The 69,694-nt window shown below is 54.3% G+C and overlaps 2 protein-coding genes across 2 annotated transcripts; one reads left to right on the forward strand and one right to left on the reverse strand.

Moving 5' to 3' along the window:
• Positions 1-327: 327 nt before the first annotated feature.
• On the reverse strand, positions 328-14,222 carry Stc2 (stanniocalcin 2). The gene is made up of 4 exons (XM_047556611.1): positions 13,397-14,222; positions 11,247-11,389; positions 8,790-9,001; positions 328-3,792 (listed from the first exon to the last, which is right to left on the reverse strand). Exons 1-4 carry the CDS (start codon positions 13,545-13,547, stop codon positions 3,390-3,392), a joined length of 909 nt encoding a protein of 302 aa, XP_047412567.1. The 5' UTR covers positions 13,548-14,222; the 3' UTR covers positions 328-3,389.
• On the forward strand, positions 14,033-20,027 carry LOC124986458 (uncharacterized). Its single transcript, XM_047554809.1, has 3 exons — positions 14,033-14,207; positions 14,328-15,083; positions 15,497-20,027. The coding sequence occupies exons 1-3, from the start codon at positions 14,033-14,035 to the stop codon at positions 15,820-15,822; spliced, it is 1,257 nt and encodes a 418-aa protein (XP_047410765.1). The 3' UTR covers positions 15,823-20,027.
• The last annotated feature ends 49,667 nt before the right edge of the window (positions 20,028-69,694 follow it).

Raw genomic sequence — 69,694 nt, forward strand, 5'->3', positions numbered from 1 at the left:
TCCACGTCGTGGCCTGCGATCCAGCTCGGTCCTGCGGGCGTGGGGAGGTCGGGGAGAAGGCGGTGCGCTCCCAGCACGTGCCGGCTCCCGGGGAGCCGTGAAGCTGGCGGCTCCCACTGCAGGCTGGGTCTGGAGGAAGGGGGCATTCTCCTTGGGTGGCTCAGGCTGGGCTTGGACAAGGCCATGGGCTCATCTTCACCTGGTGTCCCTCACATCCCAGAGTGTGACCCTCCCGGCTGTCCCGAGCCGCTGGCCCACGGCTCTCCCCCTTCGCCCTGGACACCCAAAGCCCCCTCAGTCAACCACACTGCTCAGGTGGAAGCCATTTATTTGAAACCTTTATTGGAGGAAAATAATGCAATGTGACAAGGTACAGAGCCTGCTGCCTGTGAGTCCACAACAGAAACAGGTACTGTGGCTTGGCGAGCCCACGTGGGGCCGCTGCTGGGCTCCGACAGCTGCTGTTCCTTAGGAAGTGACCCCTGCAGCATCGTTTCCCATGCTGGGTGAGTGACGTCTTTCACTCGGCCCGAGGTCAAGCTCTGCCTGTGTGCGCGGAGGCGACCGCGGGGCTGGGCTGGTGATATCTGTTTATTTAGCTCTGGTGTCAGCACGTCACCCTCCTGGCTCGCCCTGTTTCGGAATACCAGGGCTATTTATCGATACAAAGGAGAGGTGTTGGGATCATCTTGTTAAGATGCGAAGCTCAAAATAAACACTGCGTCTTTATTTGGAGATCCACATCCTTCCTCAAAGGAAGGCTCGAGAGTGAATCTGTACGCAGCACCGGGAGAGGAGGGGCTGCCCTCAGTGACGGCTTTGCCCACACTCTAGAGGGTGTGCAGGCCGCGCGGATGAACACGTGCGTGCCTCGGGACAGTCTGGAGCAAAAGCAGCCCGGCGACCAGCGCGACTGCCCGCTTGCGCTCACACCACGGGTGCGGGAAGGGCAGCCCTCCAACTTCTGAGAAGAAGCAAACCACAACCGTGGCATGAAAACTTCACCACAGCCACCTGTCCGTGGGTTCGAATGAGCATGGCAAGCTACGCCAGGCCTTCAGGATGCACAGAGGTAACAAATACAAGTGACAAATATTTGCAATAGAAGCAACAAAGGGGACATCAGTAGGCGAACACAAAGACGTCTGCACACCCCGTCCATGCTGGCCAGCGGAGCTGCCCACCCAGCGCCGCGGCAGAGGGCATGGCGTGAGCGTCTGAGCAGTGGAAGGAAACGCCCGCCTGCTGCCGGGGCCGAGGACCAGTCTCCGCCGGCTCTGCCCGTTCCCATGGCAGAGCCCGACACTGGGCGCCTCCTCCCTCCCATCCAGGGCGGAGCTGGGGTACGTGCACAGACGCCGCTGCTCTCTGCGGTGCCAGGCCTTTCTGGGTACTTCTCCCAGCATGGCATCCCACCCCCACCCGCAAATGATTTCTGTACAGCGTGGACCTTGAGGGATTGGGATTAGGTTTGGGGCCTGTAACGCCAGCTGTGTTTGGAGCAAAGGTGTGCCCTAGAATAAATCACTGACGCCTAGGTAAGTTGAGCTCAGCTCTGGCCTCCAGTTGCTGCGAGGGAGACCTAGTGAATAGAGAGATAAGGGAGGGTGCAGACCCTTTGGCCCCCTCCCTAGCTCAGGGATGGACAAACTGAGCCAAGTCCAGCTGGGGGCCTGTTAAACTCCAACTGGAACAGGGCCAGGCACACTGGTTTCTATCTGGGCTGCTTCCAGCTCTCAGGGCAGAGTGGACTAGCTGCAGCAGAGAAGGCTCTGCCTGACAAGCTGAAATACTCTATTTCCTCTCTGACCCTTTACAGAAAAGTCCTGCCCACCCCGCTCTGGAAAGGCCCAGGAAGCCTCCAAGCCTTACCATGCTGGATGCTATCTGAGTACCGGCTGCAAGAGGGCTGAGCTTTAACGTGACAGCCTGTCGGGAAGAAACGCCTATCAACGAGATGAGCTCAAAACTGCAAGAAATCCCCTCCGCGCCTGCCTTCCTGACACCCGCTTCCCTTCCTCGCATCAGTTCCGTTTCTCCTCTCTGCCCTTCTTCTGTCCACCAGACTTCCCTCCTCATTACTCAGTTTCCAATCCGGATCTGGAGAGTCCTGCCCTGTGGAGGTGTCCAGCCTCACCTCTACTCATGCTAAAGGTTAACTCTCTCTCTCTCTCTCTCTCTCTCTCTCTTTGTATTCAGGATTGAACCCAGGGGCACTTAACCACTGAGCCACATCCCCAGAACTTTTTATTCAGGGTCTCACTTGGTTGCTTACAGCCTTGCTAAGTGGCTGAGGCTGGCTTCAAACATTCGAGCCTCCTGTCTCAGCCTCCTGAGCCGCTGGGACTACAGGCTTGCGCCACTGTGCCTGTCCAAGGTTAGCCCTCCTGATGGGCAGCAGTTGCCTCCTCTTCTCCCTTTCTCTCCTCCAGATGGAGAAGCCAGGTGTCCTGCTTGGCCTCGCAGGGTTGTGGGTACAGAGCTTGGTGGGACCTGGCTGTGGTCAAGGGAAAGACGTCCTAGGGCCTCCCCATGTGTTTCCCTCCAGGTACGAGGTCCGTCCCAGGTGAGTGTGAGCCAGGCCAGGTACAGTGCTGTCTGATTCTTTTTAAAAATGCACTTAAAAATTTAGCCCCAAAGGGTGGACTGGGGCTGCTTTTTCCCCCTGCTTCGAGTTGGTTTTAATGACCCAGTTGCTTTGTTTGAAAGCCATTTATTTAGACAACAGATATGTAGATGTAACTGGATAAATAAAAAAGTGAACTCGAGATTGGAAGCAGTGGTTAAGTATGACACGCAGGGGCCACGCCCTCAGACTGTGTCCCCCAGGCGGAACAATGGCTCAGAAATCACACATGGAAATGACACTGCCCCTCAGCCTCCGAGCGGCTCGGAACCGCCAGGCCCCACGCAGGACGCTGGAGGGGGTCGGCAGAGCGCTGCGTGGCCGCTGTCCACCCGTCCCTGCACCTCCAGGGACGTCCTCTCTCCACTCCAGCCCTGGAACCCTGTGGCCCCGCCCTGCCCTCCCCAGGACAGCGCCAGAGGCCGCGGGGTGGAGCCCCAGCGCGTGGCCCAGCCCAGGTGGGCGCTCCCCAAGCAGGTACACCACAGCCCGCCACCCACTGGCCCACGATGGAAAGAAGACAAAGATACAAGGAGGTCGCGGGACTCCTTTGAGCGCACGCAGGTGCCCAGCTCACCAGGCCTGCTGAGGCCTCGCTGCCCCAGGAGTCTCCATCTCACCTGTTCAGACACCGTCATGAAGTCCACAATCCCACCAAGTCCTGCGTGTGACATCCCCCCTCTTTAATGGCAAATGTTTTGGAATGTCCATAGATAAGAAAATGGACGGCGTGGAGGAAAGATTTCATGGCTGGTCTTTGATTTCACCTCCGGATATCAGAGTACTCAGACTGTTCGTCCTCCCACTCGCTGCTTCCAGAAGGTCCCTGGGCCCCTTGGCCCCCCACTCTGCCCCGGGCCTGGGCATTTGGGTGGCTCCTGCTGCCTCGCTCGGCCTTGGGGCCTCTGCTGGCCTCCCTGCTGCTGGGCTCCGAGAGGTGCTGGCTGGCCTCCCCGCGGTGGGTCCTGGAGAGCCTGGCTCTGTCCCCTTGGAGCTGGCGCTCGGGGGGCGCCGTGGGGGGCCTCTGGATGGCTGAGGTGCAGAAGCTCAGAATGGAGCACAGGCCTCCCCAGTTCTGCTCGCACTGGGCCTGGACGCTGCGGGTGACAGCCTCCCTCACCTCCTCCCCACAGGTGAGCAGCAGGTTCACGAGGTCCACGTAGGGCCTGGGGGGGAAGCAGAGAGACAGTGAGGACGGAGTGCGTCCCGGGAGGCTCTGGGGCCATGCTGGGGCTCTTCCTGGAACCCCTTCAGGCCTCTACCATGCTCTAGGGAGCACAGGTCTCTGCAGACATTTCCTGGGCCATTGTGGACCAGGCTCCATGCAGGCGTGGTGGAGCTATAACCCCGGGCACTGTCACCCCAGAGTAGCTGTAAGAGGGAGCCCGACCCCAGACCAAGGGCAGTGGCAATGTCAGGCGCATGGGGTACAAGCCCAGGGTCTGGGCGCTGGAAGAGGCGAGATTGCAGGAGGGGCTGGTGATTGACCTGGGCAGGAGCCCTAGCGGCTGCCAGAGCTTGGGCCAGTGCAGTAGCCCTAGGCAAGGGGTGGAGGAGAAGCCACGAAGGAGCAGGGCTCTTGGAGGGGCTCCAGATGGCGTCCTCAGCCCCCACATTGCCGGGATAGAGAGGCCGATGCCTGCACCAGATACCTTCTTCCGGGGCCACCTCCCTCCCCAAGGCTCCTCAGAGCTCTCCCCACGTCTGTCCGCACCTGGCTTAAGCTCATGAGGAAGAGTATTTTGGGGGAGTTACCGGATGCACAGGAGGACTACGGACTGGGTGGAGGGCTTGGGGATGTCATTTCCCACGCAGCTGTCCCCTCTGGGTGGCCTGTGTGTGTGTGAGATCTGACCACGCTCATTCTTTCTGTCTGGGCTTCGCCAGGACTAGGGCTGAGGGCCGGTGGTCAGGGATCCTGGTTGGAATGACAGCCAGAGCCAATGGCTCTGCTCACTTGGGCTGCCCTTCAGGGCCGGAGGATGTGTGCGGAAGGCGGGGGCAGCGTGGGCATGGACCCACCTGGGGAGAGGTGTTCCCAGCAATGGCTGTAGGGCCACCTGCTCAGCCCTTTCTACTCTCTCTGGCCTTTCGGAACCCCAGGCGGGGTGGCTGCGGGCTGCTCCGTGGAGGTGAACAGCTTCCTCCCTCCCTCCCTGCCTCCCAGGTGCTGGGGACTGAGCCCACTGGGACTCTACCACTGGGACATGCCCACGGCCCACTGACGCCATGAGAAAGCAGTCCTTAGCCGGTGAAGGTCCTGGACACGTCTGACCACGACTCTGGACCTCGCCGTGAGCAGGGCAGTCGCTGTGGGATGTGACACGGTCATAGCAAGCCTGGCTGGGCCTGGAGGGCGGCCGCAGAGCCCATGTGGTCTTCCTTTGCCATGCACCACGCCCCTGCAGCAAGAGCAGGCTGCTCTGGGACCTGAGGGGTAGTCCTCAAGCTGTCACTGGGTGCACTGTCCTCGCTCGGGGACGTAAAGGTCGGTAAGAGGGAGAAGGTGGCTGAGAGGGCAGGAGGGCCGGGGCAGGCTGGGCGCAGAGAGGAGCGTTCCTGCGGGTGGAGCTCAAGCAGCCTTTGGAGTGCCCTGGATGCTGCCATCTCTGTGCCTGGCTGAGGGCAGAGTGCGTCCGTCTCAGAGGTGGCCTGCCAGCACCAGCGACAGCATGGCACGGTCTCCTTGGGCTACTCAAGGAGGGCCTGCATGTGACAACGCAGGGAGGAGACGCTCACAGCTTATATGACCCCTTCTGCCTCGAAAGGGAGCCACTGGCCCTGTTTCTCAAGTTCACCAAGTACATCTGCTGAGGTAGCAACGGGGTCCTAGCGCCCAATGCACTGCCACCCCGTGCATGAGGCAGGGGCTGGGCCTGTCTCTTTGGGGTTTTAATGGATCCTCCTCCTCAGGCTTCCTTCCTCTGAGCAGGAGGAGCTGTCTTGGGAAGGTGCAGCCTGCCCCGGGCCTCCCTCACCAGGGTGCTCTGTCTGCGGAGCCCTGAGCCCCGCAGAACCCAAGGAGGACTTGGACCCCAGAAGGCAGGACTAGCCCACGCTCTCCTCAGCCCTTGGCTCTCTCTCCCAGGAAGCTGTGGCCTGTGGGGAGCGGGTGTGTGCTGAAGTGAGTTGATCTGAGCCTGTTTCGAGCTGGCCTGCTGCCTGCTCAGGCTGCAGGCTGAGCCTGTGTCTAATGACAAAACCCAGCAAGCTTGACTGGGTGTCAGTGAGGCTAAGGGATCTAAAAAAATATTTGGAGGGGGATGTGCTGGGAGGCTCCCGGCCGCCAGCACCCAGCGACGGGTGTGTGCAGGCCATAGCTGGCTGCCCGCAGCTAGGGGGAGGCAGATGACAGGGAGAACGTGGGGCCAGCAGGAAGAGATCGGGAGCGGAGGCTGAGGGTCGGGAACAGCTGCTTTACTGACGGTGCTTGTTTTGGGGTTGATGGGGCTGGGATGGGGCTGGCGTGAGGAGGGGTGCTGTGGATTCTGGGGTGACTGTATGTCCTTTCTAAAGTGAACAGGAAATTCAGTTCTCATTCTCATTGGTGACCAATGCCACACAATCTGCAAGGGCCTTGGGGATTGATAGGTCCTTGAATCAGTTAAGAAGATGAAAAAAATAAAGTTAGAGATCTCAGGCAGTTGAGCTTGACGTGCAAGCGGATGCACTGCACAGCCAGGGCTTCGTGAGGGCAGGCGATGGGGGTCTTGGGGGAGCTGGCAGTTGGTGGGACACACTGCCCAGAGGGGCTGGCCTAGCCAGAAGCAAGAGGACCTGTGTGTGGCCACACGGCGTGTTCTTAAAAGAGGCCGCACTCCTGGTCCGGCGGGCCCCCGCGTTTCCAGAGCAGGCCAGGTGGGGAAGCTTTTGCAGCAAAGCCTTGTGGCACAATGTGCCACGTGGCCCTGAGGAGACCCTTGAAAGTCACTTAACCTCCTTCTTCAATTTCAGGGGACAGGACACAAAACCCTCAAAACCTTCCATTTCCTAAAAAAGATACTCAACAACATATCAGAGGCTGACAAACTGCACCCCATGCCCATGGTCAATAAGCCATCTCTCAAGGTGACAGTGGGGATGGGCTGGGGTGAATGACTTAGGGAGTTTCTCAGCCATGGGACCTGGGTCTTTTCTGGGGTACTTGGAAGGGAGGGGGTTTCACAGAGCTCTCTGTGCAAGATGGGGGGATATGTTCAAGAAAAGGAAAGAACTGTGCTGCACTTCGGGACCCATGAGGTGTCGGCAGGTCTGGTGAGGGAGGGATAGGTCAGGCACAAGGAGGTTGAGTTTGGACAGCGGGCTTGTGCCTGACAACTGGCTCCAGGTACAGATGCCCTCTGCAAAAGGGGTGCCGTCAACCGCAAAGCAAAAATAAGTGGAAAACCAATTGCATCTGTACTGAACTTGTCCAGGATCTTTTTCCTACACATTATTTCCTAAACGATACAGTGTAACAACAATTTCCATAGTATTTATATTACATTGGGTATTATAAGCCCTCGAGATGATTTAAAGCATAAAGGATGGAGAGCGAAATGGAAAAAACCTGCTTTGTGCATTTATGAATGTGTCAAATGAACCCCACTATTACATATAACTACAATGCATTAACATTTGTTTAAAAGTGAAAAACAAACAAACGAACAAACCGGGAGAATGTGTAGGTTGTATGCAAAAACTATGTCATTTTATATAGGGACCTGAGCACCTATGGCTTTGTGTATCTGAGGAGTGTCCTGAGGGATGACGGTACCACCAATCCCCAATTGCTAACGGGGACTCAAGCCCCGGAGCAAGGCTTCAGGCTCTTAGCTTCACTTTCCTCTTCTATAAAATGGGACAGCCATTTCTATCTGGTAGCTTGGTTGGGAAAGACGAATATGTTCATTCATTTAAAGACCCTGGCCAACGACCTGGCACATTAGGAGAAAACAGATGGGTATCATTGCTGTTGATGCTGTTGTTACTATCGTGCTTTTACAGCTGTTTGGAAGAATGAAATGTTGCATAAGGCGTTAGTATGATTCAAGGACAAGGCAATATTCTTTTGCCTTTGTCAGGAGCTGAACCTTATGTTCCTGAGGCCGTACTGGGTGTTGCAAGATACCTGCAGCCTTATAACCGAGAGGGTAGTGAGCAGATGGTTGTTGTCCTCCATGATCGAGGCGATATTGGGGGTGAAGGTGGGGTAGCCTGTTTAGTGACATAGCTGGGAGCAGGTCATGGCATGAACTGAGGAGCAAGAGTTCAGGTACTAACTTGGCCCCAAGCCGCCCTGTGCAGAGAACAAGGCTGCCCTCAAGCTGGCAGTGACATGTGTTGGACTGTTAGCTGGTGGCTTGCAGCTCCCAGGAAGGAACCATTGGCCCACCCCTCAGGTCAGGAACGACTGTGTACCAACTTGCTTTACCATTCTACAAAATTTGGGATCTGATAGCTGGGATAATTTTTAAAGAATGAGGCGTCCTCGGCTTATGCAGGAATTGCAAGTCTTCAAATAAGCAAGGCTCACACTTTCCTGGTTTGGCAGGCTAATGCTCGGCAGGTTAGCTTTTGCTGTTTGTTTGGCACTTTCTCTGATAAGGCATTTTAAAGAAAGGAGGGCCCTGGAGGCGGGGAAAGCACTGCTCTCCGTTTGGGGCACTTGAGAGCAGCACTGCTTGGCTCGCAGTCCTGATTTTGCTGTCCACCAGCCATACTTGTCACCTCAGGGGTCTCAGTTTTCTCATCTGTCAAATGGAGCCAGTCAAAGCATCCAAGTCACAGGAAAGCTGAGAGGGTCAGGTGAGATGTTCCTGCAAAGCGCTCAGCACAATGCCTGGCACTTGGCCTACATTCAGCAAAAATCTCAGCACTCAGCTGCCCACAAGGACAACCCGGCAGCTACCTGGGATGTTCGGAGACCTGCTTGGCTATGGGGACGAGGAGTATTTCTGAATCTATACCTTTTAGTAAAGCTAATGGCCCGTGCCCGACGCCCAGGTTTTGGAAAATGGTGATGGAAATCTCATTTTTCTCCAAAGCCAGCAGGACAGGGGCTCCTAGGGACTCTGTGTAGCTTCCGGGAACGCGGCCTGGGATAGCAGGCCCGGCAAGCTGAGCAATGCCCTCTGGACCCCGTCACCCCGTGGTGGCCCCTCCCGGCTGGGGCAGCACTCACTCGAGCAGCAGCAAGTCCTTGAAGTGAATCATCTCCACCATCACCCGGATGTTCTCCTGCGCCGCCGCGCACAGACCGTGTTTGAGGTAGCATTCCCGCTGCAACTGGAACACCATTTCCTTAATGGCCGGGCACTTCCGGCTTATGCAGCCGAACCTGTGCCGCAGAGCGTGGGCCTTACACTTCAAGGCATCTTTGATGAACGACTTGCCCTGGGAGCAGCGAGGACGGGGAGAGGAGGGGGCAGAGGACAGGAGGCCGTTACACAGGGCATTTCAGACAACGCAATCCCAAGGCCCTGCCTCAGACCCACGTTCTTCCCAGGTGACAGGGCACCTCGGAGGTACGTCCAGATGACATGACACCTCCGGCCCTGGGCCAAAGAGGATGTTAGTTTTGTACACTAACAAATCTGCCTCCTTCCTCCCCAGCTGCGCCTTTAGTTCCCCTTGAACTGGGGCTTCCGCGGCTGTCTGTCAAGGCAGCTCGGGCTGGCTGCTGGGTGGCAACTTTTCTGGAGCACCCGGGGAATTGGGCCACAACGCCTTTGTGGCTCTCAGCAAGGGCTCTTCCCGAGTGGAAGGTGCCCGCTGGCCGCGCTGTATGCTCCATTCCAGGAGCCTCACCAAGATGGGGGCCCGCGGGCCTCCCTTCCTGCCTCAGTGCCTCCGGTTCGCACTCTGGGCTCCTCTCATTCTTCAAGAGCATTCTCTGCCCTTCTGAAAACGACTCTACTCCTTTAAACTGTTAGGGTTTTTGCCACTAAAAGGCCGCCTGGCACCCGTCCTGGCAGTGTCTGAGCCGGAGCGGCCCTCCCCCACGCTCCTGCCTCTGAGAGGCCAGCATACATCTGGCCCGCAGCTCTTTCCTGGCAACCCCGTTAGGCTGCTTATCCTAGAAAGGAGACAGCTGTTGGGGTTGTGGAGGCGAGCTCTGCCCTGGCTTCCTTATCAGCCTCCCGGGCAGGGGGCACTTGGGTGCCTACCCAGGAATCCCCACGGCCTCCATTACTATAGAAACAAGCTGTGGTCGGAGAGGCCACCCCTCTGTTTTTATATGGCCCGGAAGTCACTGAGTTGAGAAAGTAAATGGGTTTAGGTTGGACCTGGGAAGCCAGCCAGCACACTTATTTTGGTTCTCCCTTTAGAAGCAACTGCAATGTGCACAGATAGCGTCTGATGGCTGAAAACCCGTCCTGTGGCCCCTGCTCCCTTAGCTTTCTGGGGGGAGCCCCATGGGACAGAGGGCTGGGTTATGTGCTGAGAGTTAGAGAATATGTCCCTCTAACTAGAGGACATATTCCTGCTGGTTGAGGAGAAAATGAAGATTATGCAGGGCCGCGGCGACCTGTTCTTGCTATGCTTCTCTGACATCCTGTGGGATTGCCCTTCAACACACCCCTTTCCTCCGGATTTCCTATTACGCTTCCTAATTCCAGTTAATCCAGAAGGGATGCGTTATGAGGGAGCCTGGAGTTCAAAGTTCTGCTCTTTCCTCCCCTGGTCTGTTTCCCCTCTTGCCACCTCACATCCTCTGTGGTTTAGGCTGCCGGCCCTGTTGCCTCCCCTGCTGGCTCCCAGGCCCTGCAGGATGTCAGGGGATGCTGACTGGTGATGTGCATGAATCACACCTCAACCGCGGCCTCCCAGACGCTGTCACTGTGCTCCAATGAAACGGGAGAGGAAGTTTATGATATCTAGCAAAAGGGTGTTTCAACAGGGCACATGGGGCCAGGGAGAAAACCAAGGTGGGCCTCATGCCACCTGCCATATAGTACGTATTTATGTGTTGGCATTGTAGCCACAGATGCTTGTTAGGTCCCTGCCCTGAGTGGCAACCCAGCCTTACCTTGGGACCCCAGAATATCTGAAGTGGGTCAGGCCCTGGTCATATTTATTGTATAGAACAAAAGAAAAGCACAGAGTTCCAAGACTTATGCATGGTTTTGACTTCTCAGGTTGGGAGGAAAGTCTGCTACTTAGAAGGAATAAATGTCTGTTCTTTTGGAGGCTCTGCAGAGTCCAGGTTGCCTGTACCCGCTCCCTGCCCCTATTAGGTGGAGAAAGCTTTCGGCATGTATTACTGGGGGTCCCTGCCCCTGTCCCTTTAGCCTACTGTCCCTCATGAAATGCTCTGGGGACTGGATTCTGGGTGGCCAGACACAATGTGTCCATAATTTCCTATGATTCTGGTGTGCAGTTCACTTTGCCTGTGTAGACACAGCTTAAGGGTGTAGAAGGATTCAGCTTACAGAAAGACAGCAGGACATCAGTGCCATGGGGAGACCCTGGCATCTGTTCAGCACCTGGAATGCCTTTGGAAAGTCTGAAATTAACACAAAGAACAGCTACAGAAATCTGTTAAGGGGTTAAGAGGCTGCTAAGGAGTCTTTCCAGCAAACGCTTCTATCACACTATGCTAACCCGAAACAGTCTTCGTGATCTATGTGGTTTTTACCTGGGCGTCAAATTTTCCAGCGTTGTGCAGAAAAGTCATGCAAATCCCATGTAAGCCCCGAATCTCACAAGAGTTGTTCTCGAAACATTCAAACACACCACACCCCACATCACCAGCGTTGACCAAACAGTGTTGGATCTCCGCTAAAATGAAAATGACAAATATATAAAACTCAGCCGTGCTGGGGAATGCAGAGAGGGCAACTGAAAGAAAAGTTAGTAAGGACTAGAGGAAAATCTAAGGGGGAAAAAAGTTAGTAATAACTATTTCAGAACCCAAGAACAGGGAAACCGAATTTCATCACTAATACCACTCACGGAAAATGTGATATTTGTAAATATTTGTAAAAATTAGCCCAAAATTATAAAAATCAAAATCAGAAGTTAAGTCTGAGTATTCTCTCCTCTCCTTTCCATTTTATTAAAGCATTTATGGGAACACTTATTTTGAGAGCAGAAAAATATTAATATTAGCTTTTTAAACCCACAGACAAAAATAAGATTTTTAGATGAAGGTATTTCATCCATGAAATACCCTTCTCTACTTGGATCTGTAGAATCTGCTGCTATGAAATCAGTCATTTCCTTCCTGACCCCCAAATGAGAGTGTCCTAAAAGCAGTTTCAATTCAGCTTTATGATTCAACACCTAAAAATCAAAACAAAATTCCTATTAAGGCAGCGCCTCCAAACCATCCGCATTAAAAATACCAAGCTAGGGAAGCCGCGGCTTGCGAGCAGGCTTGGGAATGGAGTCTGACCCGGGTAGCCTAGCAAAAAACGCCACCACGGGCCGTTAGAGGTTCCTTTTAATTAGGGATCCGGTGTGAGATATCACTTAATCCCCTGGAATTCGCATGGCCCCAGAGCGTGCTCCTTCCTTCGCAGAATGTGCTCCTGACTCGGCTCTGAAAGGACAGGCTGAGGGCGTTAACTGTCAGGCTGCAGCATGCGGAGCCTCTTCCCTTCCTCCCCCTACCCAATTTTCTGATTTAAACCGACCACAAAATTACATCAGAAAAGTATCTTTTGGAAGAAGGGCAGAGTCGGAGGAGAAAATCGCACTCGGATTCATCTAGCGAAGGAGGGGTGTATTTGTGGAGGGTCACCAACTACCTAGGGTCAGGTCCAGTTCCCAGAGAAAACGCCGGAGAAGGGGAAGGGTTCTGCGGGTCCCAGGCTGTGCAGGGCGCCCGCCAGGGAGGTGAGGGCGAGAGGCTCCCGGAGGACCCCAGCGCAGGCCCCGCGCACCGGAAGGAGGGCGCCGGGCGCGACTCACTCACTCGGGGCGTCCCCTGTGGGCATTCGTGCTTTCCTGCCCGGGCGGTGAGCGCACGCCGCCGCCTCTGCGGCGCTTGCCCGGCCCCTAGAGTACGGCGGGCCTGGGTGCAGAGAGAAGGGGTTGGGCTTTAGGCGGATTTTCTTTCTCTCCCCGGAGCTGGGGAAAGGGCCGGCCCGGAGTCCCGCACGCCTGGCTCTGCCCTGCAGCTTATGGGTGAGCACAGAGCCGGTCGAGCAGAGGCGGCGCACGGTTCGCGTCGTGTCACCGTTTCTTCGCTTGCTGACCTGCCCAGAAACAGGGACTGCGGCAGGACGACAGAGGTACGCTTTGCGCGACCCCTGCCCCTTTTGAAAGCAATGCCTCCGGGGGGAAGTTCGCGATGCAATTCGTCTAGCCAGCAAAGTTCTGGGATATCGGGCATCTTTGGAGGAGGGAGAGCAGTCCTGCCGAGGCTGGCCGGCTTTAAAGAGCGGTTCCCGATGCAGGGCTTAGCCCGGCTCTGGGGACCCTCGGAGCCTCCCTCCAGCCCGCCGGGATGGAGAAGTGCGCTTTGCACTGGACCCGAGACTCGAAGGCTGGCGCTGGCAGCGTCAGGCGCTGCCTCATTTCCCCTCAACCCCGGGGGAGGACAGCAACAAGTCCTGCCCCAGCCATTTCATCACCCTGCTAGCACGTGCGGATTCCGGGCGCTCGGAGCCCGGTGCAGACCTCGCTTCGCCTTGCGCTTTCCTTGGCACGTCCCGCGCCACCCCAGGAGTTTGCGCTGCCGGGGGTGGGCGTCTGGATCTGGGCGAAACGCCCAGGGCGCGCTGCGTGGGTGCACGGTGCTCTCTCCCGGCAGCTCCTGGTCGCAAGGGCGCACGCATTTACCTGTGTTCTGCAGAGACAGGCGGCCTTTCTGCTGGGAGCTCCTGTCTTGAGGACCTTCGGGCGGGTTGGTGGCGTCGGTCCCCCGCGCCAGGTCGAAGGTGGCCAACACCAAAGCCAGGGTCACGAACTGACCCAGACGCTCGGCACACATGGTTCTTGGTATAAACCTCCCGCCTGGAGACCTGGGTTCTTTGTGCTTCTCTCCTCCTCCTCTTCCTCCTCCTGCTCCGCAGCTTCCCCTCCTCCTCCCACTCTTCCTCCTCGCTCGCCTTTTCCCTCCTCCTCGCGGCCGCGGCTCGGATAGAGGTTACCCAGCGCCCTCCCGTAGCTCTCCGGAGAGCATGTGACCAGGCCGTTAGCAGAGCCGCGAGTGCCTGGCAATGGCAGGGATGGTGCCTCAAATATCCCTGGAAGCTCTGGTGTCACTTGAATGAAGGAGTCGAGCAGGTGTTGTCCCGGCGGTTGGACCAATCCGAGACCCTGGCCCGTTTGACAACACAGCCTGGAGGCGGGGCCTGCGCCCCACTACTACAGGAGGAAGCCCAGCGCCGCTGGGAGCGCCCGACAAAGTTGTCGACCTGGCGGCCGCCACGCGTTTGCGTGCGTGTGTGTGAGTGTGTGTGAACGCGGCCAGAGATGCGTGCGCGTGTGCGGGTGCTCCGAGGCAATGGCCGAACAGACTTAAAAAAATCCAAGTGGAACTCAGCTCCGGTTGCAGTTAAAGGGCGAGAGGGGACGGTTTGCGCTGGGACAGTCACCCGGGTCCCTGGCTCGCGTCACAACCTCATCGGCTGCGAGTTTCCTCTTTCCAGTTTGGAATTCAGGAAGGTCCGCGGCCCCGAGGTCTTGATAGGTTGTGCATAGTGATCGTGAGGGCAAACTGAACGCACGTGGGAATTCTTAGCGGGTGACGCTTTGCGTTAAAACAAAGTAAAACAAAACACGACCGAAGACCGGGACAGAAAGAAGTACTCCAGTATTCGGCCTGAGCAACTGCCGCCTCTTCCCGGTTTCTTTTTGGTGGGTCGTGCAACCCTGGGATGTCCAGTCTCGCTCCTCCCCCAATCCAGACGGAGTCCAGTCTGGGCTGCAGGGATCCAGGTGACAATCCAGACTTGCATCATTTCCAGGCCGGTGGCAGGGAGGCCCCGGCAGCCTGAGTCAGCCCGCCGCGGAGCATCGCGTGCCCCGGGGCCGAGCTTGAAAGACAACTTTAGGCGTCTCCACGCACACGCTTCCATTTCCCCACAGCGCTCCCGCCGCCCGCTCGGGGTCCCTCTACGCTTCGGTCATCGGAGGGAAGCGGTAGAAACAGACAGAAAAGCGCCATCTGGGGAAGGGCTCTCCATCTCTCCCCCTTTCCTCCCCGAGCCCCTCCCCGAGCACCGCGGGGACGAGCTGCCCCAGCAGCTTTCTCCTGGCCCGGAGGAAGCCGGGGGAAAGTTGGGCGCCGCTTGGAGCGCCTCTTACCCCCGCTGTGTGTGTACGTGTGCACGCTCACGTCTCCCTCGCGCCGGGCCGGGGACAGGAACTGCTCACGGCCTCGTCAACCCGACGGCGCAGCTCGGGGGTCTACGGCGGTGGGGGAGGGTGGGAGGCGAGTGCTGCCACCTAGCGCCGCCCGACGCGCTCCGGGTGTGGGCCCGCCCGCCCCTCCCCCGCACCCCACGCTCCCCTTGGAGAACAGGTGAGCCGGGTACCCGCTCTAACCCCCCGCCCCGGGCCTCCCCGCCTGCGCCCTCTGCAGTAATGCGCCCGGGAGGTTTCATCACCCACTGCCGCGGCCACACAGTCCCTGTCTCCGCGGCGGGGCGCACTGCCCGCCTTTTTGGGGCCGCCATGTGACAAGCCTGGGGGAGGGGGTACAGAGACACTCTGGCAGGTCATCCTTAGGCTGCTGCTGGGTTTCTGAAGCTTCCCTTCCTGGCTCCCAGCTGCCCTGGGGCGAAGAGAAGGTGGAGCCTGGGGGCCTGGGTGAGCACCGCTGGCCGCAGCCGACCACCGGTCCACCCATCCCCATGAAGGACAGGAGGTGGTGGGGAGGGCACCTTTGCTGTGGGCTTTCCCAGGGCGAGTACTCAGAAACTGCTCATCTTTCAGAGTCCCAGGAAATGGTCGCTTTGAAGGTCTGCAGTGTTGGTGAGAAACTGACCGCCCATGTCCACAGTTCCAATGGCAGCTACTTTCTGCAGCCTGAGGTCTTGAACGCAGAGCGTCGGGGACCTTGCCTGAAGATGGGCCACCCTCACTCCCACCTTGCCGTGTTTGAGCTGTCAATTTCGCTTCGTTTATTAGTTTATGAAAACCCCTCCTTAGGAACAAAACAGAAAGCAGAAGCCTCGTGCCATTCGCCCCCTCGAGGCCCTCCATTTCCAGAGTCAAGCTGCCATTTGCTCCCAGCCTTGCTTAAAGGTGCAACTGAGTAGAGATTTTCTTTCCATGTGGCCTTTTTTGAGCAGTAATGGCATTTAAAATGCATCTGGTCACCTGTTTTTTTGGACAGCAGAAAGAGGAGATGCTGGCCACAGGAGTGAGTCACCTTTGCCAGATGCAGACACCTGGGCACTGGGAGCGCCAGCCAGGCCACCCCTCTGCCTTTCTTAGGCACCGCCTTTTGTCACTATAAGGCCCTGGCCTGCCCTGGAAGGACCCTACATAATTTAAAAATTCATCCTGAGGCCATTTGCTCCAGACAGACGAAGGGGTATTGTGGACCCCAGCTGCCCCTTTAGAACAAGAAGAACATGCAGCGGCTAGAATTCGAGGTGTTGTAAGCGCAGCTCCCCGTCTTAAGAGCTTTGTCTCTGCACAGTGTAGCCGAGGTCAAGGCAGTCAGACCCGTGTCAGTCGGTCCCACCAGGGCTGTATGGATTTTGCAGAACCACTAGGCAGTTTGCCAGGCTACCACACTGGGCTGCAGGCTAGGGTAGAAGTGGGGCTGGGGGCACAGACTGATGACTTTATTGTGACCCTCCCCTCCCCCCGTGAATGCCTTTAGCTCCACCTGTCTCTCAGGCCTGGTTTGGGGGATGGTGGCTGATGGAAATGGGGAGTGGGGAGACGATAATCAGGAAGGTAAAATGAGTGAACAGGCCCTGCAGCGCATTCCAAGCTCGAGACTTTAGTGTCCCTGCAGACCCCAAGTCCACCCTGAAGGGGAACCGAGATGTGGGAGGGGTGAGGACAGATTGGCTGTGCTGCCCTGCCATTCAGGAGAATGTGGATGGGCTCTCCTCCTCCATTTGGGGCCACGCGACTCTGGCGAGTCAGACCTGGCCTGCCTCCTGCATCCAGGGGCTTCTGTGGCCGAGGTAGGAGACCCGCATTTCCCTGTGTGTGTCCTCTTCACCAGTGGCCTTCAGTCCATTCCACGAAGGGAGGTTTTGGGCGTGGGTTAGAACCGGAAAGACCGAGGAGGAGGATACGGACAAGTCAAGGCAAGAGACAGAGAGGACATCACAGGTGGGAGGGCCAGCGGAACTGAATGCACAGGGACGCAGTAGGACTTGCCCAGGTTGTTATTAAAGAGGGAGATGGAGCTGGTGAGATGGGCCGGGACGTGTTGGAAGCTGGGGTCATTGTGACAAATGGGGGAGCATGTCATGGGAGGCCTTGTTTTCTGGTCCTCGTGGGTATTAGGATGAGACTAGGGGTGCTTCGACTTGACTCTGTAGGAAGCAGTGGGACAGAGTGAGAGGAATGGAAAGGAACGAGTTGGAATCTTGAGGTGGGTTGAGAGCCCGGCTGGTCGGGGGTGTTGCTTGGTGGGAGCAGGCTTGGCCTTAAAGGATGGCGGCCGTTCTTGCCAGCAGAGGCCAGGACGTGTAGGTGGACACGGGCCCTCTTCCCCAGGCTGTCTGTGACTCCCAGAACCTGAGCGGAGAACATGGCTTACAGTGGGGAGCTCCGCCCACCGCTCGCCCCGCCCCCTTTGGGGCAGACTGTCTGGGCTGATGGCACCACCTTGTGGTCAGAGGGGGAACTGCCTGGCCAAAGAGTGGGTTCCTACCTGGCTCTAAGGCCTGGGGCACAGTGCTGTGCCCCTAAATTTCATTACCATTTCTGTACCAAATTGGTTCATACTGAATTGGACGATCTTCTCACAATGGCCTGCTCTAAACCCCCCTTCAAGGAAATGTCTTCCAAGCTTTTTAATTTCCCTCTTCCTTCTCCTTTCTTTGTGGTCTTCCATTGGGAACCCCCAGAATAACCACAGCTCCAATACATCAAGTCTATGGGAAACGAAAAAGTTCTAGAAGTGAAACTGGACGGTCAGAATTGCAGTCCAGCCTCTGAAACATCTCCCAAGCCGAGTTTCCTCCCTGAAAGTCTCCTCGTTTCTCTTCTTTCATTGGCTGACTATTTCATTCAGCAGGATTCAGGATGAAGGAGGCCATGCCCTTCCTGTTTGGGTTTGCTTATTATAACGACTGTAAAAGTGTCTTCTACTAATTTTCCCTGCAGAAATGCAGGACAACACCACCACGAGTTTAGAAGCCCATCTGGGGGCTGCCCTGGGAACCTGTCGTTTGTAACATGGTCTTTTTGGCCAGGCCTGATGGCACGTACCTGTAATTCCACCTGGAGTGAGGCTGCAGGATGACTTGAGCCCAGGAGTACGAGGCTGGCCTGAACAACAAAGTGAGATGCAGTCTCAAAACAAAACCACAGCAAAATAAGAGTTTTGGAGGAAACGATATTCTGAGTTCCTAAAACAATCAACTCAAAGTGTCAGAGCGCTCCACGCTGTGAAATGGGTTTTTCCTACAGGTCATTAACCCACAGTCAAACTGGTGATGGACCAACTGGACATACGAATGATAAAAAGGAATTTTTTAAAAACCCCACAGAATAGGAACACAGTATCCCTCACCATATATCCATTAACTGGAAAGAACATAAGGCAGTAAGCCCGGGTGTCGGCTTGTGGTCTGAGTTTTGTTAGTGCCTTGCTCTGCAGCTGAGTAGCACCCCAGAAGCCTCTCTGTTTCCCTTGGGTCGACATTTTTCCCTCTTCATTGCATGCTGAGAGAACCCCAGGACAAATGTGGGGCAGGGGCTACCTGGTTCCCGAGGAGGCAGCTGGCTGCACTCTGGTGACTTCGTGGGGCTGGGGCATGCTGCGGTTCTCCCCGCTGGGTTCAACTTGGAGAACGGTGGCGGGAGAAGTCTTTCCGTGGGAGTTTCTAGTGCACCAGATTTTGCACACCTTCAGTAAATGGTCCAGTCTGTGAGTGTGATTACCCCTCACCATACACTCAGAGCTCACTGGACCCAATTTTAGATTGGAGTTTTTTCCTGAGCAGTTCCGTTTGTAAGGACTGCTATGGCATGACTTCCGTTTACTCCTTTAGGAGTCTTCCAGAGGGCCCAGGAGAGGTCTTGAACGTAATAAAACTCATTCTATCTTGAAGTTACCATGTAGGACCATTGAGACTCTTTCTAAATATAGGGCTGTATGGATAAGTCATACAGCTGTAGTGATTTTAATTTTCTGACGTATTAAAAAATTTTCACTTTATCATTCTTGGAACTATTTCATTATTCTCCATCACTATTGCCAATTATGGTAAAAATCACTGAAATAAGAAGCAAGTGGTAGACAGTGGATTTGCCTGGAAAGACGGTGTAATGGGGACACATCTTGTGTTTTATGATGTTGCCCCAAGTATTGCAGCATCTTCTAGGAAGGTGTGGAAGGATTGAGGATGCCATCTTTGTAGTCTTCTGATTTTTTTTGTGTGTGGGCATGTATTTTATGATGATGATGATGATTTCATTATTATCTTTTTACTATGCATTTTATTAAATTATTATTTAGTTGATGGATGATAATTGGACATGTTTATGGGGTATATGAATTTTGCTTTGGATGAACACTGTTTTGAAAAGAGCATCTTTCATTTTCTGCTGAAGAGGAGAAAACTGACAGAGGGAAATGTACGACGGTCAGGCACTCTCGAAGGTGTGTGCGAGCCGGCGCTCTGTGGCTCTGGTGATGGCGGGTTAAGTGAAGACTCAGGCTGTGAGTCTCAAGTGACAGCGGCCTAGATGGATACTCTCAACGGAAGAGGCGATGGTGTATGTCTCAGGACAAACAGGAGCAGATACTCTCCTCTGGAGCTCACGCGACAGGCGCGGTTTCACCAGCTGTGCTGTAACTGGCGCCTGGACCATCCGGTCCTGTCGTTTTTTTTGGTGTTGTTTTACCCAAATTTGCTTGATACGGTTTGAAATGGACAAATGGAGGAGTCAGATCAAGAACAAAGGTGCAAAGAAATGGGTAATACAGAAATGAGAGGAAGGCACAACCTCCGATCATTCCAACGGGTGTCGGAATGAGAGCACTTTGCAATCACCAAGCAGAAGGTGACCATCTCTCTGGAAAACAGTGACGAGCTCGTAGAGGTCTCAGAAGCAGCGTGTTCACGTTGCCGGTGCAGGAAGAGCCAGAGTAGCTGAACTCAGGCTTATGAGGGATTCGCTGGGAATCTGAGATCAGCGTTTATAAGCCGGCTCCGTCTCAGGTTCACACACAACCCCCGGGCAGCAGTTAGCACTGAGACGAGGTTGCTCCCTTTGGGTTCATGTGGCTTCAAAACCAGGACAAATATGCCAGGAAATCTATTATGTTAGATTATTAAATTTTCTAACAAAGTTAAAAAGCAATCCCTTTGGTCACACCTCCATAGATTATTTATGAAAATAAAAAGGATCCATTGGACCCTGGTGGCAAAGGCTGATAACGACTTTTTCCTGGTATGTTGGGGGTTAAGGTTATAGAGGCAAAAAATTAAAACAAAATGAACTAAACTCCTCTAGGTGTTGGGGGTCTCACCGCCCACCGCCAGCCTTCTCCCACACCGGCCTATCTGACCACTTCCCCAGCCCCTACAGGGTTTCTAAGAATAAATCTTAATTTTTAATTTTTTTAATTTTAATTTTTATATTTTATTTGTTCTGATTAGTTGTACATGACAGTAGAATGCATTTATACATTTTGATAGATCATATGTAAGTGGAGTGCACTCTCTCATTTTTCTGATTATCCACATTATAGGATCACGTTGATCATGCAGTCGTATATGTGCCTGAAGTCATAATGTCCGCTTCACTCTGCTATCATTCCTACCCCACACCCCTTCCCCTCCTTTCACTCCCGTCTACTAATCTAAAGTAACTCTATTCTTCCCTATCTCCCCCTTATTGTGAATTAGTTTCTGCATATCAGAAAATATTTGGCCTTTTGTTTTTTGGGTTTGGCTTATTTCACTTAGCATGATGTTCTCTAACTCCATCCATTTACCAGCAAATGCCAGAATTTAAATCTTCTTTAAAACTGAGTAACATTCCATCATATATATATGTGTGTGTGTGTGTGTGTGTGATGTGGTGTGTATATGTATATGTATATGTACACACTTACCACATTTTCTTTATCTGAAGGGCATATCTAGGTTGGTTCCATAGTTTAGCTGTTGTGAATTGAGGATCTCTAAGATGAATTTTGACCACTCAAGATCTTCATCCTGAAGATTTTAGAAGCTTGCCCGTTCTGACTTCATTCATTTAACAAACTCGTGCGAGGCTAGGTATGAGATCAGCAGCTGCGTCCTGGGCGACAGGAAGAGACAGACACAGTCAGCTGCCCCTGAGGTAGGAATCAGGAATCCAGATGGGAGGGAGCGGTGATTTCTTCTAGCACCATCTGGCAGGATTTATGATAGAGAGGACCTGGGAGGATGGTGGAGGGACGCATGATGGTGTCAGAGATGAAGAATTACGGTTTTTACACTCACTTTAAGAAAATATAAGTCGAATCTTGAAGGATGGTCGGGAGGTATTTAGCAGATGGAGAAAAGAAAAATTCAGCAGTTGGATGAACTTACTCTTGGAGCAGAGAAGCCCCAGAGCAGGCAGGCCGAAGAGCCAGGTGGCTTCCCGCAGGGGAGGGACGGTGTTTGAGAAGGAGAGGACTCGCTGGTTCCACGGCTGGCGTGTCTGCACGCGTGGTCACATGGTGCTCAGCAAAGGGACGTGAACGGAGGGATGTGCAGACATCGCAGACACAGATTAAGCTGACAACTTGGCACGAGGTCGTAGAATTCCGTGGGACCACTGATGTGGCCTGCGTGGCCTGTCTGAGTCTGAGGTGTTGATACACAGTGTGTGACTTTGACAGAAGGTGCCATGCAAGACTTCTGGGAAGTCCTGAGGACACGGTGCCGGCTCTGTCCCTGCAGGTGGATGGGAGGGGAGACCCTGAGGCAGGGATCACCTGAGAAGTCAGGTGGGCAGGAAGAGGTGGTCACTTGTGGTGACTAACTAGCAAAATTGCAGACTTTTGCACTTGAGGGGAAACCGGGGTCACGGCAGAAGCTTAAACGCGTCCTTGGCCACTTTCCTCCTGTGCTGGTGGCCGGGTCCTCCTCTCCACCCTCCACCTCTGGTTGCTCCAGCAGAAACCCAGGGTCGTGCTGGCTTTCCTTTGTGCCTCTGCACCAAACTCGCTGCAGGTGCCTGTTTCTGACTCCAGAGGAGGGTGGGTCCGTTCCTTCCTCACAGTTTGTCTTTACTACCCCAGAGCTGACCGAGGTCTCCTGCTTCACTCTGGTCCCCCAGTGCCGGCTTCAGAGGAGTTGTCCACGATGGCAAAGTGAATAAACAAACAAACCACATCTGCAGACAGACAGACCAGGAACCAGCTCAGCCAGTCCTAGCTCCCTGCTCATCTGGCCCAATCGAGGTTGAGATCTCGAGGCAACAACTTTCTCCCTCAGGCATTCCCTTCTAGAACTTTCTTTCTATACTGCGAATAGGCCAAGCCTCTTCTGTCTTGGGGCCTCGATGCTGGCTGTTCCTACAAGTCAGGGACCTTTATTACTTTATTTGCTTTGTTTGTTGCCTAATTCCTTCTCCTACCCCAAATGAATGGCAAGTTCCCTGGTGGATAGGCCATTGCCAGCCTGTTCCGGGTCCAGTCCCCAGCTCCCTATGCAGCCCGACACACAGCCGGTTGAGCGTGTGTGAGTGTGCATGTGTGTGCGTTCTGGGTGACACACGCCTGCCAGTTCCACTAGCAGAGCTGAGACTACCGAGGGAGCTCTGTTTGTGAGACAGGGTGGAGAATGATGGGGGTCAGGGGGCGTCCAGCTGGGCTATCCAGAGGGCATCCACGGGCGTCTTCCAGCTCCTGTGGCCCTTCCTGATCCCACGCTGCTTTGCACAGAAGGAAGTTACCTACAGATTAAAGGTGCTTCCAGGTGCATTGCCTCTCTCTACAACGCTGGGGATCATTATTCCCATTTTACACAGGAGAGCCTTAAGCTCAGAGGTTCTTGTCTGAAGCCCCTACAGAGTCCAAGTCTAGATTTGAAGCAGGATATCCCAATGCCATGGTCCTGGACGTCGTAATGCCTTTCTCCGTCCTCACCAGTGAACAATCAGGGTTATGGATCATCGTGAGCAGCACTTTCATCCTGAGGCCGATTAAAGTGAATTTAATGACATACATATGTGATATATTTTTTTAAAAAATGTTATTTTTCTTTTTTGCACTAAGATCTTAAAACCCTGAGAAAGACAGGAAAAACTTGCAGAAAGGAGAGAGAAAAATATAATTAGAAGAAAGGCCTCAGAGGAAAGAAATGGAAAGGAACAAAGGTAAGATATAATCTAAAAGAGCCAAAGAGTATTTTTAGATTCTTCTTGTTTTGGGGGCAAGACTACCAACAAAAAGATGTGGGTAACAAGTTAAATTAGACTCACAAAACCAAGGCAAAAAGGCTGATTATTGTTGAGGGAGAAAGAAGGAAAAGACAAAAGGAGAAACCATTTCCAGGGGAAGGCAGAGGGGCGGTTGGCCAGGGGTGTCCTGGGGCAGGTGGTTGCCTGACCAGCATCACCCGAGCAACAAGGTAGTCCCTTGGGCCCAGTGTGAGCCCTTGATCTCCCTTTGTTGGTGACAGCAGGGTGGGAGAATGTCCCAGGGCAAGGGACAATCAGTGGTGTGGAGGGGAGGGCTTTGGATCTCCATACCTCAGGATTGAAGTCCCAGGCTGCACTGATTAGCTGTGTGAATATGGCCAGGTTACTTAGCTTCTCTGAGCTTTAGTCTGCTCGACATAAGCACAAAATAGCAGTATGCACTTTTTAAGGGTTGTCATAGGATTAAACGGGAGAGTGTGTTGGAACATCTTGCTCAGTGCGTGGCCCCTGGCAGGAACCCAAGAGCCTTTGTTTCCCACAAGACCGACCCAAACAGGGATAGTGTTGTGACCATTCTCTGGTACACATCTGCATCCAAGTAAGAACCAGGAGCCTCTGTGGCTTTGGGCACTGTGGTCAAGTTCTGGGAAGTCAGGAAGCAGAGGTACCAGCTGCACCCGCTCCCCGCTGGCGCCCCCTGCAGGCGAACTGGGGCGGTGCCTCTGGGAGCAGCAGGTTACTCTGAGCAGTTGCTCGCATTCGCTGGGAACAAACGCCTTAATGGGCTGCCGTAGTGGAAAGACGGGATCTTTCATTTGTATGTGTGTGTTGCGTCCAAATGGTATTTTTAAAGGTTTATTTCTGTGTGTTCACAATGTTCTTGAATAATGTTTCCATAAGTATGGTCAAAGATAAAACTTGCGCGGTGCACAAAATCTGGTCTTGCATATTTTAGAGCGTGACTGTCTTGACCAGCCTGGGTCCATCGCCAAGTTCCTCACCGCCTGGTGCTCCCTTTGGGGGATCCACCTGCACTGGCTCACTGACCAGGACACTTCTAAACACAGGCAAGCTGAGGGTGGGGTCCCTCCCAGGGTCACTGCTGTCCCTTTACCTGCTGTTTAAATGGCCTAGTAGGGGCCAGGTCCTTGGGCTTCAACCACTGGCCAGGTGCTGTGCTGGGCTGGGGGACCCGTGAGGAAGAACAGGGGCAGAGAACTGGTCTCATGTGGCAGATTAAGTAACAACAAGAAGAGGGACAGGGCTGGGGGCCTCGGGTAGCCAGGTGGTCAGGGAAGACCTCCCTGGACAGAGGTCAGTTACCAAGCCTGGTGACACTGAAGAACCAGGCAGACAGAAGCTGGGCAAGGGCCACGGCCCAGAGGGGGCATGAACAGGTCAGCCGTGTGGCCGGGACCCATGAGTGGCGCAGGCGAGTGGTGGTGCCAGGGTCAGGAGTGGGGTTCTTCCTGCACAGGTGCAGGTGCCCCTGAGTCCCGGGAATGCCTGGGGAGGGTGGGGACGGCGTGCGGGGCCGGAGGGTGTGTCGGGCCGCCCAGCTCCCTCCGTCCCTCTGTCTCTCCTCCCACGTCTCTGCTTCTCCGTGTCTCTGGGCCACATGGTAGGAAACTGCCTGCCCTGAAATGGGCACCTCTGCTTCAGAGACCAGCCCAGCATGAGCTGGCCTCTCGTTCCAATTCCAAGTTCCAAGTCCCTGGCTCCAGGGGGAGAGTCTGAGGTGCTTGGATCCCTCCTCTGATGCTCCGTGGCAGGGAGGGTGGGTGTGTGCTGTGAACTCGTCAGCTGGCGTCCGCCCTGCGGCCCTGTGGGTAGGACAGGGACGACCATCTCCTAAGTCGGAACTACCAAAAGCCTCCCCAAGGCGCCGACCCTCGGGATTTGGAGGAAGACGCTGCCCTTGTGTGTGGCTGGCTGTCCCCGCTCAGCTCCTGTCTAGGATTCCTGGGTCCACTGGCCCTGATGGGGAGGGGGCGGCCACGCGGAGTGGACAGCACCAGGAGTTTTCCCGCGAGAGGGGGAGGCGAGCTGGGCGGGCCTGGCCAGCGTCCCTGCCTGGCCTGGCTGAACAGGAGCCTCTCAGCCACACACGCCCAAGGGCGCGTCTGGGACCCAGGGGTCACAGGGAAGGGCTCACGAGGGCTCTTGCACCTTTGAAAGTGCAGTCCTCCGTGACTCTCACTGCCCCCGGAAGGCCCTGGGGCCTGACTGGCTTCCTGGATCCAGGGCCTGCGGGCAGAGCCCAGGAGGGCCCCAGGCTTAGCGCTTCCTCAGCCGCGCTGCGGCGTGTCCGCGCCTGCTCTTGCAGCCCTGCTGGTCTCCACACGTGTGGATGGCCCGTCCGGCTAGAGTGTCAGGGCCTCCTGTGTCCGGACTGCTTTGCCAGCTCCCCTCCTGTGGGACTGCCATAGACCTGGCGCTGCAGGGTCTCTTGGCCAGTGTTTGTCCATCAGGCCAAACCGGCTCCGCATCTGTTGTGCCGTCTGTGGACAGAGGACCAGGCGAAGGCGGGTCTGCGGGACAGGTCTGCGTCCACGTGGTCCGTGGGAAGCAGCCATGGTCAGTCATTTGTCTACCACCCTGTGGCCTGGGCCAGGCCTGCATTCCACTGGGGCAGTGACTTACTTTCTGCTTTCCCTTAAATTGGCTCCTTTTTTTTTTTACTTAGAAAATTTATTCTAGCAGGAAACTTTATACCGTGACCACGCATGAAATCCAGTATCCCTTCCCATAAATAGAAGGTGATCGTGAAATTAAATCCCAAACTCTTAAATAGAAAGCATATGTCCATTGCCCCCTGAATCATCCTCAGGGCTCCAATAAAATGCGAGTCACACTCCGGGGACTCTGTTCTGTATCGCGGGCGAGGACAAGCTTAGGGAAACCAGGGGTCTCTGGCAAAGCCCGGATCTCGGGCAGTTTTCCACCCAGTGACCGGTGGAGGTGGGAGCCGGGGTCTGCCCCTTGCCATGGGCTGCAGGGAGGGCATGTGGGCCAGCAGCCAGAGGACCCGCGGAAGCTGGGCCCGGTCCGCAGCCCCCTCCTGCCCCGCCCCACTTGCCGCTCATCGGAGAACAGCTGCAGAGCCCGGAGGAGCAGGGGGCTGGGCTGTGGGACAAAGGCCAGCCAGTTGCTAAGAAGGAGAGCGTTGGGCAGGACGGGGGAGAGGGGCTGAGGTGCTGAGGCTGAGCGACGTGGGTCTGTCTGGTTGGAAGGGGCACCGTGTTTCTTTGCTCTTGAGCCTTGAGGTGCTGGCTGGGTGGCTGAGCACCGAAGCCATGCTTTGCTCTCAGATTGCCATGGTGGCTGTCCTGCATGAGGAAGGATTTTAGGAACAGGAGGCAAGGTGCAAATGTAAAAGCCACATGATTGATATTAAAGTAAAGATTCCTTCCCTTCCTTCCTTTTCTCCTCCCGCCCGCCCTCCCTCCCTCTGTGGGCTGTTTGGACTTGGCTTAATTACCAGTTTGGATTTTAGCAGGTTAGGAGATAAAATGACACAGCAGATCATCAATAAACCTTCAGATTCCAAGTCTGTTGTGTCACAGTTCAGTGTAGACAGTGTCTCAGGGCCAGCAAAAGCCTTGCTGTGAACCACTGCTATAGTCTATTTTCTGTCCCTATAACAAAATACCCGAGGCTGGGTACTTTATAAAGAAAGAAGGTTTATTGAGGTCCCAGTTCTGGTGATGCAAGAGCATGTTGTGGCATCTGCTTGGCTCTAGTGACATCGCCATGCATGGTAGTAATGTGGAGGGAGTGTGGAGTGGGAAGGAGGGAGAGAGGTTGAGATTACATGGTGAGTCAGGAAGCCGGAAGATGCAGGGGCCAGCACTGCACTTTCTGTGACAACTCACTCTACAGGAACTCACTGGACTCCCGTGAGAAGAGCATCAGCCACCTTGAGGGCAGCGCCCAGTGACCTAATTGCCTTTCACTTGGACCCACCTCTGAAGGTCCCTCTCTCCCTCCACCCTGAGGACACCTCTGAAGGTCCCACTCTCCCGCCACCACCCTGAGGACACCTCTGAAGGTCCCACTCTCCCGCCACCACCCTGAGGACACCTCTGAAGGTCCCACTCTCCCGCCACCACCCTGAGGACACCTCTGGAGGTCCCTCTCTCCTGCCACCACCCTGAGGACACCTCTGAAGGTCCCACTCTCCTGCCACCCTGAGGACACCTCTGAAGGTCCCTCTCTCCTGCCACCACCCTGAGGACACCTCTGGAGGCCCCACTCTCCTGCCACCCTGAGGACACCTCTGAAGGTCCCTCTCTCCTGCCACCACCCTGAGGACACCTCTGAAGGTCCCTCTCTCCTGCCACCACCCTGAGGACACCTCTGAAGGTCCCTCTCTCCTGCCACCACCCTGAGGACACCTCTGGAGGCCCCACTCTCCTGCCACCCTGAGGACACCTCTGAAGGTCCCTCTCTCCTGCCACCACCCTGAGGACACCTCTGGAGGCCCCACTCTCCTGCCACCCTGAGGACACCTCTAAGGTCCCACTCTCCTGCCACCACCCTGAGGACACCTCTGAAGGTCCCTCTCTCCTGCCACCACCCTGAGGACACCTCTGAAGGTCCCTCTCTCCTGCCACCACCCTGAGGACACCTCTGAAGGTCCCTCTCTCCTGCCACCACCCTGAGGACACCTCTGGAGGCCCCACTCTCCTGCCACCCTGAGGACACCTCTAAGGTCCCACTCTCCTGCCACCACCCTGAGGACACCTCTGAAGGTCCCTCTCTCCTGCCACCACCCTGAGGACACCTCTGAAGGTCCCACTCTCCTGCCACCCTGAGGACACCTCTGAAGGTCCCTCTCTCCTGCCACCACCCTGAGGACACCTCTGAAGGTCCCTCTCTCCTGCCACCACCCTGAGGACACCTCTGGAGGCCCCACTCTCCCTCCACCCTGAGGACACCTCTGGAGGCCCCACTCTCCCGCCACCCTGAGGACACCTCTGGAGGCCCCACTCTCCCGCCACCCTGAGGACCGGCCCCAGCAGGTGAACCCTCAGGAACACACTCAGGCCAGACCCGAGCCCTGGCCTCGTCACTGCTCCTCACGGCCCGCCGCCCGCTGGCTGCTGCAGCGTGTCTGCATCTCCAGGACCTGGACACAGACCTGCTGGAGAACTTGAGGGCAGCTGCTCCTCAGAGTCCTGGGGCATCCTCCGGCCACTGTCCCTTCCATCACAACCCTTGCCCTCTGGACTCCAGGCTCCTGCTGCTCCGTCATCCTGGTTTGGACAGGTGGGCTGGGCAGGCCAGCTGTCATAGGAATGCTCAGGGCCCACGCAGTCCGAATTCCTACCCTTGCCTTTCGATGCTGGACGAGTCCTTCGCCTCTCACGCCTGCCTTGACTCTGCAGTTTGAATTCCAGCTCTTCCACTTGGTAGCTCTGTAACCTTGGGCAAGTTAGTAGCCCGTTCCTCAGTTTCTCTGTCTGTAAAATGGCCATGATTCTCGCACCTCTCTTAGGATGGTTGTGTAGGTAGAGGCTGAACGTGTGTTAGTGTGTGGAGTCCCTGCAGCTGGTGCCGTGTGCCTTCCTGGCGTCCTGGGCTGCTGTCCCCTCTGTCCCTTTTGCACAGGGGGTGTCTGAGGTGGAGAACGCTGCCAGCCGTGCCTGCCCCTCCTGACACCACACCACGCTGGCCCTCGGTGCTCGGAGGGAGCCCGGGTCTCCTGCACCCTGGTCCTCTGTGGACCTTCTAATGTGCACACGCCTCTTCCATCCCTTTCAAAGTTTAGTTTAAAACTTAAAAACTTAATCGACGTCATGATTGTACTTATTTGTGGGCTCAGAGTGGCATCTCAGCGCGCGTTGCCACAGGTAAGGAGCAGCAGGTAGCCGGCAGGTCCTCGCCTGGACGTTCATGGGCCCTGTGGAGGGAGCACCCACCCTCCAGCCGGCCGCCTCGAGCTGCCTGGCCGCCTGCTGGGGGCACTGGGCTGTGCCCTTCCCAGGCACCACCCTTCCAGGCTGTGCCCACGGTCTGCCCTCGGCCTCCGTGAGATCGGCGTGGCCAGCGTCTGCGTGTGAGGACACGGCGTCCATCGCTGGGCCTGGCTTATTTCACTTGCCCCGTGTCCTCCGGTCCCACCACGGCGTCTGCGACCGACGCTGCTTTCCTTTCGGTGCTGGACCTGTTCACGGTGTGTCTGCGTGGTGTTCCTTGTCCACGCTCCGGTGACGGCCCTGGGCGGACATCGCGGGAGAGCCGGGAGGGGGCGGCGGTGCAGGGGTCCCTCTGGCCTCGGCTTCAGTCCCCGTGCGCCTATGTCGGGCGGTGCCCTTCCTCTCGCTGCCCCCAGAGAGGAGGCTCTGCCCACTATCCTTGCCACCCTGGCCAGGATGGTGCCCGTCTGCCGATGTCCTGCCGTCTTCCTGCAGGCCTCCTGTCACCCCCTGGGCCCCGTGACCCCTGCATGCCTCCCCCACCGCCTTGGTGTCCAGGGACGGCCCTCAAGCCTGGGTCTCCACCCATCCTCCCTGGGTCCCTGCGAGCAGCCTCTGGGCGCCAGGGGAGGACTCGCCTCTCCAGCCTCACCGCTCCCGAGGCGAGGCTCCTCCCAGCCCCCTGCAGAGGCAGCAGCCCAGGGCTGGGGGGCTGCCCTTGATGGGCTCTCCTCCCGCCCTCTTGTGGCCTTTCCTCCTCCGTCTCTCCTTGGAGCCTCAGTCAGTGACCAGGGCACCTGTGGTGTCCTCTGCACTGATCCTCTCGTGCCTGCCTGGTCTCCGCCTCAGTTCTGGGTCTGCTGGCGTCCCCAGGGGTGGAAGAGCCTCGGAGCACGAGGGCCGATTCCTCATCTCTGGCTGCTCCTCGACCGCACACATCTGTCCCCAGCATGCTCCTCCAGGCCTCTCCTCCCGGCCTCTGTCCTCCTGGGCTCTCTCCTCCAGGCCTCTCTTCCCAGCCTCTGTCCTCCAGGCCTCTCTCCTCCAGGTCTCTCTTCACAGCCTCTGTCCTCCAGCTCTTTCTCCTCCAGGCCTCTCCTCCCGGCCTCTGTCCTCCTTGTCTCTCTCCTCCAGGCCTCTCTTCCCCGCCTCTGTCCTCCAGGCCTCTCTTCCCAGTCTCTCTCCTCCAGGCCTCTCTTCCCAGTCTCTCTCCTCCAGGCCTGTCTTTCCAGCCTCTGTCCTCCAGGCCTCTCTTCCCAGTCTCTCTCCTCCAGGCCTGTCTTTCCAGCCTCTGTCCTCTAGGTCTCTCTCCTCCAGGCCTCTCTTCGCAGCCTCTGTCCTCCAAGTCTTTCTCCTCCAGGCCTTTCCTCCCAGCCTCTGTCCTCCAGGTCTTTCTCCTCCAGGCCTCCCTTCCCAGCCTCTGTCCTCCAGGCCTCTTCTCCAGGCCTCTTCTCTCCTCCAGGCCCCTCGCAGCCCTTTGCGCTCCTGCTTCAGTCCACGCTCCCCTCCCCTGCCTGGCTCTGTCCTTCCCTCAGGCTCCTACAGCTGCTTTCTCACTGCTCTGTTCTTTCCAGTCGCTCTGAGGCTTCTGCCAGATTGCGGTCTTGCCTGTCCCGTGGGAACCCTTTAACAACTCCTGGAGGCCAGCTCGGCCGCAAAGCTCTTCCCAGGGAGGCCAGAGTCCTCCTGCGCTGACTCCTGCATAGTGGGCCCTGCCTGTGGCCCTGTCCCCTGCGCACCTCCCGCTCTGGCCCCGTCCTGCCCTGGGGCCCAGCCTTCCCTGCTCAGCCCTGCTCAGCCCTGCTCAGCCCTGCTCCGCCCTGCTCAGCCCTGGGTCAGGCAGCTAGCTGTTTACCTGCCAGTCACCCGCTGACCCAGGGTCCCCGTGAAGGTGCCTCATGGAGGTGGTCGCCATCTACAGTTAGTCAGCTCTGAGTGAGGCTGAGGCCCTGGTGGCGTGGGGTCCCGTCCACTGAACTGGAGGCCTCTGGAGCGAAGGGGAGAAGAGAGTGGCCTGTGTCCAGCCTGCTGTCCAGTCCTATGCACCACGGACTAGCCCCACGACGGTGCGAGCAGACCTTACGAGAAGTCTATCTATGGGTCTGTACCTGTGGCTTCTGATCCCACAGATTCGAGCAGGTTGAAAAATTCTACCTGTGCCGAACACATACAGGACCCATGGTTAGTCCCTCAAAAACAGTAGAGCATCCACTTCTGTCTGCAGCATGGACGTCGCACCCGCGTTCACGTGGCCTGGCGCGGAGCAGAGTCCCAGGAGGCTGGGCGGGCTCTCTACCAGCGCTACCCATTTCACAGGAGGGACATGAACACCCGCAGACGTTGACGTCCAGAGGTTCCTGGAACCCGTCCCCCTGGGTACCGAGGGACAGCTGTGTGCACGCACACCCACACGCACACACGGGCCTGTCCCAGCGTCCCCGGGGGGAAGCGCCCTCCGCACGGCCAGCCCCCAGCTTTACCCTGTCCCCGGCCAGCACTGGTGGTCGGGTGCCTTCAGCTCCCAGGAGAACGGAGTCTGTGTGGGGGACACTCCAGGTTCTGGCTGAACGGACGCTGTGTCTGAGAGTGGACCGAGGGGCATGTGGTCAGAGTCCAGGGCATGTGACCTGGGGTCAGAAGTCAAAGTCCACCTGTTCAGAGGTCATCCTCTGGGCACCTGGCACCCCCCTTGCCATCTCTCCCTATCTCCAGGCTCAGGGTCATTTCCAGGTGTAAGATGGAAGTTCAGCCATCTCTGGGGTACGGCTGAGGCACCTCGAGGTTGGCGGGGGGCTGGGGAGGCAGCTCAGTGGACCAATGCTGGCCTCGCACGTGTGACGCCCTGGGTTCAATCCCAGCACCCGCCCCCACACGATTTGCAGGCTGGAACTGAACCCCAAGGTGGTGCTACTAAGCAGAACGTCCCTTGTGAGGACTCAGCCCTCGTGGATGCGATCGGTGCCCTTACAGAAGGGCTCTAGGGAGCAAGTTCAGCCTTCTCCCCTTCCGTCTTTCTGCTCATGGACGGACAGTGCTGTTCTCTTTGCCCTTCTGCCTTCTGCCATGTGAGGACAGGGCCACAGGTGCCATCTTGAAAGTAGAGAGCAGCCCTCACAGATACTGAGTCCACTGGCCCCTTGGTCTTCCTGGCCTCTGGAACTGTAAGAAATGGATTTGTGATTGAAGGTATTTTGTCATAGCAGCAGGAATGGACTCAGGCAGAGTGCTCCTGCACTTTCTGGCGTTCTTGGATGGGTAGCTATTGCCAGACTGATGCCATGCTAAGGGCCTCATCTCGGTGGTGGTAGCGTATCATCTGGCTTCCCAGGGGGCCGGGCCTTGGGGATCTCCAGGTAGAAAACCAGACGGGCCTGTACAAATCCACTCAGCTGAGCAGACAGTGCAGGGCGGGGAGGCCACCCCCACGGTGCAGGCTGACCCCTTCGGAGTCCCTGGTGACATTTCATGACAGCCTGGTGACCACAGGGAAAATTCACTTCAGAAGTCTCTGCCTTGAGCGAGCTAGGGGACTTTTCATTTTTAACAAAAGCCAAGGCCTTCCTGGAATTTTCTCTTAAAGACCCAGCACAGAGCCCTGCTTCACCTCTGCCGGAGGTTTTGGGATGGACCAGGCTTGTGCTTTCTCTTGTAACCAAAAACACCGCCCTTGCTGGTGGGCGAGGTGGAATTAATGAGCCCAGGAGGGCATTGCAAAGGGCTTTTGAAATGGCAAGAAGATTCCTTTTATTTTGTTTTTTTTATGGAAAGGTCAAATAATTGAAAAAACATCTTCGATGGGGAGTTATACTTAGGGTTTACAAAAAAGCACACTTTGTTGATAAAATATGAACTGTTTGAAAGATTTATAAGCCTAAAATCCTGCAGGGCCCTTCAGAATTTGAAGCAGCAGGAAGCCACTGTGATATTTTTAAAACAAGTATTTATAAAAGTAATTGGGTACTCTTGATGTGGAATAAGGAGGGGAGAAAAACTGCTCAGGAAGCTATATTGGACCCGACATAAAAGCGAGGTATGTAATTTGGGAGCAGAAGGAAGGCCAGGCGCGTCCAGTACCTGCGGGCCCTCTGCCGAGGGCTGGAGCTGCGGAGGCCGAGCGCGGGCAGGGCCCAGGTGCCGCGGCTCATGCCTGAGCCCGTTCAAAGCCGAGGCCCCTCACTGATTACACGCAAGCGGACAGAAAACACATGTTTCTGAGAACATGTTGGTTAAAATTAAAAATGTGGCAGTGACTGTGCCAATAATTTACTCGAGAATATCCGAACCAGATGCTGCTAGCCCATAATTCCAAGTAATTTGCCAAAATTATGTATTTACTTTAATCCCAGAGATGAAGTTAAAATATGCATGGTTTTCGTTATTTGTGATTAAAAAAAAAAAAAAGAACGAAAGAAGGAAAGGAAGAAAAACCCTGTGTGACTTGAAGTAGGGGTGGAAGGAGAGAGAAATGGTCAGGAGTCCGTTAAGTCGCTGCTAACTAGTACTGGAGCGTGCCCGGAGGTAACCAGGAGACCAGCTTCCGCTCCGTAAAAAGTAAAATAGCCCCTGGGCTGAGCCAGGGGAGAGCTTGCAGAATGACAGCCCGGTGCCCGAGGGCTCCCTCTCACAGGCGCAGCGTGCGTCTTGTGTACGTGAAGTCCCACGTCTGGGGCAGAGGGGGACACGCTCTGTCCAGCCGCGGGCTCACTGGCCAGTGGTGTCCTCCAGATGGAGGCTGCACAGGTTGCCAGGTCAGGTCCCAGCTCTGCCACGTGCTCCGGTGGCGGGGCACGTTGGTAGCAGCCCCCGGTGCTGGGCTGCTGGCACGTGTCCACCTGGGGCGTGTGAGGCAGCCGCGTGGATGACGTCCTCGGGACCACGCTGAACCCCGGGTGCCTCACCTTCCCCAGCGGATGTCCGTCCCTGTGACCGCCCTCTGCCCTCTTGGCAGACAAGCGTGTTCCTTGGGAGGAAGCATCTTGGTTTTTCTTTGTCGTGGTAAACTGTGCATGACTTAAAATGTGACCTGTGGGCCACTTTGGTGGATTCAGGGACATTAAACACATTGACATTGTTATCACTGTTTTAGAATAAAAACTTCTCTGGAATCTGGGGCTGGCTCTCCCTGCTCCAGCCTGGCCCTTGTCCGTCTCACCTGGATGGTCACCGAGGCCTGTGGCCGGGCCGTCGGCCGCCTGGTCCTGCTGTCGCTCTGGATCAGGCCTTTAAAACTCTCCTCCGGCCCCGGCGCCTCCCTCAGGCTGAAGCCTCAGTAGCAGGGCACCGAGGGTGTTTCGCAGCTCCCTGCCGTGGGCACAGAGCCCTCGAGGAGTGTGCGAGGTCCCCGAGTATGCGCAGCAGGGGTCGGGGAGCAGTGCCCACTTCATAGACACGGACGGTGTCCTCTCCAGCCTGGGATGCCACCCCACGTTGATGGGCTGTTTTCAGGGTCCCTCTTACTGTGCAGTCGCAGGAGTGCCAGGCTCTGGGCCATGTTCCCCGTTCCCAGACCCCTGCTTGGGGTGGGCCCCGATGGGAGGGGTGTCCCCAGTGAGGGGCCTGTCAGGGCGCGGGGCCGTCCTGCCTCTGCCCTGCTCTGTGGCGGACGGACCTCCTGGCTTCTCCCCTCATCCGGGAGTATGAGGCTGGACCGGAGGCTGAGGGTGCTGGCCCCTCAGAAGGGAGCAGGGTGCTGGCCAGAGGAGAGGACGCTTGGTCACTGCTTCGGCCGGTGAGCTAACCGGCTCTTGTCACCTGCTCTGCTTTAGAAACCGTGCAGCCCAGGGCCTGGTCCAAAGCAGACCCCAGCGAGGAGTCCAGCAGGAAGGGACGGGCGGGTCCTCAGGGACTCCACAGCTTTCACTTGAGCCAGGAGCCCTCGTTGCTTGGGCTCTGGTAACTGGCACCCACGCGCATGTCCCCACCACCTCCTGGAGGTCACTACCACAGCTGGTCTGTTCTCAGAGGACCTTCTGGAGAACGGACATCTTCCTGGGGACGAGCACCCCTGTGATTTGCTGCCTGTTTCCCACCCCGGGCTGCATTGCTTTGGCAAGATGCCAACAGACGTGGACTCTGCCTGGAGGGGACGCCCGGGGCTCTCCCGCCGTGCCCTCCCCATCTGTGGGGAGCTGCTTCCTGGGGCTCCTTCCTCCCGACCTGTCTTCTGGGTGATTCCCCCTCGCGTGGAGGGGCAGCCTCCCAAAGCGCCCTCAGAAAGCTTTGCTGGTGGCCTTGAGAACGAGGGCCACCTGAAGGTCTCTCTGAGACTCTGGTCGATGTTAGCATCAACCAAGGAGAAGCCCTGCTTCTGAAGTTTCTATGAGGGTCCGCTTTTCTGTAGTTTGCCTCGTCCCAAGAAAACCTCAAAGAGAGGGAGGGGGTCATGAACAATGCCATCCGAGGGCAGGATTGAGCAGGTGGCATCATCGTGGTGGGGAGAAGCCGGCCCAGGGATGTGTGGGTCGCATTTCTGTGCCGGGCTTCTTTCCTGAACATAGGTTCTACAGGCTTAGGCAACTGCCACCAATGACAGGATGACTTCATTCTTTTTTATGGCTTGGTAATATTCCACCATGGATGCATACCACATTACCTTTATCCATTCATCGTCGGATGGACACTTGGGGTGGTCCACGTCTTGGCCATGGTGGGCAGCGCTCTAGTAAACCCAGCAGTGCAGATGCCTGCTCACTCACGTGGAAGCTAAACAGGTGGTCTCCGAAGGGGAGGGTGGAGCTGAGGTTACTAGAGGCTGGGAGAGGAAAAGGGGAGGGGAGGCAGAGGGAAGTTGGTCCACAGGGACACAATGACACCGTGAGAGCAGGAGTGAGTTCCAGTTCTCGCCTGCACAGCCAGAGGCTAGAGTGAACAGGGATTTACGACGTATTTCAGATAGCAACAGATGACCCTGTGTGGTGGCGCACGCCTGTCATCCCAGCAGCTGGGGAGGCTGAGCCAGGAGGATGGCGAGTTCAAAGCCAGCCTCAGCAACAGCAAGGCGCTAAGCAACTCAGTGAGACTCTGTCTCTAAATAAAAGAGGCTGGCGAGGTGCTCAGTGGTGAAGCACCTCTGGGCTCAATCCTCAGAACCAAAAAAAAAAAAAAAAAAAAACCAGGGACAGATATTCCTGAAACAAAGACTGTTGAGTGCTTGAGACGACTGTGCTGATGATCCTGATTTGGTCACTGCACAGTGTCCGCAGGCACCCACATTCCACCCTGGGCTTCACAGACGTGTGGTTATGTCGCAGCTCCCCCGGCTCCCGGCTTCTGCAGGGGCAGGGTCGAGCCCAGGGCCTCGCGCAAGCTGGCAGATGCTCTCCCGCTCACCCGTCCCAGCCCCGGGGACCAGTTTTTAAACAAAGGGAGCCCGGGGTTGCGAGGGACTGGATGGCGAGGTGCCGGAGACGCACCTGCCTCTGGGTGTGGCTGGGGCCGGCTGCTGGGTGGCCGTGCTGTCTGCCGGCCTGGGGACAGTGCTGCTGGCACAGGAGAGAAGGAACAAGCCAGCTTTCTTCTTCGAAATCTCCGAGGAACGTGTGAAAGGTGAGCTCTGACCAGCAAAGATGGCCACTAACTGCTTCTTGGGCAAATGGCATCAGCCACCATTCCGCAGGGGACTGAGCCCTCTGTCCCGGGCCCTGAGGCACGCGGGGAGATGGACTTCCTGCGTGGGTGAGGCCGGCTCCTGGGGCAGTTGGGGACGGCCGACTTCGGAGGGGCATGGCCACACATCCTACTCATGCCCAAGTGCACGCCCCACCTGCCCACTCCACGCACACGCAGAGGTCCGTGCTGGCCACGGGGCTCCTCCCGTGAGCCCGGGAACAGGACGTGGACCACACCCTACCTGAGCCCTCCACTCGCTCCCCTCCTCAGCTACCCGTCCTGTCCCCTCCTGACACGCTGCTTGAAGAAGTGGGGCCCCTGTGAACCCCTCTCCTCTCTGAGGTTGGAAACGGCCCTGAGTCTTGTTCCCACTGGGACCTGAATGAGCCGTCGGTCGCCTGGTCCTTGAAGGGCCAAGGAAAGGCGAGGCATGGAACCAGGCTGAGTTCAAGGTCACCCCTCACCTGCTAGGACTGTGAGCTGGGCAAGCCCCTGACTCCGAGCCTCACTTTCCTCGTCTATAGAATGGGAGTGATCGGGAGTCGAGGGGATTAAGTAAACACTGACCCCGTGCCTGGACGAAGTGTCAGGTAAACACCCGTGTGACCAGTTTCTCTCTGGCCCGCCATGCTCAGGAGAGACTCTCCTGTCTTCTGCAATCGCTTCCTCCCTCCCCAGAGTTTGTGCTGGGAAGAGCCATCTTTCTTTTCCCTGTGAGTTGGGACTGTAGGAAGTTCAACAGTTCAGACTGTCACATGCAAAGAGATGACCACGGACAGGCAGTTAAAGACATAGCCAGCGATTTCAGAAAACTAGCCCACGTGCCAGTTCAGCAGAAGCGCAGTAAAGCGTGGGGTCCAGTCTCACTGTCTGGAGGGTGTTCCAGCTCTGGGTGGATTTGAGAGCGTCACTGGCATGCGAGGTGTTCTGTACCAGCCTGTTTATCGCCCCCGTTTGGCTCCCCTTGACGTTGTCACAACTACTGGGTCCACTCTGTAAAGGAAAGACAGCGGCATCAGACACAGCTTTAAGCCAAAGGAGGCGGCGATCCTGGACTTAAACAGTTAGATGACCACCAAAGGTCAACGAGACCACGCGGCGCCCCCGCCCAGGAGACCTGGCTGTAACTGAGCTGCTCCTTGCGCCTGCGCGGCAGGAGTCTGCAGAGGTCGTGGGGCTGGTAGTTTCCTCTTTCTTATAAATGCCAGGTTCGCACACAAGAGGTGAGACAGAGTCTGTAAGCTTGTTGTACAAAAGATATTATCTCTGTTTTCTTGATAAAGACTTACAAGACCCCTGTCTGGCCTGAAAAAGCACCTTCTGAGAACTCAAAGGAAGAAAAACTGATTTTCATGTAAACTCCAAAGCCCCCTCCCACTGGGTAGAAGGTTCAAAGAATTTCCAAAGTCCTGGTGCAGAGGGAGAATTCTCAGGTGAGAGCCACCTTTGACCCTGCGGTCAGTGACCTGCTTGCTGGGAGTTCCTCAGGTGTCCAGCCTCTTCTGTCCTACCTTGGGACGGGAGCCGGCACGACGGCCCGGGCGCGCGGCCCTCCCTCCCAGCCATAGGCTTCTGTCTACCTGGCCGCGGTTCCCCTGGGGGCTTGGGCTGGGATCATGCCTAATGTGCAACGCATGGCTCCTTAGCAACCCTTGTGAATGTAGGCTTAGGCATAAAAATACTTCTGGTGAGAATTTCAGACATCTTCATTTATTATATAAATCGGTGCTTTTAAAAAAGTTACCCTTCTTATTTGAAAAGTAATGCAAATTCCTTGTAAAATGTTGAGAACACTCGGATAATCAGGAGGAATGGAAGCAGCCTTCCATCCGCATGTCCATGTCTGTTCCTGCAGCTCTGAGCCGGATCCACATGTGTCCTGGACAAGGTGGACGCTGTCCTCCACGTCCCTCTCGTGAACGGCTCTCTCCCCTTCCTGATATCCATCCGTCCAGGATGTTTGAAAAGGACTTTTGAAAGAACACAGTGCTTCAAATCTGACAAAATGTGACTTCTCCAGGAGGAACAGGGTGCCTGGCTCAAAGCATGTGTATCTCAGTGGTGGCCGCGTGGAGGGGGGAGGACCAAGAGGTGGCTCGCTGGGCACCAATGCAGGGGGGACCCCAGTGATGTGCTCTGGTGGCCCCAGGGTCCCTGCCTGGGCTGCAGTGTGGACTGGGGAGGAGGAAGTTAGCATGTGAGTGGAAAAGCCTCTCCTCAGGTCCACCTAGAACCAGAGATGGCTTTAAGCCCAGGTGCAAGGGGGTGGATGGACAGCCTGCTGCCATGGTATTTACTGTTACTAGGACAGTTACAGTGAAATGTGAACCCCAGAAGCCTGGCATGCAGTAGGGGATGGAAGGCTCATGTCCCAGGGAGGCGGGCAGGCTGGACACACAGTTGCTAGATCCACACCATCTGGGTTTCATTTCCACTGTGTAGGCGTGTAGCTTTGTGACTGCTCTTGTGTGTTTCCCTGTGGTAGTCAGCTTTACATTACTGTGACAAAATACCTGAGACAATAAAATTATAAAGAGACAAGGTTTATTTTGGTTCATGGTCTCCGAGGCCTCAGTTTGTGGTTGGTTGGCCCAGTTGCTTTGGGCCTGTGGTGAGGCAGCTCATCACGGTCAGGAGTACAGGGTGGAGCCAAGCTGCTCGCCTCATGGACGGACAGTGAACGAGAGGAAGAGGAAGAGGCTGAGTCCCAATATTTCTCATGGACACACCCTCCAAGGATTGTAAGACCTCCATGAGGTCCCCGCCTCCACTAGTGCCAAGCTGGGAGCCATCCTATAATGCATAGGCCTTTGGGGACATTCCAGATCCAAACCATAGCACCCCTCCGAAGTTTACATATTGAAAATCTAATCCTCAAATTCTCGTGTTGGAAGTATTTGGAGGAGGGAGCCTTTGGGAGGGAATCAGGGTTACGTGAGGTCACGTGCACGGGTCCACCACGGTAGCCTTAGTGGCTTTGTAAGAAGGGGCCAGAGTGAGTCTGCTTTCTCTGTCTCAGCACGTGATGCCCTCCAAGGTGTCGGGATGCAGCAGGAAGGCCCCCAAACGCCCACCCTTGATGCTGGACTCAGCCTCCAGGACTGTGGGGCGTGGATCCCTCTTCTTTACCAATCGCCGGTCTCGGGGACTCTGTCTTAGCAACGCTTCACAGAGTCAGTGATGTTTCCACTTTCCCTCTGCCTCCAGTTCCTTACTGCAAAATAGGGGTGATAATCATGTCTCTCTCATGGTGTAGTTGTGTGGGTTAAATTAATACCCACCTGAGAACCTTCAGAACCTGACTATGGAAAGTATGGCGCAGGCTTCCGTTGTAGTTACCGCTGTTTGAGGTCAGCAATTCTTAACCTTGGTCACACATCAACGTCCCTGTAGGAAGCTCCAAATTCTGCTGGTGCCTGGGCCCCACCCAGACCCATTGGATCAGAGCCTCTGCCCTCCGTGGAACAGGAGGAAGGCCTTTTCGTTTTTTAAAAGTTCCTGCAGGCGATTCTAATGTGTGGCCAAGTCTGAGAACCACATATTTGAACCTAACAGACCAGGAGCCCCTCTCCCCAGCACAGGCTTTGACTGGCAAGGGAACTTCACTATGTGAGTGGGGAGGGGGCAGTCACCTGGGAGCCACCCATGGAGAAGTGAGGATTTACCCTGGCAGTTCAAAGCGATGCTGTGCATGACCACGAGCCCACCTGGCTGCTGGGGTTACCTGGGGAGCTCAGAAAAATGACAGGTTCTTGTATTTGATGTCTGGAGATTTTATTCAGTGAGTCTGCTGCAATGGAATTCAGGAATCAAGATTTTTAATTTTTAAATTTTGGAAAAAAATTAATCAAAACCTAGTAACTGTGCTATCCATGGGGAACCGGTGTGGTATTTCAGTAAGTGTCTGCAATGTGCAAGGATCACAGAAGGGTAACTGGCGTGCCCGTCACTCTGAACATGTCTCTTTCCTTTGTTGAGAACATTCCAGATCCTCTCCACTACCTATTTTGAAATATTTGATTAATTTTTGTTAATCAACTGGCCATCTCTGCGGCAGAGCGTCAGGAGTTACTCCCGGCCAGCTGCACCCTGTGCCCGGCAGCCACCCTCTCCCCCACCCCACCCACCAGGCCCTGGTAACCACAAGTCTATTCTCCTACTATGAGATCAGCTTTTTTTAGCTTCCACAGAGAAGTGAGATCATGCGGTATTTCCCTTTCTGGGCCCGACTTACCTCACTCAGCATCATGTCCTCTAGTTCCATGAACGTTGCCGCAAATGGCAGGATTTCAGGAACCTGGAGTTTTGAAAAGTTCCCAGCACAGTGGAGAGAAGTCTCACGCTGCTCTGAGCCTCGGCTTCCTCCGCTGTCTCGTGGGGCCAGTGAAGACTGTGCCTGGGGGTGGAGGGTGGACTCTGGGTTTGGCCTGGACGCAGGCCTGCAGGGCTGCAGGGCAGACGTGGTGGGCGTGGGAACAGAAGTGGCAGGTAGCGGGTGGGCCTCACACCTGTGTCCTCAAACGGGCAGGAGGCCTCGGCTGAACTGGAAGGGACAGAGTCTTGCCCTGGCCGGGCAGCCTCCAGGTGGCCAGGGCCTGACCACGCGCCTGCCGTCCAGCAGGAGAGGCCCCTCTGGCCGAGCTCCCAGGCGCTTGTCCTGTGTGGGGGACGTTTCTGCAGTGTGTTAGTTTCCTCTGCCGCTGTAACTAATTTCTGAGGCTGGGGTGGCTCAGAACAACGAAAACTCACTGTCTTGCAGAATCCAACATGGGTTTCACCTTTCCGGCTTCTGGAAGCACCTGCATCTTTTGGTCTTCCTCCGACTCCACGGCCAGCCTGGGTGGACTGAGTCCTCACGTGCCATCACTCTGGACTCCTAAGGCCCCCCAGGCTCCACAGGGCCTGCCTGTGTGACCAGGACGCGCTCCCGGTTTTAAGCTCTGCTGCTTAGTGACCTTACCTCCGTCACAGCCTTGATTCTCCTTTGCCAGGTGCAATGACCGTGCCTGGGCTCCGAGCGCCAGAATGTGGGTGTCTTTGGGGACCGTTGTTATGCTCATCAAATCTACTGTCTCGAACAACTCTTTAGATACTTTCGGTCACCACTCTCGGTGAAGCGCTAGCAGCCCACGCTCCCGGCAGATGCAAACTCCTACAAGACGGAAGCCGTGTCTTATTCTGACCTGAATCGCCCATGACTTGACTGACCTTCAGATCTGGGCTGCTAGTACCTTTGGAAACCCAGGAGAGCCCTCCGAGGGTGATGTGGGCAAAGGCAGTTTCTGAGGAATCCGCTTGTCTTCTTTCTTTTATTTTTTGGCGATCCCAGGTCCTCGTGCATGCCAGGCTAGGGCTCTGCCACCGGGCTGCAGCCCAGCCCACCACGTGTCTTTTGCTAACGAAGAGAGTCTGGCTGAGACAGTGCGCACACGGAGCCGGGTCCTCTTTCTCCTCTTCCCTTGGATAGAGACATTCGAATACTCCAGGCCTCCCTCATCCTGATCGAAACATACATTCTCAACAAATTGTGCAAACATGTTTAATATTTAGGTATCAAAATTTGTAATAAATTTTGTTGCCTTGGAGCCCTAACCAACTTAGCAAGACCCTGTCTCAAAATAAAAAACCAAAAAGGGCTGGGGATGAGGCTCAGTAGCTAACCCCTGGGTTCAATTCCTGGTACTACCCCCCAAAATTCAGTTTCTCAATTTTTATACATTTTTCTTGAGTGGAATTATGATATTAAGATTTATCCTTAAAATCATTATTATAAAAAGATTTCTAGAGGCTGGGATCGTGTCTCAGTAGTAGAGTGCTTGCCTAGCACTTGTGAGGCACTGGGTTCAATCCTCAGCACCACATAAAAATGCATAAATAGAAAAAAGGTATTGTGTCCATCTACAACTAAAAATATTTAAAAAAATATTTCTAGCATAAAATTATACCATGATAAATAAATTTGATTTCAATGAGGGAAAAGGAAAAATGTAAAAATTTCTGACTCATAGTTGTTCATGCACTCTTTTTTAAATAGCTGATGGTAGGTATCAAATTGCTATGGTATTTAGATTCCATAGGAAACATTGAAAAGAGTGATGTAACTGTTTTATTTATAAAATGTCAATATTTACAATACAGTGGGAATGACATCCTTTGTACACTTTAAATTTATGATAAAAAATTTAGATGTCAACCAAAAATGTGTGAGGGCTACACATGCGAGCTTAAAAGTTTAGAGTCCCTGCCCTGGGGTGCCCATGCACAGTGGGTGCTGAAACATGGGTGAAGAGGAAAGTTGTGTGTTAGAAAGGCTCAAATTAACGTGGTCACGCAGAAGTGTAAAGTAAGAAGGTTTTAATGTGTGGAACTCATGGGATTCTCTAATGGTGCCTTACAGGTGTTCCTCCCCCCAGCTCTTGAGCCTCTTTGGGGACTCTGGAATTCTAAGAAATCATTACCCTCCTTTTTCAGACTAGGAAGTTGGGGGTTGGCTTATGGCAGCAGAGACCATGTGACATTATGGGCTTTGCCAAGTCTCTGAAGAATAGCACTTAGGAAGAGAATAGAGATTTTGGTTGTTCATTCCTCCTACCGAGCAAGCAAGCAGCCAGTCTCAGCCAACCAGTGAAATATCCAACCACGGAGCCAACCACTCAGCTAATCATCCATCCGAACATCCATCCAACCACCCACTAACCAGTGAAACATTCAACCATCCATCCACCCATCCAGCCACCCACCCACCCACCCATCCATCTACCCATCCAGCCACCCACCCATTCAATCATTCATCCAAACATCTAACCACCCATCCAGCCACCCATCCAACCACCCTTCTAGTCACCCATCCAACTACTCATCTAACCATCCATCCAAAAAAACATCTAACCACCCATCCAACCAACCAAACAACCAACCAACCAACCAACCAACCAAGTAACCAACCAGCCAGCCGGCTTCAAGGAGCCCTCGGTCCCAGGCAGGAGCCTGGAGGCAAGGTCAGAAGGATAAGGTTGAGTTAAGCATGGCTCCTTCCCTGAAAGGAAGCAGTGGTACCCTGGGTAGCTGCTTGGCGCCTCCTGGCTTCTCCTGAAGACTCTCAACTCTGCTTCTGCAGTCATGTCCACCTGCTGGAACACATTCCTGGTAGAGGGATCTTGCTGTCGTGCAGGCTGCAGCTGGAAGCGGGGTCCCCGCTGCTCCTCTCCCTCTGCAGGCCCTGCCCCCACCCCTCACCTGTGGTGGTGGCTGCCTTGGGCTGTGGATTCCTCGTTAGCAGGAGGGAGTCCATTTTTAGGAGTGATGAGTAGATGGAAAAATGTCACTGATCACTCATGGCAGATGCTGCTGGAGCTTAATTAAGGCCAGATGGCTTCATCTCATACTTTGTAGACGGTGCAGGAAGGAGGAAAGCTGGATCACAGAGCGAGGATTCAGGATGGTGGGCAAACTTAAAAATTAAAAAAAATTTTTTTTGGTACTGGGGATTGAACCCAGAGGTGCTTTACCACTGAGCTATATCCCTAGCCCTTTTTAAATTTTTTAAATTTTGAGACAAGGTCTCACTAAGTCACCCAGGCTGGCTTCAAACTTGCGATCCTCCTGCCTGAGCCGCTAGAGTCATTGGGATTATAGGTGTGCGCCTCTGTTCCTGACTTTGGGGAACTTTTCTTTTCAGTTGGTAATACCTTTGTGCAGAGTGGTCTGTTCTCTGATGCAGAGGATGTAACAATGGACAAGACATAGTTTCTACTCTTAGAAATAACAAAAAAAATTTTTTTAAATTTGCATGTGAAAAGAAATAATGAGGCATAAAATTGTGTTTATGGTCCTGCCTGCCCCGTACCTCTTGGTGGGAGGATAGACTGGGGAGACAGAGGGAGGAGGGGTCCTTGTCCTTGGCCTTGCTGAGGGACCAGTGAGGCTCCCAGGCCCCAGGTGCTGATGGGATAATCACTGGTGGGAAGGGTGGTGAGAGGTCGTGGAGGTAAGTCACCACTGCAGAGAAGAGCAGCATGGTTTTGAGAAGCCTTCAAGACAACATGTAAGTTGAATCAACTATGTTTTTGGGGTGGGGGTGGCAACCAGGGATTGAACTCAGGGGCACTCAACCACTGAACCACATCCCCAGCCCCTTTTTGTATTTTATTTAGAGACAGGGTCTCACTGAGGCGCTTGGCACCTTGCTTTTGCTGAGGCTGACTTTGAACTTGAGATCCTCCTGCCTCAGCCTCCCGAGATGCTGGGATTACAGGTGGGTGCCTCCGTGCCCAGCTGAATCAGCTGTTTTTATGCTTAAAGCCCTTGGTCAGTTTCCCCTGCCTTGAAGTTAAGTCCTAACTCCTTATCGTGGTTTCCAAGTGGTTGTGGAGGTGAAGGAGTCAGAAACCTCACTCTACAGTTTTGGGAGAGGTGACTGGCTATTAGTCAGACTGGGCAGGAGGAAAGAGGCTGCAGAGTGTCCTGTGGGTTAAAAGGCAGGTGCAGGACAGCTGTGGGAGACGGTCGAATAGGTGTTGGTGTGGGGCATGAGTCAGGCCCTTCTCCGTGCTCTGGGAGACACGCTGGTAAGGCCTGTAATTACCTTTACTCCTTGGTTTCTAGACCCCACTTTCTAGAATGTAACACCAGACTGTATTAATTTGCCTGGGCTGCCATAAGAAAGTGAGTCATGGACTGACACTCCCAAAACTGTGAGCTGGGATAAACCTTTCTGCTTTATAAGTTGATGATCTCAGGTATTTTGCCACAGTGAGGGAAAGCTAACACAGCGTGCTTTTGTCCAAAATTTCCTCCTTTACAAGGATTTCAGTCTTGTTGGATTAGGGACTTACCTTACTCTGATATGACTTATCTGAAATAATGACACCTGCAAGAGCCCTATTTCCATATAAGATTGCCTCTTGGGTAATGGGGGTTGAAACTTCAACATATGGAGTTTTAAGGGAACACAATGAAACCCGTAATATAGATAGACAGTGGATTACTGTGCTGTGACTTGTAATTGAGTTAAATGCATTTTTTATTCAATGAGTTAATGCACATAATAGTGTAAATAATAAAATACTATGCATTTACTATTGCTGAAGCTATGATAAAAACAATAACTCAAACGTAAGCCAAGGCCGGCTATACTCTTTGAAAAATCCTCAGGATCAAATGCAAATTGAATCAACTATTCTTATGCCTAAAACCCTTTGTCATTTCCTGTGCACTAGAAGTAAAATCCTAGCTCCTCTCTGTGGCTTCCCAGGCCTTCGGGACAGCGGCTGCCCCACCCCCAGCACCTCTCTGGCCACTTTACTCCTGTGCTCTGGCCACCTCTGCTCTGGCCACCTGGCTGGCTTTCAGGTTTTGAGTGCCGTCAGCTCAGCCGCTCTCAGGACCTCTGCAGACTGTGGCCTTGGACTTCTCTCTACTGCAAGGCCCGTCTCTTCGTCCTTCAATTGTGGCTTAAATCTTCCCTCCTCAGGGCCCTTTGTGACCAACCCCTGTCCCAACTGAAGCCAGGTGATCTCTTATGGTGCAGGGGTGAGTGGCAGTCCCCAAGAAGATGCTCCTGGAAGCTGTGGATGGTCCTCAGTCAGAGAAAGTTTTGCAGCTTTATTAGTAGGGATCCCAGGATGGGATTGTCCTGGATTATCTGGGTGGTCCTCCAATCCAAGGACATAGGTCCCTGACAGACGCATGAATCCGTGTGGAGAGGACAACAGAAGCTGAGGCAGTGCAGCCTCAGGCCAGGTCACCTGCAGCCAGGGGCTGGAAGAGCAGGAGGGACCCTCCCCGGGAAACCCTACCCACGCCTTCTGCTGCTCTCTGGCCTCTGGAACCTGAGGCAATAATCAATCTCTGCCGTGAGAAGCCATCAGATTAGTGAGGTTTGGCACTTCAGCCAACACAGACTAATAGGCACAGCGCCCTGTTCTTTCCCTTCCTGTCACCTGTGGCCACTTGTGGGCGTGGTGGCCTGCGTGTGCTGCTCCAGCGCCCTCTGCCCTGGCACCCTCAGCTCCCGGAGTCTCCACGCCCAGCTCAGGGTCCACGCCCAGCTCAGGGTCGGAGGCAGCAGCCGCCCAGGGTCCACTGGCTGAGTGAACGAAGGTTGCAGGCGTCTGCTGTTGAGCTGTCCAGGAAAGCACCGCTTTCAGGAGGCCTGAGCCCGGCGGGCTGCGGTGGAGCGTGGCCGCCCCGGGCTGCTGCTCTTCCTAGGCACATCCCTCTGAGGCTGAGCCCACGCTTTCTGTTTCCGGGCTCACTTTAAAACTTTTGGTACCAGGGACAGGCCCAGCGCCCTGCGTGGTCTGGGCCGGCCACCACTGAGCCCCGCCGCCTGCTCAGCCTCTCTATGGAGAGGGGGATGTCGGTTCTTGTCCACACGACCCCAGGCCCTGGTTGGCGGCAGCCGGGCGGGAAGGACGGGGGAGTGGAGCAGGAGGCCAGGCACGTTGTGCAGCAGGACTCGGGGCCCGAGACACGTCTGGGGAGAGAGGGACCCTGCCAAAGCTTTGTCTAACGCCCAGGCAGAGGCGGTGGGCTGTTTGAACCGGTTCAGGACTCATGACAGGACATGGCTCAGGCCTCAATAAGAGGGTACCATTCTGCTGCGGGATTCCACTGAGCTCATAGACCAGAGTGTGGCTCGTCAGCAGACCGCAGGGTTGTGTCACCCACAGCGCGTCAGCCAGGCCCACTGTGGCTCTCTGCCCGGGAGGGAGGAGCACGGGCTCCGAGGAAAGAGGCTTAAATATGCAGCTCGGTTCAGTCAGTGTGCGTGTGGGCACACGCGCCTGTGTTCGCCTGCATCCTGGAGCGTGGCAGGGAGCCCAGTGGGACAGGGTCACAATGGCATATCTGCTAACAAAACTTCTGCACAAAATATTCCCTCTTGACTTGCCATACATCAGTGGATGTTTCTAGAACTCTGTGAAGTGGCTTCTACTTGGACCCTGGAACCATGACAGCAAACATGAAGAGTGCCATGGCGTGAGACACTAGGGCGCCGTGGGCTGGGGTTGTTTGGGAAGTAGGTAACACCATCAGACCCTGAGTCTGCCAACGGGAAGTCGTCACTACAAACAGGTTTGCAGTCGTGTGAAATTTTGGTACGCATGCTTATCTTTCTACGAGACTGTGGATTTGCAAACTACAGTCTTTGGATCAGAATCTGGCCAGCCACCTGCTTTATAAAGTTTTATTGGAGCACTGCTATAGGCCCATTCTTTAAGTACTGTCTGTGACTGCTTTTGAGCTACAATGGCAGTTGTATTAGTCTACTTTTTATTCCTATTACAAAACACCCGAGGCTAATCAACTTATAAGGAAAAAAGGTTTATTTTGGATAACAGTTTTGGAGGTTCCTGTTCTTTATCCATCGCCCACTTTGCTTTTGGCCCTGTGATGAGATAGCATATCATGGTGGGAGCCCATGGTGGAAAAATCTGCTCACCTCATGGCCAGGGAGCAAAAGCGAGGAAGAGGCTGGCTTCCCACAATCCCGGTGACCTAATGGCTTCCCAGAGCCCACCGCTTCCTGTTTCCACAAACTTTTGATGGCATCAAGCTGGGACCAGGTCTTTAACATGAGGACCTTTGGGGACATTTAACATCTAAGCTGTAGCAGAAGAGAGGACTAGATGTAGGAGTGAACACATGGCCTTCAAAGCCTGAAGTACTTATCCTCTGGTCTTGTTCAGAAAATGTTTGCTATTTACCCTAGACATGAGCTTCCAGAGGGCAGCTGGTGCAGACTCCACACTCAGCATTACTTATTATTTTTATTATTTTTAAAGTTTAAAAAACTTTATTTTTACATATACATATTTATATATACATATATGTACATATATATGTATGCATCTATATGTTTAGTTGTTAATGGGCCTTTATTTTATTTACTTATTTGTATGCAGCGCTGAGGGTCAAACCCAGGGCTTTGACATGCCAGGCAACTGCTCTACCACTGAGCCGCAACCCCAGCCCTCGGGCATTATTCATGCTGAGGAGGGACTCTGCCATCCAGGGGAGGTGCTGGGGGTCACTGCCCACCGCCACTCTTCCTTCGTCCTTGCTGACAGGGTCCAGAGGATGGGTCTTCATTCGTTCTAGCCGGTCCTGATCATCCTAGGGCTCCTACTAGTTCTGTGGTTCAGGCGTAGGCTTGTGACAGGCTTGTGGCCCTCGAGAGGGGAAGGGACGTCTCCTGGAGGTTCCTGAGACGGGAGCTCCGTGGGACGACTTCACGCGTCAGGAGGAACTCCAAGAGGGCCGCCGTTCCTTCTTTTGCCTCTGTACATTGTGGAACGAGGATGTGGTGCCTGCAGCAGTGGTAGCATCTTGAGACAAGTCCCAAGGCCAAGAGCTGAGGGTGGCAGAGGGATGGTCGACCAGCGAACACCAAGTTAATCATGCAGATGGGTCCTTGTATTATTTTTTTGTTGATTGCTCTTATTATTTCCTCTTAACTGACCTGGACAGTAAGCATGCTGGGTCGTGTTCACTTGCTCTTTCCTTGGGGTTTCCGATTTCATGTTTGTTTACCACAGGGTTTTCCCACAGAGCTTATGAGATCGTCTGTATGTACTTGTTATATTATTGCTTTTTTTCCGTTTAGAATTTTACTCCATCAGCAATTTATTTTTTTGTATGGTGTCAGGAAGGGCCATAACTTGGTATTGTTTTTCTCTTTTCCAGATGCAGAAATAATTTTTCGAGAGCATGAAGGTGAATGAAATCCATTGTACATATAGATTTTTCATAAAGATGTTCTGTTCTTTTCTATGTTGGATACTAATAGGGTAAGATTGTTTCTTGCACATATCCTCTTAAAAAATGGCCAAACTAGATGATGACTTTGAGGTGCCATAGCTATGCCACTGGAGTGTCTGTCTTCTAATCCCTGCAAGGAACTTAATGGGATTTGAATGTCTTTGACGGAGGTCTCAGATTTCGGGTACACTGTGTAATGGGAGGAAACACTGTCCTTGTCACGCATGGTTGAAACCAGAGTTTTGAGATGAAACTAGATTCTCCACTTTGCCAATTTCCTTCAGGGTTCTTGTCTCACAAATTTGAAGAACAAAACCCACAGATAATGATGGAAGGGAAGAGTGAACGGCGAACGGCGAGGGTTTTTTGTGGGTGAGAAGGGAGAGAACTCCTGAGGTGCAGGAGGGGCCCCACAGCAGGAGGCCCCGCTTTGGCGCACTGGCTCAGGGGCTGGTGTGGTTTGGGGTGTGAGCGTGACTCGGAATCTCTGCTAAGCCACTATTGAAAATGCCTCAGACTGTTGGCGTGTCCTTCAGCCTGAGTGTTGATCCTTCCCGTGACTCCCTTCTGGGCTCGCCTCCACCTTCCGTTTTCTGACTCTCTGGGACAAAGGAGTTTTCTGGAGTGTGCCCCCAGGTGAGTCTTGTGGTCTTTTCCATGTCAAAATGGTGCCCACTGATATTTCTTTGGTTTGGCCTCCTGGTGTGGCCTCTGCCTGTGAACAAGACCTTCACTGGGGCCCATTGCCAGACCATTATCTATTCCTACTCACAATCTGGCATCGCTGAGAAACGTGTCCTTGGTGGTTTCATCACTGTCTGGACATCATACATCGTACACACACCTGGTGGCGCAGTCTACCGCAGACCTAGGCTCCACCGCATGGCCGTTGCTCCCAGTCTGCAAACCTGTGTAGCAGGTTACGGTACTCAGTGCTGCAGGCCGTTGTAACACAGTGGTAAATATATGTGTATCTAACCTTATTTAAATGTAGAAAATGTACGGCAAGCATACTAGGCGACAGGGATTTTCCATCTTTGTTACAAACTTATGGTGCCAATTTTACGTATGTTGTCCCTTGCTAACCAGAATGTTGCTGTGCAGTGCGTGACGGTATCATCGATTTGGCCACCTCAAGTAAAGATACTGCATTATTTCCTGGTGGTGGTTAGGAATGTTGATGGAAAAAGCCAGAGTAAGAATTTATCGGTATCTTGCACTGTGTTGATTTTGAACTCCAAAAGTTCCTAGCTATCTGAACATAATTGACACAAGGAACATTTAAGTAAAGTCTTAAAATTAGGGACTAACATTCCTAAACAAACATGCAAATAAACAGAAAAAAGCCCTGGCTGGACCTTTGGTAATTAAAATCTACCTTTAATAAATTTAAATAACATTCTTAGAAGATATTTGTATTATATACTTACAACAAAAGGGAGTATCAAGAATATGAAAAGAACACCTACAAATCAATTAGAAAAGAAGATAGGAAAATGTAAGAAAAGAAAAAGGGAAAAAGGTCTAAAGACACGAACAAGTGTTTCTCAGAAGAGGAAGCATGAAAAGCCAGTCAATTTATGAATTCTTGCTCAGGATCATTAGGGTCTGGGGAAAGTCAGATCAAGACTTTAATGAGTTTGTCTTTCACATCTATTTAATTGGAAAAAAATCTACCTCACATGTAACCAAATTTTCTTTATAGTTGTAACTGTGTCTAATTTTTGGCACATATAAAGTCTGAATCAAATGTTGATTTTTTGTGTGTGTGTGTGATTTTCCCACTGCCTTCTCCCTTTTCCTTCTTTCTTTTACCCAATCATAAGATAACACTACCCACTGTCATAAAAACCATTAATGTTGACCAAAAGAAACCATTAATGTTGAATTCTGATGCTTAAGTAATTCCGTTTTGAAACTCTTGTCAGCCGCTCCCCAGACTTCCGCTTCGCATGGTGAGCTGATTGAGCAGCTCCTCTGCTGAGCTGTGTGTGGCTGGAGCGGCTCCCCAGTCACCCTGTGGAACTCCTGTGGCCTTGGGGAGATCCTCGGTCTCCTTCGGTGGATTGCAGTTGTGGTTTCCCAGTGAGTTTGCTTTTGTCTCCTTAGCAAGTAGTTTCTCCTTTTGGTAACAGCACTCTAATTTTCATGGAGAGAGCCACTAGTCCCCAACTCCCAGTTCACGTGGTTTGAGACTACTCCCACCTCCAACTCAAGGCGGGGTGGTTCCCTGGCCTGCCAATCACAGCAGTGGCCACAGTGACAAAATAAATCCTTGGGTACCAAAGACCCTTGATTTTTGAAAAATTGGATGCATCCCTAACTGGAAATGGACAACTGCTCTAACAAAGTGCCTTAAGCAATGGCTAACAGCAGAAAGTGCCTTGCATGTCTGAAGGTTGGAAATCCTGCAAGTCTCACTGACTGAGTTCAGGTGTTGGCAAGACCGTGCTCCTGCTTGAGGCTCTGGGAAGAATTTGTCTCCTTGCACTTTCCAGCTTCTAGAGGGACTGGCATTCCTTGGCTCTTGGTCCCTTCTCCATCGTCAAAACCAGCATGGACTGGTCAAGTCCTCACATTCCAGCACTCTGACCCCCTCTTCTGTCCACCTCTTCCACTTTTGGGGAGTTTTGTGGTGACAGAGGACCTACCCAGATAATCCAGGCAAGATTTCTCTTTTAAGATCAGGAATTATCAATGCTAATTCTATTTTCCCTGTAAAGTCACACAGTCACAGGTTTTGGGGATTAAGGGAGTGAGGTTTTTAGGGGAGATAGTCATTTTCTGCTTACTGCAGCAGTTTTCAGTTATCCCAACTTGATGGAAATAGTACTTTAAAGCTATTTTAAAGCCATAAGTACGTTTTCCTTTGCATTAATATTGTGCTAATTGAGAGCCATCTTCTTTGGAGGAAGTGATGTTTATCATGCCTTGGAATTTGTTCATCTGTGATGGGTGGGCCCTCCCTATTATTCTTTGAGCTTCCATAACATGGTTTACTCAGTGGATGTCCTTACCTGTGTAGACAACTGATCCTGGTCTGTAGACTTCTCATGTCATTTATGATAAATCCATCAACTAGAATCAAGGCTTATACTAAAACCTCCATCCAATTTGGTTGATCCAATTGGTTCTCTTGAGTCTGTTAATTCCCCTTTTTGGTAACAGCACCCTGGTTTTCTTGGGGAACCACCTTTTCTCCAACTCCCAATTCATGCTGTTCAGCTGAGCCTGCTCCCATCTCAGTGCCAAGGTAGGCGTGGGTCCCAGGCCTGGACAATCAGAGCACTTGCCTTTCCTGGGCCACAGCGATTGGTTCAGGCGTAGGCACATGACTGAAACCAGGCCAATGAAATTGTGTCCTATGACTTTTGATGGAGTTGTTGGAAGAGAGGTCTGCTTTTCTCCTGGGCTTGTTGAGTGACTGAATGTAAGTCTGGACCTTCAGATGGTCACCTTTGCTGCCACTTGGCGAAAAGCAGATCTGAGCAGAGCCAACATGAGAACATTGTGATGTCATAGAAGGAGATAGTTTTTTCTTGATAATTTTCAAGAATTTTTTTTTAAAGAAAAAATTTGAGAGGTTCTTATTTTCCATGTCTTGTGGAAGTCACATGTGTTGAATTTCTTTCACTTGCACTCAGAGGAGGCCAGTGAGCTAATCTGAGGACAGAGTTGAGATCAGAGCCTGTACTTCTTGGCCTGAGTTCATCTCCTTCACTACACATGGGCCCTTCCCCAATTTAATGTTGGTCTGCTTCCAGTTTTGTGGTCTGGTGAGAGGTGCTGTTATCACTTGCATCAGAAATCACCACCTACCCTGAGAGACCTCTGTCCACATTAGTCAAGAAGGTTATTTGGGAAAGCATTCATTTCATGGATCCGATCTCACTCACCTTTGGCAGACTTGTACAATATCTTCAAAATGACATTTCACAGCACAAGGTGACTGGGCACTAGAGCTGGCATGGAAAGTGTGGGCCTTTGAAGGGGATGAGAAGAATTAACTCTGTGGGTCCCACTTAGTAACTGAGAGGCAGTAGTAAGAAGCCAGGAGACATGGCCATGGGGTCTTTCTCTTCTTTCCTTTTTACCATATTCTGTGTCACTGACTATGGCCAAAAATGGTACAATAATGCTAGTATGGTAGTTGTAGATTTGGGCAGGAAAATAAGAACTCTCATTTTCTTAGGAAAGTCTTGTGTTCTTAAGTGGCAAACAATTATGGGCTTCTAATATGCAAAGTGCTGCAGAGAAAGTGGGTGAAATTAGAACATAGGTATCAGTCAGGTTAGGCTAGATTTCACTGCTGTAACAAGTAATCCCTAAATCTTGGAGGCTTTGATCACAAAGATTTGTTTCCCACTCATTCCCCATGTTTACTGCATGGACTGGTACCCAGGCTGATAGTGTACCCACTATCTTCAGTATGGTCAGTCAGCATCCCAAGCGAGATAGGACCAATTGAATGACAGATTTCACTTTTATTCATAGCTCATGGGCCAGAGCCAGACCTCACCCAACCATAGCTGGGGGGACCAGAAGGTACAAAGCTACCATGTGTTGGAAGAACGAGTCAAGGGTTGGAAATATTTGGCGAGCAGGATTCATGAGATCAATGGCAGGTAAATTATGACTTTGTTTTTGACAGAGGGTGGAAAAAATGATAAAGGGGAATCAAAAGGGCACCAATCAAATGGAAGTGGGAAGAGAGGTGGGGGTAGAAAGAACAGGCCAGGGTCCTTTGGATGGGTGGCTCCATCTGCTGTAATAGAGCTGCCTTTTGTTGGCATGTGTATTATGTACCAGGTGAGCTCTTGTGCTAAGCTCTTGGATCAGTTATTTAGGAGGTCAATGACAGAAATGCATTCTGGTCAACAAACAGAGACGGGTGATGGCAGAAGTCTACAGGGGAACTCACAGAAGTGGAAGGAAAGCAGAGGAACCAGCCCCCCCAGTGAAAATCAGATCAGCTAAGGCTCTCAACAGTGGAACCCAACCACACCTCTGGAGCCTGCTCATGCCACACAGTTTCAGATTTGCTGCAAAGAGGCTACAGCAAGGCTTGGATTTGGGGCCACCATTGGCTAGGGTAGGCCAGGGTTCCTAAGACTCAATGCCATGGAAATGGTTGTGAATTATGATTGATCAGGCAATGTTATGGTTTGGATGTGAGGTGTCCCCCAAAACTCACATGCGAGACAATGTAAGAAGGTTCAGAGGAGAAATGACTGGATTTTGAGAGTCTTAACCTAATCAGCGGATTAATCCCTGATGGAATTAACTGAGTGGTAACTGGAGGCAGGTAAGGTGTGACTGGAGGAGGTGGGAATTGGGACGTGGTTTTGGGGTATATATTTGTATCTAGTGAGTGGAGTCTCTCTGCTTCCTGATGATGTGAGCTGCTTCCTTCTGCCACCCTCTCCCACCATGATGTTCACCTTGAGCCCCAAGGATTGGAACCAGTCTTCTGTGGACTAAGACCTCTGAAACCGTGAGCCCTCAAATACACCTTTCCTCCTTTAGAGTTGTGCTGGTGGGGTCATTTAGTCACAGTAGTGAAAAAACTGACCAAGACAGGCAAAGATGTTTATAACGACACTTTCATCTGGATGGATTCTCACAACAGCACGTTAAACCCAAAGCCATTCTCATGCACAGGGATTCTCACGTGGGTATCACTGTCTCCTTGTTTTCCAACAAAGAAACTGGTTCTCAGAATCTAATAACACCCCACCATCACCCTGCTGGTGTTTAGTCTGTGCAGGCTGCTATAACAAGGCACCATGAATGAGGTGTCTTGTGAGCAACAGACATTCATTGTTCCTGGTTCTGGAGCCTGTAAGTCCAAGATCAAGGTGCTGGCAGATTCAGTGGAAAGCGAGGGCCCACTTTCTGGTTTGTCCTCACCTGTGGAAGGGACAAGCCAGCTCTGTGGAATCTGTGTCAGGGCTCTCATCCTCGTCCTGAGGGCCCTTGCCCCATGACCTTGTCACCTCCCAGGGGCCCGCTTCCTAATGCCCCCACCTTGAGGATTAGGATTCTCACATATGGATTTTGGGAAACTCAGTCAGCCCAAAGCAGTTGGTAAGAGTTAGAAGCTGACTCTGGAACTGGAGAAACTATTTTGGTCATTGTTATCTGCTGTCTCATGCAAATATGGTGGCCTTTTTATTGCCAGTTTTCACTGGCATTAAAATGAGAAGGAATTTGAAGTTGCTGCTCATCTCTAATCACATGACCACTGTGTTGGGGGAGCGCTTTTTAGTGACCTTGGTCCTCCTAAAGCAGTGTGAGGGGGCAGACTCCCTCCCTCACCCCTGGTGGAGGAGGGCCCAGCGTATCTGCAGTCCTGTTTTCTAGCTGGAGGTGATGACCTGGCTGGGATCAGGTGTGGGTCTCAGTCTGCTGCTCTGAAGTGTGGGGTTGGCAGACTGTGGTCAGCTTGGACCTGGAGGGAGGAACAGTGAATGGAAGTGACCAGGTACGTGGGATGTACGGGAACTCTGTGTGGCAGAGGGAGGGCTTGTGCTTCCACCTCGCCTGGTGGCTCTCGAGAGAGCTCGCTCTTCTTTCCCGAGCTGCAGGTAAGGCAGGTGTGCCTAGGGCTCGTGGTGTTCATAGACCTGGGGAAGCGCAGCTGTGAGACAGCGAGCCCAGCGTCCTACCGGTCCTGACTGGGGAGGCCCTACCAAAAGTCCATTTGTAAAATGGAAATCTGGAAGCACATTTTCACAGCTTTGGGTGTGTATGTGGAGGTGATTAAAAATGCAGGATTGGAGGGGCCGTGGGTACCGAAGCTCCCTGCGCTCACCCTCTGCTTCTGCCTGGATGTGGCCAGCTGCCCCTACTTCTCCAGAGTCTGGAGGTACGGTGTGGCCTGGGGCCGGGGTTGACCAGATGTCTCTGGCGTCCCGTGGGGCTCACACCCCAGCTCACCGCTCGCTGCTCTGTGACTCTGAGTGAGTTATTTACTTTTCTGAGGCTGATTCCCCACCAGTTAAACGAAGTGAGCACCAACACTGTGCTTGGCACATAGGAGATATTCAGAGAAGACACTGAGTAAAGGCACATGACCAGGGAGCGGAGGAACCAGCAGCAGACCCAGATCGGAGTCCGGGTTCTGAAGGAAACTCCCTGCCAGGTGAGCCACCTCTCAGAGGCGGGGCTGTGGCAGGAAGCAGCACCTCAGCGGTTCACCCCAACTCCCATGGAAGCCTCCCTGGCTCCATCGCTCCGCCTTCCGTGGACTGCTACCTTCAACCAGGGGGGAGCAGAGGCCACGGTCCAGCTCTTTTCCTGAAACTCACCTGGCCTTGCAGTTGTCCCCTCTGCCCCCCTCTCAAGGGTGCTTCAGACCACACGAGGAGCAGTGTTCTCACATCACACATGCATACTCACACGAGGAAGGTCTCCAAGGACAGCCCTCTCGCTGGATCCTGTGCAAACCGACTGGAATCGGAAGACGCACCACCTCGTGTAGCCGGAGTCCAGACGAGGTGTGGCCTTGCATGTGTGGTGCCACCAGGTGCTGTCTGACCTCCCGTGGGTCTCTGGGTTGGGCCCCGCCCCATGTGTTGACTCCGTGGTAGGCTGCCTCCCTTCATGGTGACATATGGTGGCCCGTAGCAAATAGGCTTGTCTGTGTGTGACCAGTGAAAGAAGAGGCAACACACGCTCCATATCCTCATCCCAATTGGGCCAGCTTGGATCTCTCATCCACCAGGGACCTGTAACCGTGGCTGAGCTACGCTCTGTGCTGCTTGGCTCGAGCCCACATCCTGGGCCAATCCCTGAGCGTCTCTCAGGCCCATCAGACCTGTGCTGGGCTGGGGGCAGGTGCAGCTTCTGAGGGACATGGGCTTCTCAGATGGCATGGAGGAGGACACGTGGGTGCTGGGCACTTAGACAACAGTGCCCATGGTGGCGCATGGGGATTGGGAAGGGCAGGGCGGCTCAGTAGGCAGATGCCCTCTCTTAAAGCAAAACTCTAAAAACCATTCTGAGGTCGTCACAAGTAAAGAACAAGTGCCACGCAGGTGCCACCAATCGTGTTTCCCTACGTCATGTGATTTAGCTACATCGTCTCCAGTGCCCTGCCGAGGCCGGGGTCATCTCCCCTGCTTGTGGATAAGGAAGCCAGGCTCGGGCTGGCGGTGTGACTGGCTTGGGTGGCGCGGCGGGAGGCACAGAGCACAGATCACTCTTGTGTTTCAGGGGGGGAAAGCCCCAGGGTCCCCACCCCAGGACCTCGGAAAGCCACTGTCTGTTGTGGACCAGCCCCGGGTGGAAACTCGCTAAGGAGGGTTCTGCTCGTCCCTGTTCACAGCGGGTTCAGTCTTGGTGTGAGGACCTTGGCAGAGAATTCTGCAGCTGGCCCCACCCATGCGCGTAGCGCCTGGAAAAGTGAGGGCATGAGTTGGATGTCAGAGGTTCCTCGTGCTTGTTAGGCCTGATATTTCCAAATGCGGTCATGTGTCAATTAAACCCGGTGTGTTCCGAGAAACGAGCCGGAGGCGGTTTCCTGGAGGGTATTTTCACAAGCCCAGTGGCACAGGGTGGTGGCCTGACGGCCGCACGGCCATCAAGGACTCGATGGACAGACGTGAGCTGCCAGAGGCTGCGGCTGGCCCACACAGCACGCTGTTTTATGACTTTTTTTTTTCTCTTTTGTAAGTAGAACTACACCCTAAAATAATGACGCGAAGTGCAATGTAGTAATCGCACTGTTTACTGTGATCATCGAGTTTCATGTGCTGCACTGATTGTATGTGCTGAACGTTCCTGCTCTGGCCAAGCAGCAGGTGTGTGTCCACCAGCACCTCCCGGGGACGGGCTGTGCGATGATGTCACAAGGGCTGTGATGTCACCAGGCTGCAGGAGTCTTTCGGCTCCATCACGCTGAATGGGACCACCCTCCTTCTGGTGTGGCATTACGGACACGTCCCTCAGCATGGAGGGGCTGTCAAAGCCCCTGCTCCTTCCCAGGGTTTGAATCAGGCCGCTCCCTGATCCCTGCTCAGGCTCCAGGAGTGACCGCATCGTCCCCCTACCTGATACTGCAGAAGACTGCTGACGGGTGACTCTGCAGGCTGACAGGGAGTTGGGTGAGGGCTGAGCGTCCGGGAGGAGTGATGGCCAGAGTCTTGGTTGGGGCGATTGGAAGATGGGAGCTTTCCCAGGAAGCAGAATTCCCAAGTTGCAGGCATTCATATAAAATTGCCTACAGTCCGTGCCATATGGATGTCTTCCTCCTACAGTTAATATTTTCCTTTAAATTTACTATCAGGGAAATAAATGATTGCATCTCCTAACACTTCCAGAAGAGAAAAAATTAGCATCACTACTGTAGAAAGAATACCACAAAACAAACGAACGTTAAAATAAGTCCTTAGACCACATCTCAGAATTTCTTTCAAACTTTCACGTACATGCAAATTGCCTGAGAATCTTGTTAAAATGCAGATTCTAACTCAGTTCTCTTTGGAATGGAGTATAAAAATTTCCACTTTCGAGCAACAAATGGGCTCTTGAGATTCAGCAGACAGAATCCTGTGCTCATGGGACCCTGAGACCTGCTCATTCCACCCCATGTCCCTGGTCCCACCTCTGTTCCCACCTGCATGTGAATGGCGCCCTTCCCTCAAAGACAAGGCCGGAACTTGCCTACCACAGATCTCATGAGTGCTCGTCACCAAGTGCTTCCAGTTCCCTGCCCGCTTCCTCTAACACATGTAGCATTATACTTTCTGATCCCTTTAGAGTCATGAAGGTGACAAGTGTCATTTAATCGCGCTGGTCCTGTCTGGAATGCTGACTGACCACCTTGGGATGGAGGCTGCTCCATCAGTCTAGGTACCAGTCCCTTGCCACCAACTATGGGGATGTGACGTGAGCAAGAAACAAAACTTGATTGTTAAAAGCCACATGGATTTGTGGATTGTTCGTTACTGCAGCAAAACCTAGTCGGAGCTGACTGATACACCTTGCTTTTGCCCACTTTTCCCTGCAGCACTTTGCATGTTGGAAGCCTGTAAAAAGTGTTTGTCAAATTGCTCATCTTTCCCCCCCAGTCTTCCGTCACCGTGCTAGCATTCTTGTACCATATTTGGCCGTGTTCCATGCCACAGAGTGGAAGAGCAAGACAGCCCAGCGTAGCTCCTTGCTTCTCACTGAGCTGTACTCTGACCCAGAGGATGTGCAGTGTGCTGTGGGTGCACGGCAGGGGCGTTGTGGAGGATGGGTGCCTGTCACTCTGGTGGGGACTCCTTTGGCCAACCTCTGTTGAGCTCACCTTCTGTGCTGGGCGCTGGGCTGGGTGTAGGAGCTGGAGGCTCCTCCAGGAGCCCCGACTGGTGGGGAGAGCGTGGAGGGGAACGTGAGCAGCCTCAGCTCAGCACCGCTAAGAGAGCCCAGGAGCGGGGTCGGCTGACCACCGTTTGGAGGTCGCTGTGGGTTTTGTGTTCCCTCCAAACTCATGGAGAAATCTAATCGTGCTGTGATGGTTTTGGGAGGTGACGGGTGTCCTTGTCGCAGGAGTGGTTAGTCGTTGCAGGAGCGATACTGATACGACGGTGCCTGGCCCCCCCCAGCTCTTCGCCTCCACGCTGGCCTGCCCTTCCGCCCTCCCGTGAGGGACCACCTGGCACGGAAGCTCCCGCCAGAGGCCAACGCCACACCCTGGACTCCCCAACCTCCAGAATACTGAGAAACCAGCCTTTTTGTAAGAGATTCCCAGGCTGTGGCAGCTGGGATCGCAGCAGAAAGTGGGCCCAGTTAGGTGACACTGGGTCAAGTCCCAGAGAGGCCTTGTCTGGGCCATGCCGTGGGCACCGGGCTCCCAGCTCCTCAGCTGCAAGACCCGCATCCAGGGCTGGCAGCAAGCTTGTGAGTGCTGGGCCCTTCTCAGAGGGGGGCTTGGGGACTGAGAAACACGCTTCCTTCAGTCACGTAGAAAGGATCAGGCACTTGACCTCATGTGAGGCCAGAAGCGAGGACAGGAACAGCAGCCAGGCACTCCCCAGGGGGAGCTCCCCGGGAGCTAGGTGGCTGCCGGGCAGGGCCTGCCGTGGGAGGACCCGAGCGAGGTGGAGGCCCGGCACAGCCTTGGTTTCAGGAGGACAGGTGTGGCACCGAGTCACTGCAGAGGGGCAGACCCCAGGAGGGAAGGCCTTGCGCCCTAAGGGGAGGCGTGTCTGTCTGACAGACCAGGAACACCCCTTCCATCTCATCCGCCTGTCGCTGTGCACGATGAACCAGACGTCTTTTGAATCAGATGAAGGTCAGGCCCTAATGCTAGAAACGCCAATAAGTAAGTATGTGAAAGGAAAGCATGCTCCACAGTGACAGAAACGACAGGCAGCGCATCCTGCGGTGCTAGCTGAACTCTTTAATTCATTCAGGACCAGTTGAGAACCGTACTGTGTTCTTTACTACTGGACGAACCTGGGAGGATGCAGACTGACCTTATCACAGCCATCTTGCCACCATGAGGGGGTGACTTGTCTGAGAAGGGAACCATGCCGGAGTGAAGAGAGAGAGAGAGAGAGAGAGTGAGAGAGAGAGAGAGAGACGCCTGAAAACAACCCTGGAGCCCCTGGATCAAGCTGTACCTGCAGCTGGTGCTCCCTGGGCTTTCCAGTTACAGGAGCCAAGTTTGAGTCAGCTTTCCTGTCGTTGATGAGCGTTCTAGCCAACAGACCATGGGATGGAGAAGGAAAGGCTCACAAGAGCTGCCGCACACGGAGGATTTGGCACACGCTGTGCTCAACTCTCATGGAAAAACTTCACTGAATCCTCCCGAAGCCTGTGAGGCAGGCTTCTTCTTGTTTGCAGACGAGGAAACTGGGGTATATACAGTTGACAAAACTCACTCAGGATTCTGCAGCCAGCGGTGGCCCGGGCAGCCTGGCCCCAGAACCTGTGGTTAGCCACCGCCTCCGCAGCATCGTTAGGCACAGGACATGCTGTGTTGGTACTTCCCCTGCAGCGGATCAGGTCTGGCTCTGCACAGCAAGTGGGATCTTGGACGTCCCCTCCGTGAGGAAAACCCACAGGACGTTCTCGAATGTGTTCTCTCCTCAGTCAGAAGGTGATTCCCGCCTTGCAGCACAGTGAGCTGGGATCAACCTAATTACCAAAGTGAAATGTCTGTTTCTGGGCGGGAGTCAGTTTCTCCGGGATTCTCGCCCTGCAGCCGGAGGAGCAAGGTGCCTGCTTGTTCCTGCGGCAGCTGCGTCCAGCGTGCAGCTTCCTGTGGCTGTGCCGACTGTGTCTCCCTGCGTGCGACGTCTGGAAGATGTCATCTGTTGCTCCTCATGCTGGAGGAAAAGAGCAGGTCGCTGCCCCGCGTCCCCTGAGACCGTCCACGCGCAGCGTGGGCTTCCTGATGCAGAGGACGTAACTGAGGCCAACTCCCTTTTTCCCATGGAGCCCACTCTTCTCCAAGACGGCCGTTTGGCAGTGCGTGCTGGTCGCTTTCTGAGCGAAGTCCATCGTGTTTCTTATTTGTTTATGAGATGCTTGACCTGGAGCCCTCTGTGGACTGTGACATCATCACAGTTTAGAATGTTCTGGAGCCTTGTGGCCTCTGAAGCGCTGGCTGTGGCTCCCTCCCTCTTGCCATTGGGGAGCGTCTCCACGGAGCCCAGTGCGGGCGGCCAGGCCCGTGCCTGCGGGCTCCTCTGCGCGGCCGTCTCGGATGCTGCGTGCGTGGGCGACGCTTCCTAAGAGGGCTGCCGGTTCCTGCACGTTGGCCAGTGTGGGGCTCCACTTTTCACGTGCTGATTTTTTGTTGGGGGAAGCTGTCATCCTTTGGAAATAATTTGCTGCATTACTTTATAATTTGCTGTGTACTTTAAGTTCACAGAATATTGGGATGTGTTTTTTTGGCTCTTCTTGTGTTGAAAAATAACGTAGAATTTTTATTCCTTTTGAAATAAAAAAAATATCGTGTTACATGAAGATCAACCATGAAAGTCATTTGGAGTCACATGAAACATTTATTCTGAAAATATTTTACTGGCGTGTGTGTCTGTGTGCCGGCTGAGACCACATCACTGGGCTTTGACAGACTGGAGTCAGGACCAAGCGCTTGTCAGTCACCCCCCTTGTCTGTGGGGGTCAGGGTCAAGTCTCCCAGTGATGCCTCAAACTCACTGAACTCTGGGTATGCTATGTTTTTTCTAATACAAGTCTGTGATAAAGTTCAATTTGTAAATTAGGCACAGTGAGAGATTAATAATAATGACTACTGATAAAACGGAATAATCGTAATAAAAGTTTGCAGCTGTGGTCTTCCTGTCTCTGGAGATGTCTTACTGACTTGTACTCACTTGTCTTCTTCCTGTGACGACTGGGATGATACAAAGTCAAGGCGATAAGATGAATTGAGGTGGATGAGGCAGGCTTCATGATGGAGGGCTAGGCCACTTGCCAAGGGTTCTGAACACAAGCTCTGCCAAACTACCGCACGATCCGAGACCACTGCCGACTAACTGGTGGGTGGCATGTACCGTGCGGATACGCTGGACACGGGAAGATTCACCACCTGTGGGACAGGAAGAAGCTCCAGATTTCATCATACTACGCAGAATAGCATGCCATTTAAAACTTGTGAATTCTTTCTTTCTGGAATTTTCCATTTAACATTTTCGGAGTATGGTTGACCATGGTAACTGAGAATGAGTCTGAAGACAAGCCCTACTGTACTTAGTGCCTGTGGGACTTGGGGTAATGTTCCACATCGCTGAGCCTCTGTTTCCTTTCCGTAAAATGGGGAGAGCCCTGTGTTTGAAAGGATGAAGACTAGTGTGGACAGCAGACTCACAGTGGCCACTCTTGGGCGTCTGCTTCCAGCTGGAGGTGGGGAAGCAGGACAGAGAGGTCACCCCAGGCCCAGCTGTACTTTTTGTTGGGCAGAGCTGCTCGTGAGAATTAGGATCCAGGATCAAATGAGAACACTGAGCGGACGGTTGCTTTCTCTTTAGGCAGTAAACTCTGCCCTGGCTGGTTTAGAATGTGGCTTCATTTCCTTGCCCCCAGGAAAACACGGAGCGACTCCCCAGGACGTTGCCTTGACCCGGAAGCAACCGGCTTCTCTTAGGAAGCGAGGTTGTAAGGTAGCCGGAGCGCTGCCCCTGAGAGGAGGCAGGGGCGGGAGCGGAGAGGGGCAGGCCAGGGGAGGTGCTGAGGCCCTGCCGAGGTGGCCAGGAAGGAGGAGGGCCTCGCACAAATGCTTAAACTCTCGCTCACTTCTATTACATCGTGCAAGACGGCAGTGACCAGGAAGAAAGGGTGTAATTCCATCTCGGGGCTTCTGGCAAGCCGAGCTGTGGTTCTGTGGTTTATGATGTCACCAGAACCCCCGGTGGAATTACAGCTTTATGGCAAGCGGGGAGGCCAGGGTCCTTCATGCCCCCTCTCCAGCCATGGCAGGGGCCCCAAGGTCGAGGCTGGGCTGAGAGGTCACGTTCTGGAGGCTGACCCCTGAGCCCTCGGCGAGTCGTGAACCTTGGGGAAGCCACCCTTTCCCCCCGACCTGCTTCCTCTTCCCGTCTCCCCGCCCTCCCTCCTCATTTCCCACGGTTTATTTTATAAAAATCCCAAGTTGACCAGATTGCTCTGGCCTGCGTGCTCATTGAGCTCATAGCTCAAGCCTTTCCATCCCCAAACCTGCCCAGGAGATGCTGGGACGTGGGAGGGGCGACTTTGGACGGGAGACCCTACGGTGGGCGGGCAGGCTCGCTGTCTTTTGTTCTGTCCTCACTGTCCCCTCACATGCCTGCCAAGGCCAGGAAGCGAGGAGCCGGTGGTGTGGCTGCTGCAGGAGCCGCCGAGGCCGGCCTCTGCTCCAGGCCTCCTGGGACATGGCGGCACACCCACGCCCTGTGTTTGGGCCACGCTGGTTCCCCCGCCTCTGTCTGTGCATCACTGACATCTAAGGATGTTTTCTGAGCGTTTAGTGTGAGCTGGGAGGCCTGGAGCTGGGGTCTGGGGACCTATGGACGGCAAGGGGGACGCCGTCTGGCTTCTTGCCTTGGCCGCTGGGTGTGGCAGAGATCTTGGAGTCACAGGTGGGCGCCCTCCTCTCGCCCACCCGCCTCAGTGGAGGCTGCGTCACTGCCTCGTTGCTCAAGGCAGAAGCCCAGGATGTCGGGCTGATGCCTCCCGCTCCCTGGAGCCACATCCTGCCAGCAGCCAGTTCTCTGTTCTACCTCCTGGACAGATTTTGCCTTATGGGGTTTTAGGCACCTCTGGTCGCCCAGGGTCTGAGACTATTAAATGGAAAATTCCAGACATAAACGGTTCCTGCATTTCAAATAACTTTTACAATGCTACACTGTTGTGGTGGCTCTGTTTTATCATCACTTATCCTTGCTCATCTCCTGCTGTGCCTGACTTATAAATCAAACCTTGCCATAGGTGTGTGTGCAGGAAAAACCAGGGAGTGGAGGGTTCAGTACCCACTGAGGCTTCAGGCGAAGGCCATCCTCCTGACTGGCAGCTGCCTCTTCCTGCCAAGTGCTGGGGTGGCAGAGGGACAGATGGCTCTTGGGGTCCCTTTGCAAAGGAACCAATTCCATTACTGAGGGCTTTTCTCTCGAGACCGGAGCACCACCCAAGGGTCCTGCTCCTGACAGGTCACACAGGGGTTAGGACTTCACACAGACTGGTCGCTGACCTGGTCCCACACAGACTGGACACTGTCCTGGTCCCACGCAGACTGGACGCTGTCATGGTCTCACACAGACTGGACGCCGTCATGGTCTCACAACTGGACGCCATCATGGCCCCACACAGACTGGATGCTGTCATGGTCCCACACAGACTGGACGCCATCATGGTCTCACGACTGGAAGCCATCATGGCCCCACACAGACTGGATGCTGTCATGGTCCCACAGACTGGACGCTGACACGGTCTCACATAGACTGGACGCTGTCATGGTCTCACAACTGGACGCTGTCATGGTCTCACAACTGGACGTCATCATGGCCCCACACAGACTGGATGCTGTCATGGCCCCACACAGACTGGATGCTGTCATGGTCCCACAGACTGGACGCTGACACGGTCTCACACAGACTGGACGCTGTCATGGTCTCACAACTAGACGCTGTCATGGTCTCACAACTGGACGTCATCATGGCCCCACACAGACTGGATGCTGTCATAGTCCCACAGACTGGACGCCATCATGGCCCCACACAGACTGGATGCTGTCATGGTCCCACAGACTGGATGCCATCATGGTCCCACACAGACTGGATGCTGTCATGGTCCCACACAGACTGGATGCTGTCATGGTCCCACAGACTGGATGCCATCATGGTCCCACACAGACTGGACGCCGTCATGGTCTCACAACTGGACGCTGTCATGGTCTCACAACTGGATGCCATCATGGCCCCACACAGACTGGATGCTGTCATGGTCCCACACAGACTGGATGCCATCACGATCTCACACAGACTGGACGCCATCATGGTCTCACGACTGGAAGCCATCATGGCCCCACACAGACTGGATGCTGTCATGGTCCCACAGACTGGACGCTGACACGGTCTCACACAGACTGGACGCTGTCATGGTCTCACAACTGGACGCTGTCATGGTCTCATAACTGGACGTCATCATGGCCCCACACAGACTGGATGCTGTCATGGCCCCACACAGACTGGATGCTGTCATGGTCCCACAGACTGGACGCTGACACGGTCTCACACAGACTGGACGCTGTCATGGTCTCACAACTGGACGCTGTCATGGTCTCACAACTGGACGTCATCATGGCCCCACACAGACTGGATGCTGTCATAGTCCCACAGACTGGACGCCATCATGGCCCCACACAGACTGGATGCTGTCATGGTCCCACAGACTGGATGCCGTCATGGTCCCACACAGACTGGATGCTGTCATGGTCCCACACAGACTGGATGCTGTCATGGTCCCACAGACTGGATGCCATCATGGTCCCACACAGACTGGACGCCGTCATGGTCCCACACAGGTTGGACGCTCTCATGGTCCCACACAGGCTGGACGCCATCATGGTCCCACACAGACTGGACACTGTCACGGTCCCACAGCATCCAGTCCTCAGGACTCTGTCACCCAGGAGCTGGGAGCTGCTGGGGGTGGGTGCTGTCCTGCGTCTATGCTGGTCAGGTGGAGGCAGAGAGGGCGCTCTGAACGCGCCTCTCTAGCGTGCCAGGGCCTGGCGCTGGTGGCTGACTAGGGGTCAGTGAGGGGGCCATTGTGAGCTGTGCCCCTGAGCCGCTGGGAACAGGACGCCACTTGTTTGAAAAGCAAGCTGTTCATGGATGTCCCCTCTAATGAGCCTCGTGAGTGGACGAAGCCAAAAGAAGGAAGGAGCGCAGGATTGTGGCTGGAGCCGTGTCACCCTCGCCTGGGGGACAATTGGTCTGCAACGCTGCTGGGGTGCTGCCCACTGGTCCTCAGTGACAGGACACCCAGGAGACACGGGTTTTCTGGAACCGCACGTGGCGCTGCCCACCCTCTGCCTGGTGATGGGCGGGGCCTTTCCTCCCGCTGGGGCCGGGCAATGCCTGGAGCTGATGCCCCATGTCCAGAGCCACACTGCCCAGCTCTCTCAGTGCCTCCACCCTGGGCCACCTCCTCCCAACCTGAGACTCAGAATCCCACGTCTCGGGACAGCCATGTCTGCCGGCATGGACTGCACTCTGCGTTGGACTTCAGGTCCCGGGACCCCTCCAGTAGGAAATCTGCAGACACTCGAGGCACCCACACGATGGCCACCGCGTGCGCATGGCCTGTGCTGCTCTCCGGGTGCGCCAGTCGCCTCTGGATTCCTTGTGTGTCTACTACACGGCGCCTGGAGTGAGTGGTTGTCACACTGTAGGGACAACGACAAGAGGTAAGTCTACCACGTTTAGTGAATGGACCGTTAGAAAAGACCTGAGATCCACAGTTGGGGAACCCCTCGAATGCAGAGCCCACGAGTGTGGGCAGCTGGCGGCCTGTAGATTGTTGTTCCGTATTTTTCTTTGAATTTGTTCACTCTTCAATATCAATAAACTTTAAGTGGAAAGTTTGTGTCGTGATCTCAAATAGAAAACAGTGCCGATTTCCACTCCCCATGATGATGATGTAACACAGCAAAGTCACGCTGGGCCTGCCTGCCAGGTTGAGACCTAGCCCTTCCTCTGTGTTCCTGAGCTGCCAGTCGTGTTAGCCTGTGGCTGTGATTCTTCCCAGAAAAGTAGTTTGAAAGAGAATTAAGAACAAATTAATTTCATTTAATATTGTTTAGGACTCCTTCTGACCACAACCTAAACCAGCACTCATGTCAGGCGCTAGGGTTGTAGCCAGGCTCTCTCGCCTCTCCCTGCAGCCCTGTGCTGCTGGGTTATCACCATCCCCATTTCGCAGGTTAGGACTGTGGAGGCACGGAGAGGGCAGCCTGCCGGCGCCCACGTAGCTCGTGCGTAGGCTGCAGTATTGTACACCCCTATCTCTGGATGGTTTGATCTTGATCTTGGTCTCAAATGCTACTCTCTACAGACTTTTTTGTTTGTTTAATTTAAAAAAGTTTGACTGGCACAATAAGTGTGGCTATTTTGGGGGCACAACATGATGTTCTGACACACATAGACCTTGCATGGTGAGCAAATCCAGGAAAAAACCCACCCGCCTCACACATCTATGATTTCTTTGTGATTAGAATGCTAAAAGTCTCTCTTCTAGCGACTTGGAAACATACAACTTCATTGACTCTAGTCACCCGACCACGTAAGAGAGGGCAGAAGTGACTAGCTACCTAACAGAACCGAATCTCCCGTAGCCTGCGCCTCCGCCCTCTGCCCTCCCCTGCTCCCTGGCCTGTGGGATCCGCTGCTGTGGTTCCGACCGGAGGAGACAGTGCCTGGCTTAGTTCACTCACGGCTGAGCTGTGCTGCATAGAGCATGATGCCCTCGCTGGACACCTACGTCCACTTGGTGTCTTGGCTCTTGTGGACCCTGCTGCAGTGAACCTGGGCTTGCAGAGGTCCTGGCTTCGTGTCCTTCGGGTGGACGCCCTGTGGCGTGTTCTGTTTCCATTTCCACAGTCTCCTGAGAGGACTGCTTCTCTCACCCTGTGGGAATTCCTGCCCCCTGAAAGGTGGTAGAGAGCCGGGTCAGGCCGTCTCTTCCCTGGGCACAGTGAGCGTGGCAGGGGCCAGTGGGGTGGCCTCTGGCGGTGCTGCCACAGTGCTGTGTCTCCTGTGGTCACGGCGCTGCTTGGCACTAGGACCTAGTGATAAATGCACCCAGGTGGACCAGGCTCTGGGGAGCGCACCGTCCTCGGGGCCGGGCGGGACTTGTGAGTGGCATCAATATGCCCATGGAGAGACTATTGGGAGGGAAGCAGAGCAAGATGGGAGCGGGCGGGTTGGACACGTCTGTGGGCACCTGCAGGGTCCAGGGAGGTGGGTGGAGGACGCACCTGGAGGGGAAGAGGGAACCCACCAGGCTGGAGCAGGCAGGGCGCAGGCGGGCGCGGGGCCTGCGGGTGGGGGTGGGCCAGCAGCCACTCAGCACCCCAGGGAGGGCGGCCTGGCTTTCTCTCCTGCCCCTGCAGCCCCAGGGAGACCGCAGCCCACTCACCTTCACCCACTCTCTGCAGGTCATGGATGCAGGATGTGTGCTCAGAGACCACAGAGAGAATGGGCCCTCCGGTCCCAGCCCCACCCTGAAGAACCAAGAATGGCCTGGGTCTGACCTGTACCACCTCCTGTCCCACAGCGGCTGGGGCTCAGGGGTGCCAGGGCGGCCAGCTCAGGGTCACATCAGGGTGAGCGTCTTAAGCCCGCGCTGGCGGTGGCGGGTGTTCTGGGCGTAAGGAAGCACTGCTTGCTGGCTGTGCTGCACATGCTCAGTCACCTCCCTCCAGAACAAGCTCACTGCAGACACTGAAAGTCGCCAGGGGCTCACTCCAGTGGAGCGTCCTTGGCGGGGACCCTGGTGAGCTGCTGACGAGGCCCCTGCAGTGGGGACAGCCGCTCTCCATGCGAGGAGCTCCTGACATTCGGAGCAGAGGTGGGGAGAGGGTTGCAGTGAGGCTCAGGGTGTGAACGAATATCCATTGAAGCATCCAAAGGACGCGTACATCTTTGGGCAGCTTTGGGTAGTGGTAGTCCCACCGGGGCCTGAGAGGGAAGAGGAAACAGTCCCCATGTCCCCTGGCCAGTGCAGGCTCTGTCTATGTGGAAAACGGATGTTTGGGAATCTGCTGGGTCAGCACAGGTGGGTGGGAAATCTGACCGTCTCG

Source organism: Sciurus carolinensis, chromosome 6 (genome assembly GCF_902686445.1).
Source record: "Sciurus carolinensis chromosome 6, mSciCar1.2, whole genome shotgun sequence".
In the NCBI taxonomy this organism is placed as follows: Eukaryota; Metazoa; Chordata; class Mammalia; order Rodentia; family Sciuridae; genus Sciurus; species Sciurus carolinensis.

What these genes read in the sequence shown, in the direction of transcription:
- LOC124986458 (XM_047554809.1), top strand. Translation starts at nt 14,033, where the DNA reads ATGCGTGCGCGTGTGCGGGTGCTCCGAGGCAATGGCCGAACAGACTTA. An exon ending in CTGCGAGTTTCCTCTTTCCA is followed by an intron (nt 14,208 to 14,327) that starts GTTTGGAATTCA and finishes GTTAAAACAAAG; the next exon opens with TAAAACAAAACACGACCGAA. An exon ending in ACGCTCCCCTTGGAGAACAG is followed by an intron (nt 15,084 to 15,496) that starts GTGAGCCGGGTA and finishes CTCATCTTTCAG; the next exon opens with AGTCCCAGGAAATGGTCGCT.
- Stc2 (XM_047556611.1), bottom strand. Translation starts at nt 13,547, where the DNA reads ATGTGTGCCGAGCGTCTGGGTCAGTTCGTGACCCTGGCTTTGGTGTTG. An exon ending in CTGGAAAATTTGACGCCCAG is followed by an intron (nt 9,002 to 11,246) that starts GTAAAAACCACA and finishes CGCTGCTCCCAG; the next exon opens with GGCAAGTCGTTCATCAAAGA. An exon ending in AAGGACTTGCTGCTGCTCGA is followed by an intron (nt 3,793 to 8,789) that starts GTGAGTGCTGCC and finishes CTTCCCCCCCAG; the next exon opens with GCCCTACGTGGACCTCGTGA.